At 34.2% G+C, this 72,089-nt stretch overlaps 2 protein-coding genes, 1 long non-coding RNA gene and 1 pseudogene across 3 annotated transcripts; 1 reads left to right on the top strand and 3 right to left on the bottom strand.

Moving 5' to 3' along the window:
* Nucleotides 1-23,527: 23,527 nt before the first annotated feature.
* LOC112738197 (glutaredoxin-C4) lies at nucleotides 23,528-27,896 on the bottom strand. Its single transcript, XM_025788537.3, has 4 exons — nucleotides 27,739-27,896; nucleotides 25,492-25,565; nucleotides 25,070-25,168; nucleotides 23,528-23,837 (listed from the first exon to the last, which is right to left on the bottom strand). Exons 1-4 carry the CDS (start codon nucleotides 27,894-27,896, stop codon nucleotides 23,761-23,763), a joined length of 408 nt encoding a protein of 135 aa, XP_025644322.1. The 3' UTR covers nucleotides 23,528-23,760.
* On the top strand, nucleotides 25,050-28,141 carry LOC140177946 (uncharacterized). Its single transcript, XR_011869661.1, has 2 exons — nucleotides 25,050-25,204; nucleotides 27,647-28,141. It is a non-coding gene; the product is annotated as an uncharacterized lncRNA (long non-coding RNA).
* Nucleotides 28,142-43,346: 15,205 nt separating this feature from the next.
* LOC114925062 (uncharacterized) lies at nucleotides 43,347-46,945 on the bottom strand (annotated as a pseudogene).
* Nucleotides 46,946-47,840: 895 nt separating this feature from the next.
* LOC112738196 (putative pentatricopeptide repeat-containing protein At3g15130) lies at nucleotides 47,841-52,629 on the bottom strand. The gene is made up of 3 exons (XM_029291583.2): nucleotides 52,370-52,629; nucleotides 48,429-51,491; nucleotides 47,841-47,961 (listed from the first exon to the last, which is right to left on the bottom strand). The coding sequence occupies exon 2, from the start codon at nucleotides 51,444-51,446 to the stop codon at nucleotides 48,555-48,557; it is 2,892 nt and encodes a 963-aa protein (XP_029147416.1). The 5' UTR covers nucleotides 51,447-51,491; nucleotides 52,370-52,629; the 3' UTR covers nucleotides 47,841-47,961; nucleotides 48,429-48,554.
* Nucleotides 52,630-72,089: the final 19,460 nt, after the last annotated feature.

Genomic DNA, 72,089 nt, shown 5'->3' with positions numbered 1-72,089 from the left:
AGTTTAGTGGATAAAATCCACTCAATTAAGCATAAAATGTACCACGAAATAGTGGTGCATCAAATCTCCCCACACTTAAATGTTAGCATGTCCTCATGCTAAGCTCAAGAGAAGCTATAAGAGTAAAGAGGAATGGTAGAAAGTATGAAATGCAACCTATCTATATGAATGCAACTAAATGCAAAATGCTTTTACCTATTTAGTTGAAAGTAAACAAATTCTCCAAGACAAACATAAACTGGATTCCACTAATTCAAATCACAAAATAAAGTACAAGTAAACTTGGAGAAGAAAATAGCTCATGAAAGCCGGGAACAAAGAATCGAGCATCAAACCCTCACCGGAAGTGTACACACTCTAATCCCTCATGTGTTTAAGGTTCGATTCTCTCAATTCTCTACGAACCTTGATTTCTAAGGCTTACTCTTCTTCTACCAATCAACAAATAATTTGATGCACAAATACACATATCAAAAGGTCTTTTAAGGGTTGTAATGGGGTTAGGGTCAATGTAGGATTGTATTTCGTCAAGTGGACTAAAATCTGAATCCTTAATTAACCCAAACTTCCCACCTAGCTTAGGACAATCCATGTAATCAAAATACAAAACCTAACTTACCATTAACCATGTTCTCCACATATTCATGCATCCTAATTTCAAGTACAGTACATATGCATTGCTATCACCATTTACTTTGGGGCATTTTGTCCCCTTTTATTATTTGCTCTTTTTTTCTTTTTCTCTCTTTTTTTTTTGTTTTTATTATTACTTTCTTTTTTTTGTTTTTCTCAATGCATAGAACAAAGATATTGAATGCAAGAATATATGTTCAGCTATTATTTCGCACATTTTCACAAGAATATACAACACCCAATTCTCAAACCAAATGTTTCCAAATCTAAATTTCCCACACTTAAATCATGAACACTCTCACTAGTCTAAGCTAACCAAGGATTCAAATTAAGGACATTATTGTTTTACGCTTAGAGTTAATGATGTGCTAAAGTAAAGAACAAATGGGATAAGTAGGCTCAACATTGGTTTACAAAGGATAATGAAAAGGTTAAGGCCATATGGGTATGTAAACTCAGTGAAACAAGGCCTCAATCATATAAGTGCATGCATACATCAAACAATGGAAATATAGAATTAAGCAAGATAAAGATCACAATTTTAGAGAGAAAAACACGCACTAAAAATAAAATATTGGTTGATAAAATGCAACCAATCAAATAGGCTCAAAATCTCACTGGTTTTGTGTGTTCGAGCTCTAAACCATGTTCCAATATAATATTTCTTCAAACGAGTTTAATAAAAATTTTAATTCAAATTAGTGAAATGCTATAAAATAATTTCTTGAAAAAGAATTCATCACTTTGACCAAGCAGTGGTAGAATATGCACAAAATCAAACAAACATGCACTCAAACATGCAAATGCAACAACTAATTTAACAAAGAAAATTTAAGCATTGGTGTTGAGAAGGAAATAACTAATCCACGGAATTCGATATCGACCTCCCCACACTTAAAGATTGCACCGTCCTCGGTGCATGCTAAGATGTGCAAGTGGACGGGTGGCTACAACTGATGCTTTTTCCAAAGAATAAGCAGATGGACTTGTGGGTTGCCCCATTGAGAAGCTTTCCTTTTCCCCTCTCGATGGACATCCTGAAAGAAGAGAAAAGGGAAGAAAAGTAACCTAGAAATAAAGATAAAAAACAAATAAAATATGGGTGGGTTACTGTCAAATAATGAGGGTCTCAACTACATGGTAGCTACAACATGCAAGTGAGAAAACAGTAGAAGCAAATGGCATATCAAATAAATTCATGTCAATGTAAAAAGAACACAGGTATCATAAAAGATTGGCATTGACAGATAAATAATATCACCCAACAGTGTAAAACAAGTCACTAAGCACCAAAATAATACCAGAAAAGATACAACAGTTGAATAAGAACATTTAACACCAACGGAGAAAATAATAAACGTAGAGAAGAAAATAAAAATATGCACAAAAGTAAAATGCAATGAGTGGGAGTATGCAAATAAATTAAGTAAAATAGAATGACAGAGAATAAGGATGAGAAGTTAAAGAAATGAAGAAAAAGAAAGTAAGAAAGGAGGAAGAAGGAAGTAGAAGGGAGAGAAGAAAGGAGAAGGGAATGTGAAACAGGACGCGACGCGTGCGCGTACGTCACGCATACGCGTGACAACTGTAATGGCCATGCGACGCGCACGCATACCCCACGCATACGCGTGGGCTGCGCCAAAGTTAAGGCGATGCGTCAGCATCTAGCACGCGTATGCGTGCTTGGTCTGAAAGCGAAAGGATGCGCACGTGTTAGGGACGCGTACGCATGAGTGATTTTTGTGCCTCTAGCACACTGCCAGCCCCGGACCGTCACAACTCTCTGTTCAGGACGCTATTTACGCCGATTGCCATAGCCACGCGTGCACGTGCATGATGCGTACGCGTGGATTGCCAAGTGTTGCAAGTGACGCGCACGCGTAATGCACGCGTACGCGTGGGCTTGCTTGTGCGCAGAGTACGCTTCCTGCTCCACTCCCGCACAACTCTCTGTTCAAACTTAATGTTTTTTGCATTCACATATGACACGTGCGCATCGTAGACGCTTGCGCGTCGAATGCGTTATTTTTTTATGCAGAATGCAGGTGGTGATGCAGAAATTATGAATGAACACTAATAAAAAATAAAATAAAATAAAACTAAGAATAAAAAGGGATGATCATACTATAGTGGGTTGTCTCCTACCTAGCACTTTTAGTTAAAGTCCTTAAGTTGGACATTTGGTGAGCTCCGTGTCATGGTGGCTTGTGCTTGAACTTATCTTGAAACTGCCACCAACGCTTGGACTTCCAATAAGCTCTATCAATTCCAAGTAAATTCCCCAAGCTTTGATGGAGTTGTTCACAAGCTTTGAGCTCCCAATGTTGATCCTCTTGTATGCCGGGATCCCAAATCTTGTTTGTACACCCGTCTTCAAGTTGATCATCATGATTCCGTTCGGGTGGTTTAGACTTGGAATTCTCATTTAAGCACCCAAACATCCTCCTAGACCCATTCACTTTGGTTCTATACCAACCATTGTTATCAAACCTTGAGCGTGCAACCATCATGAACCTAGAGTGATGTTTCCAGCCACTACACAATTCTCCCTTGCTCTTCAATCCGAAAAGAGCTCTAAGTTGACCATCCGTTTCAAGCAACCTATACTCAAGTGGAATTAGAAAGCCTGGAGATAAGAGATTTACCCACTTGAATGGTGTAAAGAATGATGGTGACTTAGGAAGGGGGACCTCCCCACACTTTGACAAAGCAAGGTCCACTCTCTTGTGCTCCTCTCTGATGATCTCCACCTCTTGACAAGCTTGTTCAACACTAACCTCGTCTTCAAGTTCAATGGGAGAGGATTCAATTGTGGATAAAAATTCATTGATTCTTGAATCCATCTCTTGATCAACCTCTTCAAGTTCTCCAACTATAATATGCTTTGGAGGTTGTACACCCTCCTTAACATCAATTTCAAGCTTCTTGGAGGGAGGTTCTATGATTGGAGGTTCCGCATCTCCTAAGTCTTCAACCACTTCCTCTTCTTCAATAATTTCGACTTTCTCCGCTTGCTCTAATACAAAATCCAGCTCCTCCTTGATGACTTCCATCTCCTGATAACTTTCTTCAAGGGTCTCTCCTACTTCCACCTTTTGGGCCCCTTCTTGCTTCTCTTGAAGTATGTATGCGTGAACCAGATCCATTACGTCCCTAAGACGATCCCTTCTCTCTTGTTCCATGTTAATAGCGTAATCGAGATCATGTTGCTCTAGGATTGATGCACCAGAGCTTGAGGGTTGAGTATTGGGGGTAAAGAATGGATCCATACGAGATATAAGAGCTTGGAGAGTAGAGGTGAGACCGTTGAAAGTAGAGATAAGTGTGGTTTGAAGCTCCTGTTGCCTTTGGCAAATAACCCTAAAGGTATCATCTATGGGAGCTTGGGGTGGATAGGAGAGTTCATTTGTTTGGGAAAAAGGGCTCATAATGGGAAGGTGGTTCTTCTCGATAAGGATATGGAGATGGTGAATATTGAGATGGTGGTTCTTGGGGGGTAATTGTGTTGGAATTAGGGTGGGTCTATGTATGGTTCATATGGTTCATATGGTGGTTGGTTAGGTGGATATGGACTGGGGTCATATGGAGGCGAATGGTGGAAAGGGGCTTGTGAGTATGATGGTTCAGAGTTATATTGAGGAGGTGGTTCATAAGCATATGGTGGGGCTTGTTGGTAACTACAAGGGGGTCCACCATATCCATCGTCTTGGTACGCACCCTGGAATGGCTCTTGACCATAGTAATTTGGTGGAGGTTGGTTGTCACGAAAAGGTCCACCATAACCATTGTCTTGGGATGCATCGTAGAATGGTCATTGCCTATGGCACATTGGAGGAGGTTGTTGCCGGAAGGGTTGATCAAATCATTGTGGCTCCTCCCGTCTTTGATTGTTCCAACCTTGATGCATGTTCTTATTGTAGCTTTCATTCCCTACAACATAATTGTGACCAAACTCATAGCCAAAAGGGTGAGAATTCATAGTAACAAAAGAAAGTAAAAACAAAAACAAATAAGAAAATAATGAGAATAAACTCCTAAAACTAGAAACAACTAACAAAGAAACGAAAAAACAAATTTATTCACAATATTACAATAACCAATAATAAGGCACACGTTTGCAATTCCCTGGCAACGGCGCCATTTTAATGAACGGATTTTTTTCGGTAAAGAATTTCACAAATGAATTCTCGTTGCAAGTATAGTTTCTAAACCAACAAATAATCCTTTCATGCAAAAATTTGGTTGTCACAAGTAACAAACCCCTAAAAATAATAACCGAAGTATTCAAACATCGGGTCGTCTCTCAAGGAATTGCAGGGAGGTGTAGTTATTATTGGTTATGGAAAAGTATCTTTTTGAGGTTTTGAATAAGGAACAAGAAAAGTAAAATGGCAAGAAAGTAAATTAATAGCTAAGAAAGCTCTTGGCAAGGTATGAGAATTAGAAGTCCTATCCTAGCTATCCTTATCAATTGTGACATCAATTGTCCGTTGCTCCCACTTAGTTAACCTCTAACTATGAAGGAAAGTCAAGTGGATGAATCAATTTGATTCCTCAAGTCCTAGTCAACTCCTAAGGAAAGACTAGCTTTAGAGGGATCCAAATCAACTAGCAACTTTCAATTATCAATCAATAAAAGAGTTTGATAACTCAAGCGTCACCAATTACTCAACCAAAACCAAGAGGAGAAAAATCTAAATTAAAATCCTACCAAGCATTTTATCAAACACTTGGAAGGCACAACATAAAAGCATAGAAAAGCAATAAGAGATAATAAAATCCAAACAACCAATTGAAAGCATCAATAACACAAATTGAAGAAAGCAATCATAAATATGAAATACCTCAAATTGCATTAAATGGAAAATCAAATCTAACATGAGAACTCATAAACTAAATTGGCAACATAAAGTAATCAACAAGGGAATTGAATAGGCTAGAATGCTAAGACAAATAAAAGTAGAAGAGAGACTAATTAAACTGAGATAGAAATCTAAAATTGGGAAGAATTAAACCTAAGAACCCTAAAACCTAGAGAGAGGAGAGAGCCTCTCTCTTTAGAGAACTACATCTAAAACCTAAAATTATGTGAATGAAATTTATGTATATGATTCCTCTACTTTGCAGCCTCTAATATGTGTTTTCGGGCTTAGAAGTGGGCCAAAAACAACCCAGAAATTTCCCCTAGTGATTTCTGATACATCCAGCACGTGGCTCTGTTACGCGTACGCGTCGATTGAACTTTCGCAAGGTCACGCGTACGTGTGATGCACGCGTGCGCGTCGCCTAGCTGCATGGCAACTATGGCAAATTGCATATCATTTTGAAGCGCTGGATGTTAGCTTTCCAACGCAACTGAAACCGCCTCATTTGGACCTCTGCAGCTCAAGTTATGATCGATTTAGTACGAAGAGGTCAGGCTTGACAGCTTAGCAATTCCTTCAATTTCTTGTATTCCTTCCACTTTTGTATGCTTCCTTTCCGTCCTCTAAGCCATTCCTGCCCTATAAACTCTGAGATCACTTAACACACATATCAAGGTATCGAATGGTAATAAGAGAGGATTAAAATTAGCAAATTTAAGGGTAAAGAAGCATGTTTTCAATCATAGCACAAAATTAGGAAGGAAAATGTAAAACATGCGAATTATATGAATAAGTGTGAGTTTAATGGATAAAATCCACTCAATTAAGCATAAAATGTACCACGAAATAGTGTGCATCATGCCTCTCATAAATTTTAGTTACAAAAGTGTCCTTGACTTTTGCAAACGATAGGCAAATGCGTTCCTCCATCCATTTGTCTCTCCAAAAGCAAACGAAGATGGCTGCTGTGGTGCTTATGTGGCTATAACAGTGCTATGTGTCCGTTACGATGCCCTAGTGGTATCTTCCAAAAAAGTTCGAGGACAACTATGTCCCTAGGTTTAGAAAACGATATCGTTTTCGGAGTTGCCCTAACTCTTCAAATTTAAGTTTATTTTGCTAGGATTGTAATCCCTTTTGACTTCTCATAATTTATGTTTGGATATTTAATATATCAAAATGCTTAATGAAGTTCACATAATTCGACTATCAATTTACTATAGTCTATTTAAATTCATGATATAGTAGTTACAAAATAGCATCATTCATTACATCATACTTGTCTGAAAAACACATCTTCTATAAACTCATACCATAATTCATTACAACAACAATTTACTTGATCTAATTGTCAATTTTTAACCCTTAATGACAGCAATTGCAATGCAAATTACAAATAAACCTACAACAACCCACACATTAGCTTTTCTCATCCTGTCTATATAAGCTAACTTCTTCTTAAAAGTAATTAGCCTCTACTCTATTTTTTCTTGCACAAATAGTTTTCTACATCGTCAACCTCATTGTCACAAATTGACTTCTCTGTGTCTCCAATTTTTATAACATGATCGTTAAGCCAAACAAAGAACTTTCAATGGGCTGGATTTTTCAACCGCAAATTTATAAAGAAAACCAAAATTTAATGAACTACATCTATCAGGTCCAAATCAACAACATAACCATCTTATCTTCAAGAAGGGGCATCTGAGGACAATTTATTGGGGTTGGTCGGCGTTGTGGACTTGTACAATATAGCATAGACCCTGCATTTGCATATTGGAGCAATATCATCTTTCTCGTCTCCACCTTGCGCACAACGAATGGTCGAGGACATTGAGACTCCTTGGGTGCTCGAGGAAGCTCCTTTGCTCGCATGGAACACAATCCTAAACACAAACAAGATATAACACCAACAACAACGATGGCACTACAATGGAGTTTGCGTTCAATTTGAAAAGTTAGGGCATCTCTAAAAATGACGCCGTGTTCTAAATCCAGAAATCTAGTTATCCTTGAACTTTCTGAAGAGATTTCACCAAGACACTGTAACAGACATGTAGCACCATTACAGCCACAAAAGCGTCACACATCAACCATCTCCATTTGTTTTTGGAGAGATAAATGGACGGAGAAACATATCTATTGCTGTTTGTGAAAGTCAAAAATACTTTTGTAATTAAAATTTGTGAAGGACATATTTTATTCACGGTTTTAAAATTTAGGAATTTACCTGTCATTTATCTTAATTTTAATTAAATTAATAATTAATGATAAAAATACCACTCATCATGTTGTTAACAAGGGCATTATGTTGGGTGGCCCATTAGCTCTTGAAAAAAAAATTACAAATAAGCAATGGTTTTTTTTCTTTTTATTTTAAACTATTTAAAACTAACATACAATGTAGAAAAAAAAGGCAACATATAATTTGTGCTGTACGAGAACTATTTTCATATATTTCCTAACTAAACAAAGTTGGGTTAATTCATTTATCATTTGCTTTCGGGTTCAAGCGTTCAGCCTTGCCTAACTTATCTTTTAGTATTTTCGAACGATTTAACTACTAAATTATCTCTGATTTTTTAAAATATTGACAAAAGTACTTCATTTTTTATAACTAAAATGTCCTCAAAATATTATAAAATACAATAAAAATATTTTTAAAATATTTCAAAACACAACAAAATAACTAAAGAACTATTATTTTTTTTATAAGTGATAAACAACTTTTATATTTGACAAAACACTTGTACAATTGATCCAAAATTTTACAACAATATTTAGATAAATATTTAAAAAGTACATAAAAAAAATTGGACCAAAATTCAATCTCTATAATTTTTCCATTTTTAAAAATATTCTTGGCTATTAAATTAAATTAGACAAAAAAATTTACTTCAACATAAAATCATCAAATTTTAAACATAAAAATTTCATATCTTTTATAATATTTTAAAAAATACATTAAAATTTAATTTTCAAAATATTTTTTTCTCATATATATATTATTGAGAATATTTTTATCATTAGCATAAATGGAAGATATTTTTGTTAGCGTTTTATAAAATTGAGAGTAATTTTGATAGTTTATCCGTTTTCAAACAGTTTGAACCAAATACACATCAATTTGGACTGGATGAAAAACAACTACTTTTGTCCAAAAATATAGAGAAACAGACCCCACTTACAATGAGATCGGTGATCATGTTAACATAATTATTCATAATTAATGTAATTACCCAAATAAGAAAGAAACAAAATCAGATTGTTGGACTTAGTTATGACTTAGAGGGCTTCCCTTGGAATCTAAAAACTATCCATCCATTTCGTGACAGGTCTGAACCAATTTGTTTAAGTTCTCTGCTAAGGTTTATCGCTCTCTTTTCTGGAAGAGGTTGATCGGTCATGCGAGGAGGCTTTGTGAGAGGTGAAGCCTCTCAGCCTCATGGTCCAAGAGAGGAACCACCAGATCGAACTGTGAAAAAAGATAAGTTGGGAGGAGATGGTTGTGGATTCTCGGGCGGGAGACCCCTAATTCCGAGAATAGAAGATTGGACGAAAATAGAACACTAAGAAGAGAGAAATCTAAATGAGAATGTGGAACAGAGAGCCCAAGTGAACAGAGCTGGGGAAAGCAGTGAAGTCCCAAAGAAAAAGAGGTCCTTTGCTGATGCTGTCAAAATCTGGATTATGTTATAATAGAGGGACCTTGAAAAATTTTGGACCATTACTTAACCATCTGGATATGAAAACCAGATTTCAGCCCAGATACTACTGCCATTGACATTATTGCGGCTTAGATAAGGTTGCCGGGACTTGCGATAGAGTACTACAACAAAACCATCTTGGAGAAGATTGGCAACATTATTGGTAGAACTCTAAAGGTTAACACAAATACCAGGGAATTGACAAGAGGAAAGTTTGCAAGACTTTGTATGGAAATAGACTTGGAGAAACCCCTTGTATCTCACTATATGGTCAATGGGATTAATCATGTGGTAGAATATGAAGGGTTGCATCAAATTTGATTCCATTGTGGTTGTTTAGAACATGAAAAGGACAAATGCCCTGAGTACAAAGTTATCAATGGTGGAGGAGGAGGTGTACTGACATGGTGGTCATGGTAGGTGAGAAGGGAAAACCTTAGGAGAAAGGGGACAAGGGCAATTCGAAAATAAACAATACTAATAGGGGCAAGAAGGTAATTGACTCTGCTGCGGAATCTTATGGGTCATGGATGATTGTCAATAGACCAACACGTGGCAAGAAGCAGCATAAATCCGAAGATGTTGGCCCAGGTGACTTCTCTTATTTGCCTAATTTATCATGATTATTTTTGCTTGGAATACTAGAGGAATGGCGAATAAAGCTACAATTTGCACTCTTAAGGAGTTTGGCAGAAATTATAAATCGGACATTACTTGCATTCTTGAAACTAGGTATAGTGGTGATAAAGCCAAAGAAGCCATTAAATGTTTAGGCTTTAATTACTTCTTAGTACAAGAAGCACTGGGTTTTAGTGGTGGAATCTGGATCTTATGGAATAATGATAATCTAAAGATTCAATAGATAGAAGCAGACCGCTAATGCATTCATATGATAATAGTAACACCCTTACTACCAAAATGTCACGCTTCTGGTTGTGTCACTCTGATAGTGAGGAGTATTACGATGAATTCCATATACTTAATAAAATAAGAGCCTTTGTAAAACTCGAGACCGTATAAACTATTCTTTTAAAAATTGGAAATGCTTTTTGTTTGAAAAATGCACATACATATGTACAAATTAATCACAACCACTTTTATATATATATATATATATATATATATATATATATATATATATAAAAACTAAGTTCTTTAAAAATAACTTACAAACATAACCATCAAAACTCTAAACCCCCTTTAAGAGATACAATATTAATGGCGATGGATAAATAAATAACAACTAAACTAATATAACAACAAATCGTATAAGCAAAACACGATTAAACTCTTCGTAAGCTTCTTCATCCGTTTTCTAAAAAGATAAAGCTGTAGGGAGTGAGAACCTAACCACACGGTCTCACCACGGAGTTTCAAAATTGTCATAAGAAGATATTTAATAAGAAAACTATTTTCAACCTCAGTAATTATCATTGTCTTATGAATCTTTTGAAAACTAACGGTTTAACCATCCAAAAATTCAAAACCTTTTTAAAAGAAATCGGTTAATTATCTAGAAATCCAAAACTCACTTTTCTTATAAAAGAATCTTAAAATTTTACTAACAGTATGAATGACCAACCTGTTCCGAACATAGGTTCATTAGGTCTATGCTGAACCAGCTTGATATTTCATACTTTACTAAATCTTAATCAGAAACCAATCACGCAATCAATCAACACTATCATCAATTTAAGATCAATACTCAATCTCAAAGTACCACACCAGAACAAACACAGGCAAAAGAGACAAGCAAAATATAGGTATAGATAGCAGTTACAGCAAGTAGCTCAGATAGCAGTTAATAACAGTTAAGTAATTAGGCAAACCAAAACAAAGTTAAACCCAAACAAAGCATGCAAATGCATATGATGCATGTCTGCCCTATGTCCGATGAGTCACATTTGTCGGTTATAAAGCCAAACCCGACATGTTCGGTAGCTAACCCTGGATAGAACACCAAACACGGAGCAAGTGGGACAATGCCACAACCCTTGCATCTTACCCGCGTACCCAGAGCAGGGGACAACCTCACCACTGCCTCTTACCCAGGCGGTGTTACAGCTTTCGACCTGGAGCAAGCGGCGATAGAACTCAAACCTTGCATCTTACCCGGAGTCTCAAACTCTTATCCGGAGAAAGTGACCAACGCCACTGCCTCTTAACCGGAATCTCAACTTATACCCAGAGCAAGTGGACAATGCCACTGCCTCTTACCCGGTCACATATATCTCAATCAAATTCAAATTCATTTTCAAATTCATTCTCAATATCATTCAATTCATTCAACAATCAGACTTTAATAGCACTCCTCATCATCCTTCATTCCTTATCATCACCCTTCCATTTTGTTCATCAACAATTCATACTCAAAACATAATTCATTCTTTTCTAAATAAAGTAAACTCAAAATGTAATCCTTTTCTTAATAACTCAAAATCAAATTATAAAATCCTTAAAAATCCAAATCCTTCTAATAAGCACTTCAAACGAAACTTTCAGTTTTTATAAAAATTTCAGTAGCATCTCCTCTAAAATTCGGACTCTGCCACCCTTTTCGGGTCCCATCCAAACATTCCAAATAGCAAATCATTTTCAATAATCAAATCGTTTTCAAATATCAAATCATTTCCAAATTTATTTTAAACCAAATTTTGATATTAAATCTCTTCCAAACCAAACCAATCCAACATTAAATCTTTTCTAAAATCAACTCATTTCCAAAAATAAAACATTTCCAAATCTCAAGAAAACCAATTCGACAACTGCCAATTTAATAAAATCAATAACTCAAAATATTCAACCTTCTCAAACAGTCAATAATTCTACCAAACAAACGATTACAATCATCCAGAGTAACTCAATTCAATCCATAAGACTCACGAAATTATAAAATAAAATATATTTTTCACATCTATATCTATTTATAACAATTCTGCGATATAAAATAAGTTTTAAAAAAATTTTCTACCTCGACTAGTCGAACCCATAACCAAACGCATCAAAGAAATCCTTTTCCCTAGGCCTACAATTAGCAGCATCAAATCCAACTATTTTCCACAGCAGCAACAACCACAAAAGCATCACTTGATAATAGTAACTTAACCCTGAGATGTTAACGATGCAAAAACCTTAGCAATATATAACAGAACAGTGACTACAGAGGTTCGGAACGAGGAACAACTTACTGTACTTACGAATAAGCGAGAGAACAAGGCAACGACGGCCTCCGGTGACGACGTAGCAACTTGATGTCACATGCAACAGCCATAACTCTTAGTATGCAAGAACCAGAACTCGATACTATGTTATCAACATCTCAGAATCACTAACAGATATAATAGAATATCGATTTCAAAGGTTCCAGAATGTAATGCTTTCTAAGAAGACAAGGGTTTCCAGCGGCGGTTTCTGATGGTGACTGCAGCGGACATGAACGGCGGTGCTGACGGGATGTGGTGGCAAGGAGCATAGAGGCGGCGTTGGGTTCCACGAATGCCAGTGGTGGCATCTGGCACGACGGCGATGACACTTCTCCTCTCTCTTTAACTCGTGTGCCTTTCTCTCCCACTCTTTGCGACCAGCGACTACGATGGATCTACCGTTGACGGAGACATGAATGGCGACGTGACTAATCTACTCTCCTCCACAGGCGACAGTGACTCAGTGGCAGATCGCAAGGATGACAACGATAGGGGCTCCTCATTGCGGTCGCACTCCTCCTCTCCTCGTGCTCCTCCTCATGGCTATTTTTCCCTTTTCCACTCTTGTAAAACTCCATAACGAGGACCTCAATTTCACCCCTTTTCTGTGTCGAAATTGTGGTCCTACCTGGTTCGAACGTATCCTCTTCGCTAATGACACCGAAGAGAGCGAACTTGCCAACAGGAGTTGGGCAAGCCTACTGGCTATGCAAGTGATCCCAACAGGGCTACCTCTGTACAAAAAGAAACGTTTTAAAGCCACTCTGTATGCCCCCTCACTATACAGCCAGACAACTAGGCTTCTTCCAGGCTATCCCAACTCCACTCCCCAAGAACAACAAACCCTTTTACCATGTCACTTTGGCTTCGAAGAAAGAACTCGATGTTTGTCTCTTGAAAAATAAATAACAAAGAGAGAGCTACAATCATCTTGTTTATGATAGTAGTTCATTCATTACAAAATCCTGTTCGATTGGTGGGCTACGTATTATTCTAAGTACAACCGTACCTTAGAAGAAATCAAGAGTTCTGTTACCCGAACGGTTCTTGATGCTGAAGGTTCTCCCAAGAGGCCTCTGAAGAGGAAGGCCGAAGCCACAGCTTCTTCAAGACAACAACCAAAGAAAAGTCGACAAACTCCTTTAAGGACCTCCAGAAGGGTATATATTTTATTTTATTTAACCCAAAATTCCTTGAAAATCACATTTGCTTAAACTTCTTTTGATTTCGGTCTTTCGGTAGTTACAGTTGCAACCATCAAGCGAGAGCTCTTCTGATGATAGTGAACCATCCATCCAAAATGTTCTTGCTGCATCCTCGAAGTCGGATGATGAAATTGATTCGGACCCGGGCTCTCAGCTGATTCGAAGAAAAAGACCTATTCTGGTAACATTATATTATCTTCAAATATATTAATTCAGTCAAAGTAAACCTCGACTAATGTATGCTGTATTTCAGCCTGTTACTGCTGCTCAATCAATCACTTCCTCTCTTACGCCTGACCAGCCATCTCAACAACATCAACAAGATTCAGGGTAGCAAGCATCTCATTCATCAATTCAAATTATTGCATCTGCTGAACCTCTCCAGGTAGCTCCTCCAATTTCAATTGAGACCCAAATAGTTGATTTAACAGAAGAACATGCCCATCATTCTCCAACATAAACTTTAAATATTGCACATTCTTCTCCACCAAACCAAGTTGAAACTTCTACTGGATTCCCAGTGGCTCCTGATTCTGACTCTCCTTCTCGAGTTCTTGAAACTATTGCCCCGATTCGGATTCTCCATCCTGAGTTTTGGAAACCCTTCCTTCACCACAAAAAACCTCTAGTCCACCTAAGAGTACTGAACTTCAAACTCCTTTTGATTTGGGATCTGGAGATCTGGGAATGGTCTCCGAATCTGAGGATGTTGATATGATTGAATTGGTCACCATCCTGAATCAAGGTGCTCAAGAGGACAAGGTGCTCATTTCTACTCCTGCACCTATAGGTCCTTCTGCATCTGATCTCCCATCTGAGCTAAATATTAATGCTCGAGAACAACTTTTGGTCCTTCTCAGACTTCTGGACCATTCCCCCACTGAATGGACCAACAATGCAACCCTGAACTCACTTTTGTCTGATGTCCTAAGCTCATCTCTTGAACCTCAAGTTCCATCCCAACACTCTACTATAGTCATCCAATTCATAAAAGTTGCTAACAGATGTGTGACTGCCCAAGACAAGCTACAATAGGTCAAAGACAAAGTGGCTAAAATTTGAACTGTATCAGAAAACTACACTGCAGCTCTCCAGCCGATTAAAGCTTCTCGTGAAAAATTTGACTTAAGAATTTCTCAGGCCTTTTCTGCTCAAGCTTATTATGATAAGGAAGAAAGGGAACTTGAAGCAGAATTGGCTCAAATTAATGAGAGACTTGTCAAAATTCAAAAGAGGAAGGTTGAAATAGCAACACCTCTAGCCACTGTGCAACACAAGCAACAACAACTTGTACAAGAGATCTGCTCTACTGAGGCCAAGCAAGAGGAATGTGAAAAGCAACTTGACAAGGTTCAGTATGAAGAATATGAGCAAATCGAAACACTTTCGGCTCTGGACTATGAAAGGGTTAAATTATGCTCAGACTTAGCAAAACTTATGGCGCCTTACCTTTCTCCTCCTTAGGATTCAATGCTTGTGATGATTTCCTTTTGTTTTTATCTTCGGACTTATGCATTTCAATTATGAGTTAACAAACAATGATATTGCTTTAAATGCTTTCCATTTACCGAATTAGCTACATTCCCAGATTCAATATCTTTGATTCGATACGCATTTTTGGAATATAATTTGATAATTTGAAAATGTCCCTCCCAAGTATGGGACCATTTTCCAAGAAACCTTGACTTCTTTTCCATTGGCAAAATAACCGTCAAAACCAACTCCCCAATACTGAAGCATTTCTCCCTTACTCGACGATTATAGCTTCGAGCAACACTTTCTTTTTGACGAATCATGTTTTCAAGCACCAAAATACGCTCCGAGTCTAACTCATTCAACTCATCAAACATTGCATTCCAATAATCATCGACTGAAAAATCATCTTTCTTTGACACCCTTAAAGTATTAAGATTGATTTCTAATGGTAGCAATGCATCATGGCCATATACTAATTTATAAGGCGAAGTACCTATCGACCCCCTTGGTGAATTTCGATAAGCCCACAGTACTTGGCTTAAAGTTTCATGCCAAGTTTGGGGTCTACTTCCGATTTATTTTTTGATCAAACTAATCAGAATTTTATTTGCTGCCTTAACTTGGCCATTGCTTGTGCATAATAAGGGGTTGAAGTAACCATTTTAATATTCCTCGAAACAGCAAAATTCTTGATTTACTGACCAGTAAACATAGTCCCTTGGTCAGTGCTCAATTTTTGAGGAATCCCAAATCGATGAATTATATGTTCTTCAATAAAATCTATTATTTCATTTTGCCCAGCTTCTATTAAAGGAACTGCTTCGAACCACTTTGTAAAATAATCTATTGCTACCAGAATAAATTTATGATGTTTCGATGAAGGGGGATGAATCAATCCAATTAAGTCCAGAGCCCAACCCCTAAACGGCCATGGCTTAATAATCGAATGCAACTCAGACGCTGGGATTTGTTGTATCGACTCATGCTATTGACATTCTTGACATGCCTTTGCATATTCGATACAATCTTTAATCGTGGAGGGCCAATAGACATGATTTCGACATAGCACCCATTTCATTTTTATCCCAGCCTGATGAGCACCACATATTCCTTCATGAACTTCTCCTAAAGCAATATTTCTATCTGCTTGGTTTAAACATCTCGAAAGGCTCCCATCGATTTCTTTCTTATACAATTCACCAGCTATCAAGACAAAATTCATTGCTCGCAATTTTATCTTTCTATCGACTTGAGTGCTAGGATTCTTTAAATACTCAACAATGGGTCTCCTCCAATCATCATCTTCCCAATCATCTACACATAAAGCCTATCTTTCATCCACAAGCACTAATATTTGGCGGAAATTTTGCCAACTTTCTTAATGTTTTTGGGCCTATCCTGTATCTCGAAGCAATTTGGACCAACTCGTTAGCAATTTCATTCTGTATCCTTGGGATATGGACCAGTGAAACTTTTCGAAAGGAAGTTAACAATTCCCAAGCCGTTGCCAAATATTTTTGCAACCTCTCATTGTTACACTTGAACTCTTTTGATAATTGTTTCAAGACCAATTGAGAATCCCCTAGGATCTAGACTTCCAAAGCACCTTTTCCAATTAAAATTTCCAGGCCTAAAATCAAAGCTTCATATTTTGCCATATTATTTGAGCAAGGATATTTTAGCTCGAACTGAAATTCTGATGGGATTCCTTCTGGTGACATAATGAGAATTTCTACCACTGCACCATCTTTGTGCTTCGATCCATCAAAATATAACTTCCAATAATCGACTTTAACGTTGAGTACATTTGCCCCCTAGTCATTTAGATTGTTCAAGTGATCAACTAGAAAATCTGCAATAACCTGGCCTTTCACAGCTTTTGCTGGGACATACTGCAAATCAAATTCTGTCAAAGCTTGCATCCATTTTTCCAAACAACCTCGCAACATTGGAAACTCAACATGTATTTGACAAGATCAGTTTGTGTAATAACTTTCACAGGTTTAGCTACCATGTAACACTTTAATTTCATGCATGCATAGTATAGGGATAAACACAATCTTTCTATTGGGGAATACCTTGCCTCAATATCAGTCAAAACTCGACTAAGGTAATAAATTGTCCATTCATGTCCGTTCTCATCATCTTGGGCTAACACACACCCAATTATGTTTGTAGATGCTGCAATGTACAGTTTCAATGGCTCATGTGGGCGAACATTCACCATTACTGGAGCCTTAGATAAATAAGCTTTTATCGACTCGAATGCCTGTTGATGCTCGTGTGTCCATTCGAACTGTGAATCATTCTTTAGTTTTACTAAAAGTGCAAATACTCGAGTTCAACCAGAAAGATTCGAAATAAACCTTCGAAGATAATTTACTTTCCCCAGGAACGATTGCACTTCTTTTTTCAATTTAGGAGAAGACAATGCTAAAATTGCATTAGCCTTACTCTTATCGATTGCAATCCCTTTTTTGTGAACAACAAAACCTAGGAAGTTTCATGCCGACACACCAAAGGCGCATTTTAAAGGATTCATTTTTAATCCTTTTTTCCGCATAGTTACAAATGCCTTTCTTAAGTGATCAATATGTTGATTCACTGAATTTGACTTAACCATAACATCATCAATATATACCTCCATAAATCTCCGAATATAATCATGGAATATGGCATTCATTGCACGTTGGTAATTTGCACCAGCGTTTTTTAAACCGAAAGGCATAACCACCTACTCATAAGTGCCTAATGCCCCGGGACAACGAAAAGCAGTTTTGGACACATCATCTTCTGCAATGAAAATTTGGTTATATCCTGAATAACCGTCCATAAAACTTAAAATTTTGTTCCCTGCTGCAGAATCAATTAACATATCTGCTATGGGCATGAAATATTCATCTTTCAGACTGGCATTATTCAAATCTCTAAAATCAATACACACTCTTAATTTTTTATTTTTCTTCATTACAGGAACAATATTCGAAACCCATTCAACATAACGTGCGGTTCGAATAAATTTTGCTTTAATCAACCGTTCTATTTCTTCCTTAATCTTTTGATTGATTTATGGAGCAAAACGCCGAGGAGTTTACTTCATAGGTTGAGCATTTGGTTTCAATGCTAATCGATGTTCTACGAGAGAACGATCGAGACCAGGTATCTCATGATAATCCCAAGCAAAACAATCTTTAAATTCATGTAAAAGATGGAAAAGTTTAGTTCGAAAAGGATCCGGAAGATCTTTACAGATATAAGTAATTCGAATATCATCAACAGATCCCAAATTAATTTTCTCTAAGGGATCTTGGGATTCAAACCCTTTTAAGTGATCCTCATCTTTTACTGAATATTTTTCAAAACCCAAAGGCTCTAAATCATAGATGCAATCAAAAGAGAAATCAATAAATTCATTAGGAATAGCATGAACCTGATCATTTGCTGGATTAACAACGGCTTCATTTTCGATACAATGAACTTCTGCTATTTTATCAGCAGTTTGACTAATAATATAATTTGAATTACATAACGAAGAAAAACTTAAACCATGACTAAATTCGATTGAAGACATCAAATTCTTACTACTAACAGAAGAAGAAATTACGTTCCTAAGTGATTCAACTTCATCAGAGGAACTAACTTTATTCTCTACTGAAGAAAAATTACTTATATAATTATTTAAAATTACCAGTTAATCCGAGACATCTTGAGCATGTTCCATCGAACAACGTCTCAAATCCATTCTAAGATGAACAATCCTAACCAGTTGGGGGCATAGCAAGGTGTGGATGACGCAGTTTTACCATTAGGCCTTCTGAAGACAAATAGCAGCCCTCACAGTTGTAAGAATTTAACACCCTGTCAACATTTAAAGGCTTCAATTTCGGACTATATACCCTAAAATTGACATGTAGCTATTCGACATACAGATTCGAATCAGCCTTAAAATTTTCAGGCTTTCCATCTTTTGTCCAAAGGAGGACACTCTGGTGCACAGTAGATAGTACAGCTCCAACTCTGTGAATACAGTCCCGGCCCAATAAGGCATTATAGCTTGCCCTCGAAGGCACTACCACAAAAACAGTGTTTCACTCAGAAGACCTTACCTTCACTCCCAAGGTAACCAGACCTTTAGCAGGAGTAGAAGCACCACTAAAATCTGTTACAGCAATGTTGGTGGGAACCAAATCATCAGGATGCTTACCAACTTTCGTCAACATCCTCTCCGGTAAGAGACTTATTGTTGCTCCACCATCAATTAAAACTTTATTTACTTACAACTATGAGTGGGCGAAGATGAGACTTTTGTTTTTCAGAAGACCTCAGAAAATACCCTGGTTCATCCTCATACTGGATGAAAGAAAAGGCTTCTTCAGCATCCATATCATAATCTTCTTCAGGGTCGCCTTCATGCTCACCTAAGTATTCAGTTGGAATAATTGAAATAGTCCCAACCATTTCATCATTTCCCTCTTCGAAATACTCTTCATCTAAATCAACATCCTTATCTTTGTCAGCTCCTAGAGTATTAACTACTGCTTTGTCTTTATCCAACTTCGCAGGGGAAGGAGTACCCTTTGGGCATGTTTCTCCATCAGATGGAAAGACTATTCGAGAGTGCACCGAGGGCGTTGCCATCTTTCCTTAACCAGACTAAGTATTCTTATTTTGCGGTTGATTCCGTCTTCCTCTACCCCTTGGGCACCCTCTGGCTCGGCCACGGTGGTAAGGATATTGGCCTCGAGGAGGTCCCCGATGTCCCCACTGTGGGTTCCATCGGTATTGGGCATCTCGACTCTGAAATTCTTGACAATTTCAAATCCATTGAACTCCTATAGCCTGAGAACGGCTCATCGGTGCGACAGCATTCTGCTAAAGAGCCTTGGAACTTTGTCCTTCCACTCGTCTAATTGGTTGCTTTTGACGAGCCTGCTCCTCTCTATGAGCCAACTCCTTTTTCATCCTCTCTTTCTCAAAGATTGTTGCAGCCTCAGCATTGAACACAGCATTGCATCGAGGACACAGAGATACGTCCCGATCTTTAAGTTTTTGCTGCATAAGGAACTCCAACAATCCATCTCCTACACCAGGGTATACAGATCGGACTTGTGACTCGAAATCACCTAGAGTCACATCAAAATCATAAGACATTCGAACCATATTTACTCCAAAATATGGTTCAGCGAAACTAGCCTCAGCATTGAAAGGATCAGCATCAACTTTCATCTCTTTCTTCCCATCATCAAACTTCAAACGTCCTTCCATAATGGCCTCCTGTATCAGGTCCCTGAAACGAACACAGCTGTTACTCGAATGACTAGTTGCTTGGTAAAATTTACAATAAGGTTTCTCTTTTAAATCTTTCAATAAAAGTAAAGTTCTACCCTCAGGTAGAATTAACTGTTTATCTTTAAGCAACAGATCGAAAATCTAATCAGATTTTGAGATATCAAAACTATATTTCTTTCCACTTTTTATTTTTGAATCATTTGATTTTTCATTACTAGTGAGCTTTTTAAGTAAAGAACAAACATATGGAGGACCCTTCTTAAGTTCAGCCAAATCAACCTCCGCTTCGAAATCGGACTCCTCTTCCGAGGATTCCATGGCCACATAAGCAACCTTCTCCTTTTGAGAAAAAGATTTACTCTTTAACCTTTGTTCATTCTTATATTTCTCTTTTTCCTTCTTCATAAGTTCAACCTGACGAACCCTTTCAGCCAAATGGGCTAAGTCAGGTATATGCACATTAAGCAATTTTCGACGCATATAGAATCCTAACCCCATAACTACTATTTTCACCACTTCACTCTTAGGTAATGATACATAACATCTACTTCTATCATTTTTGAAACGTATCATATAGTCATCAATGGTTTCACCATCTTCTCGTTTCAAAGCTACTAGATCAATAACTGCTACATTCAACTCCCCTAGATAAAATTGAGCATGAAAAGCAGTTTCCAACTGATTCCATGTCGTTATCGAATTTGGTCTGAGATTCGAAAACCAAGTAAATGCATTCTTCGTTAACGAAGAAGGAAAAAAATTCATTTTCAAATTCTCATCATTGGCTAGATTCCCAATCTTGACCAAATATCGAGCAACATGTTCAGTAGTCGATTCTCCAACTTTCCCCACAAATTTTGTAATTATTTTCGGATTCTTCACCCTTCTTGGCACTTCGGCCATTTGAACAACTTGAGGGAAAGCTGATACAAAATGGGGACGGTTCATAAACCCAACGTTCAAACCGACTCTATTGAGTACATCTTCCACAATCCTTGTAAATTGATAACGTTCACCACCATGATTAGCACGTAATCGGGCCAGAACATCATCTGCATTTTGACCACGGGGAATTATCTAAGGATTCTCTCTGTTTAAAACATTGTTTTCATTTTGAAATATATTTTCGAAACCCTCATTATTCCCCCTAACATCATGCCTTTCTCCTTCATCATAATCAACTATTCGAACAATCCGTTCAACTTGCCTTGCAAGACGTTCGAATTTCGATTCGTGATCAGCCATCATAGGATTTAGAATTGTAGTCATTTGTTGAGTCAATAAATTGACCAAATCATAATGACTTTTCTCTACATGTTGTCGAAATGCCGCCATAGAATTAGAGGCATTCGACGTAGAGCCCACATTATAATCACGAGAGAATTCAGAATGCTGTTGTGGGTTTTGAGAATTATTTACTCTATTTACACTCCCAAAACGAATAGGAGGAACAAAACCACTCACTGGTGGAGTATAACCAGGAAGAAGACCATAAGGAGGCCAACCTGTAGTTAATGGAGGCTGGACTGGTGGTAAGTTACCATGTGGACGAATATTGCGCCCGTTATTTCCAGCTTGTACACTAGTAACCATTGTACTTTCACTTACAACCAAGCCTTCTGAACGTGAAGTAACGTCCGAAGGTTGTACGATTACTGGTATGCTGTCATTGGTGGACGAACCACCATTCACATTTGACACTTCATCAGCCATGTGAATAATCATTCCACTTCTCAATTGCATACACCAAATGACACCAAAAATCTTTTGACACGCTTCAGTTCAAAACTGTCCCAATGGGCGTGCCAATTTGTTTTGTCTATTTTTAACAAATCGATGGTGGTTCGATTCTAATGATCTGAGAGCGAAACCTACTCCTCTTTTGCAAGTACCAGTTTTTCTATAAGTGCATTGAAGGTCCTCGAATTAGACGAGCATTAAAAGGGAAATGAGTTCAAAAAGTGCGAAGGACTGAAAACTGACTGAAATCGAAATGACTTGCATTGAATTTAAACAAAGCGATAGAATGCCTTTGACTGAATCAAAGAACTTTTGACATGCAAATTAAAAGTGCTGAAATGTAAATTTGACAAGAAAATTAAAGTTGCTTGAAGGATAAATTGAACAGGAAAAGATAAAGTTTGCAAAAATTGTAAAATTGAAAAGTAAAGACAATAGAAGGAACCCTACAGAAATCGAACTCGAATGCAGACTCAGAAATTCGCTGGGAATGTGAGTGTGCTTGAGTGTATTTCTGGAGAAAAGTTCCAACCCCGATTTCCTAAGACTTTCTAATGTTTATAACCCATTTCCATAACCGACTATTAATGACATGATACCGCCTTGTGTGCGAAATTTTGGGTAACCGTTCTCACTCTTTTGCCCAAGAGCGTTACCAACAAATCCTTAACTCAAAGAAGGCCTTCGATCTCCTCCATTCGTGTAACTGCTCGATTCTTCATTCGAATAACTGCTCGATTTACCAAAGTATCGAAATCGAATCCATGCCAGATAATTTCCACTTAATGCTTGCATGTGTATCTCTTTTAGTCTCTGATTCCGTTTCAACACTTTACCAACGTTTCGAATCGCCTTAATCTTTCAAAAATAATTATTTTGACCAACAATAACAAACTAACAACCTAGAGAGAGAAAGAGGTTAAAAAGCAAGAGTGAACTGCAGGAAGGTAAGTAAGAATGATATATTGTTTCTTTTGAGGAGTATTTTTCTTACTCAAAAAAGAAAAGTTCTTATACATTCTAGTTCTAAATTTACATACACAATATCTATTTCACTATTTGATTCATATTCATATTTTACCAGGATTATATATCTTTGTTCTTATTCTTCCTGTGAATTATGGTTTGGAGCTGAATTATTCTAGCAGAGTTATCAAGTTGTAGTTGTGTACATTGGTTTTGTAGTTGTAGACATTGGTGTTAATGGTGACAGTGATGGTGTTAGAGGTTGAGAATAAAGAGAATGTGTGATTTAGAGATTTTGGTTAATATTTATTAAAAATCAACAAAAATTTAAGAATTGGATACTTTTGTCACAAAAATCTCATCTTTCATGAATATAAGTTTAGTTTTGTATTTTTATGGATAATTTTTTCAGCGCTTAAAATATTCTTGGGTAGAAATGATCATTTTTCCAAGTATAAATATGAAAATATAACTTGCCTGAAGTTAAAACGTACACTCCATACATAAGAGGATTTGAAAACTATCCATCACAGATATAACTCAACTTTTTAACTCATTCCAAAATGTAATCTCATCATATGCTCATCTGTCTAAACTCTAAATATTCCAATCCATATTTGGTCACATGATGCAATCTGTGCTTCTCAACAGAGTTTCCCCTTACACATAATCAGATTCAGAGATCATCGTGACCCTTCGTCTCAATTCCAAGAAGCTTAGCCAGACGGCCACTCTCATAAGCTTCGACAGTATCTAGAAATCAGTCAATCATAAAATATTTGAGAAAACTTTAAGAACATTGCTTTTAAACTCAATCTTTTTTCCGACAAAAAAAAAAAAAAAAACGGAAGATAAGCTAATTCCTCATCGTTTGAAAGTGAAAAAATGAACAATACCCCAAATCAGTCTTTAAGAAACTTAGTCAAATACTTTAATCCTAAACAAATTTTAAGTGCCAAATAAGTTCCTAACTTTACTTTTTATTTTGTTCGACAAATCAGTCATCACCTATGAAGCACGGACACTTCGCTGAATTGCCGTGTCCACGTGTCGGACACATTTCGGACACGACACTCACCGACACTCGTCCGACACGCGTGTCTGCTGTGTCCAACCGTCTTAATAAAAAATAAAAAATTTCTCTCCAGACACGCCTGGACACACCTAAATACCATCATGTGTCAGCGTGTCCAGTCTTATTCTTAACATATATTTTTAAAATAAATTTAAATATAATATATATTATTATTTATTAAAACAAAAAAATATTTTAAAAATTTGATATAATTAAAATAAGACATTAAAAATTTTAATTTATATTTAAATATCAATAAAATATCAAAATATCATTACGATTTATCTAAAAAATACTTTATATTTTATATGTATGCGTGTCCCTGTGTCATGTAAGATTTTAAAATTCGCGTGTCGGCGTGTCCCGTGTCGTGTCGTGTCCCGTGTCCGTGTCCGTGTCCGTGCATCATAGGTCATCACTCACAGTTTGATAGAGTTAGACAAATCAGTTCTGAGAATTTTTTCAAGTCCCTTTATACAATCTAATGTCGGAATCGATTTTTCTAACAAAATAAAGGATTGGGAACCGATTTAGTGCTTAAATTTGTTGAAAACTGAAGTCATATTAAAAGTTTTACGAAATGATTAGGAGTATTACTCTGAAAAAATTATCCTTCATTGGCCAAATTCATTCCTCATTATTTAGAGTAATACCCAAAATCAATATCCAATAGTTTTTGTCAAACACTTTAGTTCCTAACAAATTTCTATTTTGATTTGGGGTATTACTTCATCAATTAATATAAAAGTGAACATATTAATCAGCTCAATTTGTGAGGCAGAGACTTATTTGTCATTTTCAAATTTTGAGGGATAACTTTCTCTGTCTTTTTGTTGGGGAGAAGGTTGGTGGTTTACTCTTATTTATATCGTAGGAATTTTTTTTTAACTAAGCAGAGACGTAGACATACCATCTGAGCCGCCAAGGTGCTTTCCGTTGATGAAAACTTGTGGGACGGTTCGCCTTCCAACGATATTATTCAAGATATCCTGAATCTTTGAGCCATCATCTGCAAGAGTTCTCACTGTCTTGAGTAACGGGAATGGTATATTTATACATCATACTTCATATTAATGCTATCAGGAAACTGTTTCGATTTAAAGTTTTAAACCCTTCTCTTTTTATCAACACTATACGAACCAAACTATCTTTTCAACTTACTATATTGCTGTGTTCAGTTATTCCCTACTTACTGTCTCAGAAACGAGATACTATTGGAACCTTGTTTTTCCACAAATTAAGTTACACAATGTAAATTAGCTGGAACTGTTTCTAGGAAATATATATAGATATATTAAAGAAATAAAATGCAAGCAGCAGTTTCTAGTATACCTCTCTCATCAAGCTCAACAACATGTGCGTCCTGGTTCAACTCTTTAAAAACAGACTTTGCTCTTCTGCAGTACCTATTTACCATAAAGAAATTGGGAAATGCTGAATAATGAATATTCCATAAGATAGTGCCCGTTTGGTGATAGGCTTTTTTGGAGGAAAAAGGTACTTTATCGTTTTTATTTTTTTTCAAAAAGTACTCTTACAAAATAAAATAGTAAGGGTGTCCAGATAGAACTTTTGGGAAGAAAAAATTAAAAGACATGAAAAAAAGTTCTTTTTTTCAAGCTAACATGTTGCTGTTTAAAATTAAAAAAAAAAATTTAAGAAGATTTTAATGAATTGTTTACTAGAAAAAGTAATTATATTTTCTATCGAAATAAAAATTGCTTTTTATAACAAAAAAAAAATATCTTAAAAAAGGGTTTAAAAAACTACTTTTTCAAAAACAAATTCGGATGCATCCAATTTTGGTTTTCTCCTATGATCAGGTAACTAGAACAATACGTCTTTCAACAATGCAAAGTTATGAGTCATTCTACTCCAATCCACCAAGCTTATGGGTAAGGGAAAAACAAACATAGAAAACATAAGAAATACACATCTTACCAGATTCTAAACTTAGTTACAAGCTTTAATAGTTAGTTAATCAATGTTGGTTTCTGTTATTCTGTTAGTGTTGTCACTAAATAGTTTACCGATCTTGATCCCTGTGTCTATAAACTTTTCGTATACTCTTCAGACAACATAGAGTAGTTTCATCTTTGCCATTTCGTGTACCCTTCTCCAGTTCTCTAATTCTGTTCTCTCTTACGGGCTTGTGATTGCTCTCCTCACTCTTGGGTTCTACTACTTTTACATGGTATAAGAGCTCCTTAGGAAGCACTCTCAAAGTTCTCAAAATCCAGATTTGGATCCTCCAAGCCCATATTTCTGGAATTCTAATGAGTGTCCTAGTGTGACTTTTAGTTTCTTCAACTCTCACAGGTCAAAACTGTTCTTGGGCAAGAGCTATGAACATGGAAGTCATAAAACAAGTTACAGTTTATTTATAGGCCATAACATCAGAATTGTTGACTGATCTCAAAGAAAGGTATTACCTACTAAGGAATGTCTCTTTAGAACTGCAAGTTTGCAAGAGCTCTATGCTCTCATGCAAGTTGACACAATAAGAAAGACAAATGAGCTATGATTGTAGGACTTTTTGTCAAAAGTGGTAAATTGAGGGAAGGAAGTTTTAAGATCAAAAGTTTACCCCTAGTGGTATGCTTGGATAGGGTGTTAAAAATGGGGTGGGGAATTACATTAGTTTCATATATAAGCTCTATGGTAATTTTATACATCAAACTCATTCATAAAATTTTCACCCTCACTTTACCCCTCGATGAAGCATACCCTAGAGGGCAAAATTCTAAAGGTTGGGGGTCAGTCTTCAAAGATGTGTTTTAATGATAGCAAGAATGGTGATTTCTTGATTCTTGCCAAAGAAAACCAAGGCGATCCGATCTTAGTCGAAGATATTGTGTTCTCCCCAAAATGTTGCTGCAGAATAAGACTCTGACAATGACGGGAGTGTTTTATGAGAAGCTATTATTAGTGAGGGACAAGGTTTATTCAGGCATGTAGTCACCAAAGCTTTAGCCGCTATACTATATTAGCTAGTTAATCATTGTTGGTGACAGTTAGTGTGCATTTGCAAGTTGAGATCTTCAAACAGAAGGGAATGACTTGATAAGTAAAGTGGAAACCATTTTCCTATTCAAGCGGTTGCACCAATCCCCTTCCCTCCTTTCCCTTGAAAGATCTCAACTTGCAAACACACCAGTAATGTCCATTGGTTGTTATTTATTTATCAGGGTCTGTAAAGTGTAATCCAAGAATATAGTCAAGCAATGCCCGAAATATAAAACACAAAATCAGATTCCAATTTGATCCAAAATATCAGAGCAGAGACAGAGCATACTCATATTAATACTCAATTACTCATACAATAAGTCAATAACATAGAGCAATCTTTCAGAAATAATTTGCCAGCTGTTCATTTTTCACAGAACACACACATGGTCTTTAAAACTCTCAGATACAAACCCTTTCCAATTACTACAAATCCATTTCAGGAAAAAAAAAAAAGAAAATTGATTTCCGTTTGATGCAGATCCAATGCAACCAGATAACAGGACTTAATAATTCAACAATGAAGGTGGATCTCATTGAGAAGGGAAAAAAAAGGAAGAGAGTGTGACGTACGGGCAATAGGACTTGGAGAAGATGACGACAGTGTGAGAATTGATGGTGGTGTGGACGAACTCACCCACAGAAGGAGCTGAAGCTTCGGTGCAATGGAAGAGAGAAGTTCCTAGAGCTAGCACTACCATTGCCGCCGTGAATCTCGCAGATGCCGCCATCACTCTTTTGTGCTCACCTACCTCCCCCCAAACCCACTCGGTTATGAAGTGAAATGCGAATGACAAACAATTGAACAAGACTTGTATATAGATTCTGGATGTTTCTGTTGCTTCTGGTTTTGAATGGTTAGCAGGTTAGGTATGAGGATGCAACCCCGTTCATCTTAGATCTTGTTCGCAACTCTCCGCCGTACGATTTTGGTCAATGCTTCATTTAATTAAGAAATATTTTAATTATTAATTAATTAATACCTAGAACAGTTTTCAAAACAAGATTACAAGAGAAACCAAAAAGGAAATAAGAAGGGGAGAAAAAACAATGAGTAACAGGGAAAGCACATTTTTTAGATTTTTGGAGGTATCACACTATCACCCATTCGTGTTTGGATGGACTAAATTCTTAAAGTAGAATGATGTTGTGCATTAAAATTGTCTTTGAAATTTTAATTATATCTACTACGTTTTAGAGATTAAAAAAATTGCACTATATTAATCTCTTATTTGTTTTTCGTTAAAGACGCGATAACGTGGCTTGATGATGTGGATCTTTGGTGACACCGTAACACGTGTTACCTTATGGTTTATCCACGTGTAATAGAATAATGACGTATTGGTCAGCAACACATGACATGTTGACGTGAATGATTATACTACGTGTTACAATATTATTTGTTCACATGTCATCTACTAGGTCATTATTACATATGCACTAAGTGTGTGTTTGGATTACAGTTTGCAAACGAGAGTTTGCATAAAATTGATTTTACAAACTTGATTTTGATCAAAAGTAAGTATTTTGTTAAAGTGATTTATGTTTGGTAATTTTTGTATCAAAATGAATTATAGTAAAATAAATGTTGTTTGTCTTATACCATTCAAAATCACTTTTAAATAAAAAATTACTAAAATGGACATCAACTTAAAATTTTTTTTATATTATCCTATTATTTTAATTTAGATATTTAAATAGATCTTATTAGTTAATTTTATAATAAAATTAATATTTATTTACTAAAATAAAATAACATATAAAAATAGACAAAATATATTTTTAAATAAAAATAAAAAATATAAATTATATATATAAAAAAGAATATTTAATCAAATATGTTACATTTTTTTAAGTATTAAATATTACTTTAGTATTTTTTTACTTCGTATTCTTATTTTAGTACTCTCAATAATCTTATTCTTAATATTAATTTAGAATCCAATGTTTATAATTTTATTATTATCTATGATTAATTTTTTATTTAATTTATCTTTTTTAATGGAATCATAATCTATATTATAAAAATTACACTAAAACATAGTATACGAGAATTACAATTATAAAAGAGAATACTGAAAATAATAAAAAAATTTAAATATTTACTTTATAATGATTGAAACAAATCTAAAAGTTCTTCATGATCTTTTTATATAATATATTTTTAGTATTTTTAGTACACTTTTTTTAGTATGTTATAATTTTTTACTATTATTATTATTTACAGTTAATTTTTTATTTAATTTACTTTATCTAATAGAATTAATAAATCATATTATAAAAAGATAATAACAAACATAATACACAAAACTCACAATTATAAAAGTGTATAATGTCAAATAAACAGATGCAAAAATAAAAATAAATAAATAATAGAAAAATAGAGCTCATATAAATAGAAATAATACGAATTTTATAAATAATACAATAACATATATAAAGGATAAAGTTGATAAAAGGTAAATAAATGGTTAGTATCTATGGCCAAAAGCCCGTTAAGAAAACGCAGAAGCTAAAAATAGTTGTTTCTTGTAAACGTGGTTTTGGCAGCAAAATCATTTCTGCGTTGAAGAGAAAAAAATTTGCCAAACCAAAAGTTGAAGCTTTCAAGAAATTTAAACGTTCTTCTTCCCTTCCAACGGGTTTCCCAAACACACCCTAAATTGATCATCTTACTTTGTATCAAAGGACTCATTTTAGTATGTCCCTTCCCTCTACTCTAAATGGTTTTTGGAATCCCCATCCATTGGTACTTTTAAGATTAATTGTGATGCTAGTTATTTTGGTTCGGGTGATAGTGTTGGTTTTGCTTGTGTTATTAGAGATTGTAATGAGAGCTGGCAAAGGGGGTGTTTGGGAATGATTGAGAGTAATAGTATTCTTCAAGGAGAATTGTTTGCTATTTGGAGAGGATATCTCTTAGCTTGGGATGTGGGTCAACGAGATGTTATTTGTGAGACGGATTGTGTGGAAGCATTTAATCTTGTTACTCAAGATGGTTTTGGGTTTATTGATCCACTGGTGCTCAAAATAAGAGATATCATGCATTGGAATTGGTGGGTTGACTTTCGTTTGATTATGAGAGATGCAAACACGGTGGCAGATACTATGGCAAAGATGGCGATGAAGTTACAACTTTCGCATGTAGAGCTTCTTTCACCTTGGGAGGAGTTTAAGAGTAGTCTTAAACGGGACTGTCCCTCTATTTAGGCAGTTCCTTGTTTTGTTTGTTTTGTTTTTCTTTGTTTAATTTATTTCAGTCACCAAAAAAAATGACTCATTTTAGTCCCTAAAATTGAATACCGCGCACCAAATTAGTCCCTTCATCAGTTCTCTTTTTTTTATAAATTCAAAATTTTTAATATCTTTGAATACACTAATTTTAATTTTTATCTTTTCACAAGTTATTTAAATACAAGTACTTTTATAAAATATTTTAAAAAAATTATTTTAATTATACAATTTTTTCTACAATATTTTATTAAAAGAATTATATGAGATATTGATATTGATTTAGTAAAGAGTGTAAGTTAAGAGTATAATAATATTTTTTAATACAAATTTTGTAATATTTAACACCTTAATAAATATTTTAAGAATACTTGATAAGGCACTTGTTTACTAATATAAATTCATTATTTCTATCCGTTTTAAGAATGTTCGGTTTCCCATATAATTGACTTCTCACTAAATTAATAAGATAGATTTATACTGTCGATTATAATAATTTATTTTATCTATAACTTAGTTAGGCGGCCTTTTTATATATTACACTATTAATTAATATAAACGACTAAATTGTCAAAGTGGTTTCTGAGATTGACGATGTGCACCAAAATCGTCCCTGAGATTCTAATTGCACCAATTATGTTTCTGAAATTAGAAAAATTGCACCATATTAGTCCCTAACTCATTTTCCGTTAACGACGCGCTGACGTGGCTTGATGATGTGGACCTTTGGTGACACGTGTCACCTCATGGTTTGTCCACGTATAACGGTATGTTGATGTATCGGTCACCGACACATGGCATGATGACGTGAATGGTTATGCCACATGTCACAATACTATTTTGTCACGTGTCGGATTATGCCACGCATCACAATGTTATTTGTCCACGTATCATCCTCTATGTCATCATTACATATGCACCAAATTGATCTCTTACTTTGCATCAAATGACTCATTTTAATCTATAAAATTAAATGTCGTGCACCAAATTAGTCCCTTTATCAGTTTATTCTTTTTTTTTTATAAATTCAAAATTTTTAATATCTTTAAATATACTAATTTTAATCAAAACTGCTATAATTTTTCCTTTAACCTATAGGATTGTCTCCTCCTCTTCTTTGCTGAACAAACTCCTCTTCAATCCTAGCCTTAGATAGTTAATCCACCTCAATCTGCAACCTTTTCCATTCTTTTGTATTCTTGTATGCACATATAATTGTTTTTTTTTATTACAAGAAAAGCTACAATTGATTCCAATCAGAAAAAGAAACTTAGTTATTTCTAAGATATATCAAATTTTATGAATGGTGTTAAATGCTAGAGAAGTCCATTGTGAGTTAACAAAAGTTATTTAGTCATAGTTTCTTTGATTGAAAGCTTGCCATGTTATTATTTGATGGAGTATTTCTTTGGTCTTTAAACTATTAAAATTGATATCACAGATTTTTAAACAAGTTTTTGACACTTATTTAATAGCTAAATCAAGTTGTCGGCACTATTATTGCTAATTTGCTATTCATCTTATTGGTATCATGTTGATTTAGTGAAAATTTATCATATATAAAATAAAATGTTAGTTTTGTTTAACCTTTTTAAAACTTTAGTTTGAGTTTCCTAACATTATGGTGTGAGTGAAGGGTGAATCAGTTGAGAAAAGCAACTCAATTTCGAAGTAATGTTGTTGTAGCTGATACTGAATACTGTGTGCGCTTTATTGGAGACACATCACATCAGCACATTGATTTAAAATCAGGTTGAGATTTTGGAATTTAAATTGGTGCCATTTTTTTTCCTAAGTAAAATCTTGGAGATTCGAGTTCCTAATTTTAGTTTATTTCTATTAAGTTAGCTTCTTTTGAGTCTTGAGTGCTTTATATCTAGTATTGGAAAATGATTTTGCTTTGTATTTTTCTAATGATATTCGTTAGGGATAAAATTAATTTTTTAATTAATAAACATAAAAATTTAACTTTGTAATAATATTGAATGTAGTAAAAGAATTTTAATAGAAGATCTTGTAATAAAAGGATTTTAATTTATATTTTAAAAATATATATATTTACTATATGAAAAAATAAAAAATGTCTCTAAAATATTCAAAAAAAAATTACTAAAAGACTAGATTAAAAGTATATTATTAAATTAACAGACTAAATAAATTATCATTAAACTATAACCTTTTTATTATGTGATTTGGCCTAATCTTCAATTACGATTATGGTCTAATCTCTTGAAATTTTACTTGGTAAGAAATAGATTGAAGTTTTTAGTTAAGGTCTTCTAAGCAGATCTTGTCAAAACGTTGATCGTGTCATGGCAAGGTACAATGTATACTTTTTATTCTTTTCACTTTATGATTATGCTATTAGTTCATGTGTAGCTCCATCTTAATTGCTGTGTTAGTTTTGAAGTTGCAATTTAACTTATTATATTTGTACTATAAATTATTTGTTTTCCTTTATTTGTTTTACTTCAATGAGTTTCTAGTAAAATGTTTATAGAATTACTTCTAAGACTAAGAACTATTTCCCAACCTAACTACAAGGCTATGAAAGTCCTTTTCATTGTCCATTCCCCTTAGATTTCATAACACCCTTCCTCCTCTGTTCTTGTTATCTTTACTTCGCGATCCCTGATAAATTTTTTTCCTAAAAAATTTAATAATTATCGATTAGGTTTTGTGATATGTCGAAGGATTTGATAGATCTACCGAGATATAACGAAGAGTATATCAATGGTATTAATAGTTTCTTAGACTTTGCATACTCTGAGGGAGAACTGGACGGACAACAAATCCAATGTCTTTGTAAGAGGTGTTGCAACATTGAGTAGTATAGAAGAGATGTTGTATTTGACCATTTAGTAGCCGATGGATTTGTTAAGGGGTATAGAACATGGATTAATCACCGGGAATGGACAATCCCGATGATGACACAGATGACGAAGAAGGTGCACGCGATGACATCGAAGGACTGCTTAATGATGCATTCGGAGATGTGCCTCACGCTGAGAGTCTTACTGTAGGTCAAAATGAAGAGGCTAAAAAGTTTTACAATTTAATAGAGGGGGCAAGTCAAGAGTTGTAATCGGGTTGTAAGAAATTTTTTACATTATCTTTTATCATCCATCTGTACTTGTTAAAGTGTATGCACGGGTGGAGCAATGCCTCCTTCACTTCCCTTCTTGAGCTATTGAAAGAGGCAATGCCTGACATTAACATACCTTCATCTTTCAATAAGACGAAGGCTATGATAAGAGATTTAGGTCTCGATTATAAAAAAAATCGATGCTTGTCCTAATGATTGCCTCCTGTATAAGAAAGAACTAAATGATGAAAAACAATGTCGTGTGTGTGGAACTTCTTGGTATACTGAAAATTCTAGTGATAATAGCGAGAGCCAATCTCACAAAAAAGGTCATCCTATTCCTGCAAAGAATCTGAGATACTTTCCTATAATTCCAAGACTTGAGAGATTATTTATGTGCTCAAAGACGGCAACTAGTCCGAGGTGGCATGATGAGGAGCGCATTAAAGATGGAATGTTAAAGCATCCTGCTAATGGCTTGGCATGGAAGAACTTTGATAAAATTGATGAAGACTTTGCAAAAGAATCACGCAATATTAAACTAGACTTGTCAAGTGATGGGTTCAACCCATTTCGTATCATGAACATTTCGTGGAGCACGTGTCCTGTGATGTTGATGGTATACAATGTGTCTCCGTAGATGTGCATGAAACCCGAATATTGTATGCTTTCTTTGCTTATTCCTAGGCCACAATCACCTAGTAAAGATATTGATGTGTATCTACAACCATTGATAGAAGACTTAAAGTTGTTGTGGGAAATAGGGGTTGAAACTTATGATGCATCAAAGAATGAGACCTTTCAAATGCGGACAGCTCTTCTGTGGACAATAAATGATTTTTCTGCATATGCTATATTGTTTGGGTGAAGTAGAAAAGGAAAATTGACTTGTCCTTGTTGCAACAAAAATATCTCTTATATACAATTAAAACATAGTCGGAAGACAGTTTATATAGACCATCGTGTCTTTTTACACATGGATCATCCATGGAGAACCAATATAAGGTCTTTTAATGGGAAGCAGGAATTAAGACCCCCTCCACCTGTTATAGAAGGAACGGAAATTTTTGAGATGCTACAAAATGTTGAGAATATTTTTGAGAAGAAACAAAGTACATCAAATAGTTTTCCATTGAATTGGAAAAAAATATCAATTTTCTTTTAATTGCCTTACTGGCACAAGAACCCACTGCATCACAACTTAGATGTCATGCACATAGAAAAGAACATACTTTACAGTGTAATTGGAACTCTCTTGGATATCCCAGGCAAGACAAAAGACCATTTGAATGCTTGATATGACTTAAAAGATTTGGGGATCTGGAAAAATCTTCAACCAAAGGAGGTGAATAATGGCAAGAGAACAAAGTTGACAAAGGCATGCTTTTCTATGCTTGCTGCAGAGAAGTCAATTTTTTGTGGTGTTTTGAAGAAAACAAAGCTACCTAATGGTAGTGCTTCAAATATATCACGTTGTGTACATCTAGGAGAAAGAAAAGTTTCTAGGTATAAGACCCACGATGCTCATTTTATGCTACACTATTTACTACCAATACCGATTAAAAGCATCTTTCCTGATCATGTGGCCATTCTGTTGATTCGACTATGTTCCTTTTTTTTGTCGCTTATGCAAAAAGTTCATCACACTGGAAAAGATAGATCGACTGGAGTTAGAGATTGTGGAAATATTATGCCACCTTGAGAGGATCTTTCTCCCTAGTTTTTTTGACAAAATGGTTCATCTTCCCATTCATTTAGCAAATGAGGTGAGATTGGATGGTCTGGTGCAGTTCGTTGGATGTATCCTCCAGAAAGGTACATGTGTACATTAAAGTCGTATGTACGCAACAAAAGTCGCCCCGAAGGTTCTATTGCAGAGGCATATCTGGCTGAAGAGTTCTTAACTTTCTGCTCAAGACACTTGCATGGAGGTGTGCGAACAAGACTTAATAAGTGACCTCGGAATGATGATGATCCTAACGAAGACGAAGTTATGCCATCAAAGTTGTTTTCTAACAAAATTTGTTCGTTAGGCGTGGAAAATGGAGAACCAATTAATCTCGATGACATATCAAGTGCTCAAGCCCATGTGTATGTATTACACAATTGTGAAGAAGTCGTAGATTATGTTAGGTAACTTAACACAACTTATGTTCATTCACTAAATCAAGTGCATTTATATTTTTTTCGATCAAACATAACTATTATTAACTATAGAGAGCATGAGGATGAGGTTAACAATCAGCGGGGAATGAAATGGAGAAAAGCAAATGTTTACAGTAAAACCTTCTCACAGTGGTTTGAAACTCGTGCAAAGGATCCAAATGTGCCTGTTTGGCTAAAAGAATTATCTCGAGGTCCAAGCTCTGTTGCAAGAAGATTTTCTGGATGTATAATTAATGGATACAGGTTTCACATTTTGAAGCATGAGGCAAGGAGAAAAACACAAAATAATGGTGTCACATTAACTGCTTTAACTTCAAGCTTTGCGAGTGCTAAAGATAAAAGTCCAATTCAAGACACTGTAGCTTATTATGGCAGGTTGTTTAAGATAGTAGAGTTAGACTATTTTGGGCGTTTTAAGGTTGTATTATTTCGGTGTGAGTGATATGATGCTGGGAGAGATAAGTATGGTCTTACATTTGTTCACTTCAATAAGAAATGCTACCAGAATAAACCTTTCATACTAGCATCTCAAGCACATCAATATTTTTATGTGCAAGATCCATATGAACATAACAAACATTATGTTATGGAAACTGTTCCAAGAGACTTATTTAAAACAAGTGACGAATCTGAGTCTGAGGCCCGTCAAACCTTCTGTAGTGAACAACACGAGCATATAACGAGCCCTACCATACCAGCTGATAATGGTGAACTTATTTGGAGAGGAATGATCTACGACCTACGATTATTGAAACAGTTCCCCAAGTGACTTCTGCCTAAGAATATGAGGCAGATTTCATTGGAGATTCTGATTCCGATGGGTCATCCTAAGCAATTTATTGCTTAATATGTACATATGTATACCTAAGTTTTCTTCTTCACCTTTTTATTTATAAGTCATATTTTTGTTTTAATTTCTTATTTCGTTAGTTTTTTTTTTATATGATATGTCGCTTTATTGCTTATATTAACTCGAGTTAACTAATTTATTTGTGTAGAAATAAATAATTTATTGATCTTAAAGCAACATCAAGTAAGAATTTACTTCGATAATTTGAAGCCAAGAGACAAAAGATTGTAAATGAACGCAAGCAATATGAGATGCAAGGTGCAGCACCTAATGACAAGGAGGAAACTATGCCAAAGTTGGATGTAGTCGAAAATAAAAAAGAGTTGAGTGCAACCAAAGGAGTGAAGAAATCTACGTCAAAGAAGCTGGATTTTACTCATTTACAAAGCACACTTGATACAATCAGCAAAAGGACGAATTTCACGCCTAAAACCTTGAAGTACAGCTGAGCATTCCTGCGCAACAACCAGAAAATAAAAAAAGAAAAAATCCCTTGACTGTGACTATGGCTGAGAAAAAGAAGCATGGAGTGCAAGGTGAACCATCTACACAAGGCTTGAATAATTCTAAGCTTACAAAAATGGGTGCAGATGAACTTAAATTCAATTGGTATTTTAATTGGAGTCATCCTACCATTCAGGTAAAATAATTGGTATTTTAATTGCAAATATATTACTGTTTGTTAAGACATAAGAAATATAATAAAAATTGAATTGATAATTTGGGAGAAGTGAAAGTATATATATGGGTAAGGACAGCACATGATTAGGGGGGATATATTCATTGAATATTATCCTGCATTGTATGCCTATGTGATGAGATTTTCTTTTTCGCATATTAAGAACGTTCTTAGTCATTGGATATATGCCTTGTTCGAAGCCACAATTCTTCTTAGTATGTTCAAATATGTCCTCTCTCATGCTGTACAAACACATATCCATGACAAATTAGATATTTAAGCACATTCTCAATAAAATTAGATAGTATTAATTTTGCTGAAAATACATTTATTTGTTGCTAGATTCCGACAATTTTACATATACATTAGTTAAAACTTTTTAAAAAATAATTAGTCATCCAAGCGTATTTTTTCTCTTTTATGGAGTGAGACTTTGACTTTATATGTGCACCTTTTATATTTAAAGAGAAATGGGTCAGAGGTAGGTTCCTGAACTGAATTGAATTTTCTTTGGATATATTGTTGAATTAAACTAATATGGCAGGGGTACGTGGAATTAAAGTGCCAGTTCCATTCTGAACTTCGGTTTTTACAATTTTATTTTTGGCTAATTTATTTGCTGTAATTTTGATTTGGTGCAATTCTATTTTTTGTAGTTTTGTTTTGTGTAATTTTATTTTTTGCAATTTTATTTTGTGCAATTATATCTACTGCTATTCTGTTTGATGTAATTTTTGTTTTTTGAAGCAAAATTTAATTATATTGTTCTTTGTTTTTATGTGCTATCTTTTTATTCAATTATAGTCAATAAGTAAAAAGAACAAGAAACATAAAGAACATCAAAAGTTTCCACATCGCATGGGGTCAATTAATTTTGAAAGAGTATGAGTGGCTCTGGTATACTTATTTAATATTCGTGCTGTGATTTGTTTAGTTAATTTTAGTTATGTTGTTATAGTCTTACTTATTTAAGACTTTATTTTGTAGCGCGCGACAAAGGGAACAAATGAGGAACCAAAAATGTTTGAAATGTTCATTGCTACTCGAACAAGTCGAAAAAGGAAGGAAGTTGATTAGGAAACACAAGATGCAATTGTATGAGAGTTCATTGAATTATTAATGATTATAAATCAAATTTAGGATATGGTAACTAATTCCATTTTAAATGTTTCTTCTAATCAGGAAGACTTCCAAAATCAGCAAGCTGCTGGTGAAACAGATGAGGAAGCTTTTGAGTCTTTATTTGGAAAAGAACAACCAGGTCGGGTTAGGTGCTATGGAAGATCTGTTACATGAAGTGACTTAAAAAAGCATGCAAAAATTTCTGAAATCAAGCAGCAGCACCAAGAGGAAGTCACATCTTTGAAGGTTGAACTTGGAGACATGAAGGCCAAACAACAGCACCAAGAGGATGAGTTTCATGGATTGCGAAACATGATTAAGTTACTAGTTCAGCGATCTAAACCTGGAATGAGGCCGAAAGAAATTGAAGCTTTGTCACAAAATGCCCAACACTCTCCAATTGATGCGAATAACGCTCATGGATCAACTCATATTCCAAACGTAGATATGATATGACCACCTTTTTCTTATTCCATAATTTTTTTACTTAGATGCTTAATTGAATCAATTGAAATTCAATTAATTATGTTTCTCCAAGGAAGAATGCATTTGTTTAAATTAGGTGGCAAAAGTTTACCCAACATATATAAAATTAATTGTAATTAGGATGAATTAGTGACGGGTTATTATTCTGTTAGTTACTGCGCTTGTATATTAAGCTACACTTGGTATAGTTCAATTCAATAGAAGATTACTATGTTAATTATTTTTTTCTTGTTGCACTTTTTTCAAATCATAATTATTTTTCTACATAATTATGAAGAATAATTTTGGAGATGTGAATGAAGATTGAGATGTTTATCATAATGGTTTATTGGCAAAGATGGAGTATTGAAAATTGAAAGATGTATGGTTGATATGATGTCTTTTATTAGAAGATACATTTGTATGATATAATATTTTGGTTTTTCCTAGTTTATTAGTAGTAAACTCTAAGTGGTCTCATGCATATTTTGATATAAGTATGCTTATTTTAGTGTGAGATGTATGAATACTCAAAATTATGATTATCCCAATATTTTTTGTTCATTATATATATTTTGTTTAAGGATAATTTTTATTATTTAAAGATTATTGTATGGTATTATTATGTATTTATTTTTATTTTATAATAACTAACTAATTTAATTAAAAATACAGGATTATATATATATAATTATATTCCAAATTTTAGGTTTTATATAAAAAGATTAATAGAAATTTTTGTTTATATATATATAAAGAAAAATGAGGGACAAAAGGCTATACTAATATAGAGTAGCTATAGGTATACTATTTGTTACGTTTATAAAGTGATGCAGTAACCTTGAAAAGTGTAACCTGTTCTTTAGAATTCTGGTCATCATTAGTGCTGAAAAGCGTAACCTTTGATACAGAAAAGCGTAGTCTTTGAGAATAGGCAACACTGATATAGGCATCTCCCACAAAAGTGTCTCTGAAGTCTAAAAAGCGTAGCCTTTGCCTAATGCATCATTTTTTTTTCATTTTTGGCTACACTTTTCAAGTGTACCTGAATAGGCGTTTTTCTTGTAGTATATTGTACTTATCACTTGTAGGTTGGACAGTGAAATGAAATGTCCAATAAGACAGAAATTGCAAAGCTGAAATTATTTTTGAAAGTGGAAATAGGATAGGTACTCTTTTTCTTTATATTTTCAAAACTTAGATGCAAGCAGAAGAGGAAGATAACTAGAAGAGGAAGATGTGGTGACGAGGAGCACAAAAAACAGTCAACATGGATGGAGAAGATCAAGCAAAAGAACATATGGAGATTACATAGGAAGGAGAAAAGTTAGAGTTTGTTAAAGAATCTAAAAACTCACTGGAGAATGCTGTTACCCTTGTCAATGGTGCATCTAAAGGTTCCAAGCTTTCCTACAAGGATAGGCTGATGAACTGCGGGTTTGGAAAGCTGAATTTATATGAGATTATCGAGATGGTCACAGAAGACTACATCTTCGATGAGGATCCGATGGAACATATGGAGGAACCACAGGCTCCTTTCAATCCAAATCCTGTTATAGAGGTGTCTTTAGAGGAATATGATGAATGATGCAGGCCGTGGAAGCAAGCACTCATCGTTAAGCCCTTAGGGAAGAGTCTGAATTTACAGACTATGGAATGGTGGATAAACAGGAAATGGACAAAGAAGGAAGCAGTTCGAGTGATGGATCTTGTCGGAGGGTACTTCCTAGTGAAATTCTCTAGCCAAGAGGATTATTCACATGCTCTATTTGAGGGTCCCTGGATGATCACTGATCATTACCTCTTGATTCAAAGGTGGCGGCCTTTGTTCATACCCCAAGAGAGTGAGGTTAAAAAGATTATTGTTTGAATCAGGATTCCCAATCTCCCAGCCAAATTATATAATAGATATTTCTTATAGAAGGTTGGAAAATCTACTGAAACCATGCTCAAAGTGGATGAACACACATCTATTCATTCAAGAGGTAAATTTGCACGTATTGCATGGAAATTGACTTAAGAAAAAAGCTAGTGCCATCTTTCTCAGCCTTGGGGAAAGAATTCAGGCTAGAATAGGAAGGTCTTCATCTAATATGTTTCAATTGTGGTAGATACATACATAAATATGATGGATGTTCGGAGAAGATGAAGGAAGCAAAGGACAGACAACAATCTCAAGTAGCTACTGAAGAACAGAACCACCGAAAGGGAGAAACGCCACCACAGTCCAAGGCCAGCCAGCATTGATGAATACAGGGAATCATGTTAGGAAAGATCTGATTGCAACAAAAAATCTGGGGGTGATGGAAGTAGCCATTGGTACAGTTAAGAAAAGTCACAAGCATCAATCTGGGAAAAAAGATCAGATTTAACTGTTGTAAATGAGAAAAGTTTATATGGTCGCTAGATGGTTGTCAAAAAGTCCCAAAGAAAAAATAGACAAGAATCAGGGAGTAATTATGGAAATATCAAAAGAGAAAGTTCTAATAATAGATTTGATGCTTTTTAGAATGAGAAAGAAGCTCAAGAGAGAGAAGATACAAAAAAGGAAAGTACCAGGAAAGTCAGTCCAAGCAGATGCAGAAAAGAAAGATAAATACCAAAGCAAGTTAACAAATTGATGAGCTGGTTACACAGAATCGAAATCATAAAAGAGGCCAAAATGTCAACTTCTCTAACCAAAACACAAGGAAAAAGCCCCAAAATAAACAAAAAAAAACTTAAAAATAAACAAAAAACTTAATGAAGAACAGCTGAAATCGACAAGTACATCTCAGAACAAGCAAAAGACAATTATTATTGCTGAACCGAGTCAACCTTCTCAGGAGAACAAACAAAGAGAATGATCAAATGCACCAGGAATATTGGAGACAATTTAGCAGACTTTCTTTATTCAAGCCACAAAGAAGGATATTATATCTCTACTAATGGTACTAATTACCCTATCTTAGATGCTCACATAGCAAGGGTTATGGGAGGAAAAATGTAGAACAAAACAATGACTATTATAAAGAGAACCCTATGGGAGCAAATAATTATGGTGGAGAAGCACATAAGATGGCCATTGACCTTGATATATAGAAGAAACTGCTCCAAGTGGAAATGTAGCAGATATCGAAGAGGAGCCTAAGGCTATGGAAGCCTAGAGGGACCTCTTATGGACCAAGGAGTTTCTTATCTCCGAGTAGACTTTTTCTTTTATATTAGTATCTATGAATATCTTATCTTGGAATTGTAAAGGAGACTCTTTTAAAGGCTTTAAATCTATTTTAAATGATCTTATGTTTAGATATAAAACTAATTTTTGTATCTTGTTGGAAACTCATGTCTCAGGTACTAAGGCAGGGGCTATTATCAGAAAATTGGGTTTGACTCGTGATGTATTAGTGATGTTGAAGGTTTTTTAGGTGGTATCTGGTGCCTCTAGAGGTCAAATTCATCGAACATAAAGCCGCTCATCATTCACAAATAATTTGTTCATATGGAAGTGCAGTGGCAAGATAATGCTCCTTAGTTTTTTACGGCTGTTTACGCCAGCCCTAGGGTCAGAATAGAAGAGAGCTTTGGATCAAGATAAAGGATTTAGCTAAGAATATTTTCTAATATTTTCTCAGATGTACTAAAGTCTGATCATCTCCCCATTTTGCTGGATTTTCAATTAGCTCAAAGGGAAGAAGGAATTAAGCCTTTTAAATTCCTTGCTCCTTGGGTTTTGCACGAGGATTATAATAATATGGTTAAAAGTAGCTAGCTAGAACAAAATAGTTTGTTACAAAATATTAACAACTTTGTCAACACAACTAAGACTTGGAACAAAAGTTTTTGGCCATATTTTCAAGAAAAAATGGTGCATTCTCCTAAGGCTTGAAGGGATCAACAAAAAACTCTTTCAACAATAATCCCTTCTTGGATAAACTCCAAAAAGATTTGTGGAAAGAATACGAGACAATAGCAATTCAAGAGAAGACTTATTGGCAACAAATGTCTAGATGTGATACCATTAAATTTGGTGATAAAAATTCAAACTCAAAGGCGAATAAAAGACGTAAGAGAAACAAAATCACAGCCTTAAAGAGTGAGGAAGGCGAATGGGTGGACAATGTGGACACTCTTAAAGTTTGGGGTGTTAATTTTTTTAAGAATTTCTATTGTTCAGAATCTGATTATAATGACTTTGTTGTTTCTAATCAGTTTCCTAAGTTACAAGATATGGAGTATCAGGATATGGCTAAGGAGGTATCAAGCGAGGAGATTAAAGATGCGGTTTTTTTTTTTATGGGAAGCTGGAAGGCTCCTGGAAGCGATGGTCTCCCAGCCAAATTCTATCAACAAGCTTGGGATGTGGTGGAAAATTCCCTTACGACTTAGGTGAAAGAAGTTTTTAATGAGACTCACAATATAACAGAAGTGAACAAGACTCTGATAGCTATTATATTGATGCACATCAAGGGCTTTCAATGCAAACCTTGCAATATTGGTGCACATCAAGGGTTGTGTATAGTATTAATAAGTAGAAATCCATCCCCCCCCCCCCCAAAAAAAAAAAAGAATTAAACCAATTGTGATATCTCTCCATACAGACCTAAAGCTATGAGCTCGAAGTTTCAATTATCTCAGCATTAAATTGACCACATTCCCAAATAATGCAGCTTTATTCCCCTTTGTATTCTAATAATTCTACTTTTGTTTTGTGGTAAACAGGAAAAAGGGGGGAGTTATCCTAAAACTGATCCTAAACCGCTAATTGCTATTTGCTGTCTGCAAAATAAACACATCAACAGTTGTCGCGCACACCATGGATGCACGATTCTCAAGACTGTTAATAAAACTAACATTAGACAGACAATCCCGCTCGACAACCAGATAGACAATTCTCACTCAATACAGGTGCTGTGTCCATCCAAATCTTTCTTGAACATGCATAATTGTCAAACTCAAAGTAAAGCATGATAATTGTGCTTCGAGGACATGTAAAATGACTAGCCAAACTAGTGCCAGCAACAGATATTCTTACAGGAAGGAAAAAAATGAGTACGTTCACTTGATCAAAACTATCAAAGACCAAATATATGACATAAGTCTCACCTATCGCTTCCTGGTTCCTCTGAACCATCTCTCTATTCATGGTCTCATAACATCGGAGGCATTCCAAGAGACGAGCAATCTCGAAGTTCTTTAACTCTAGTTGAGCTTCCATCTCTACTTCAACTTCAGCCCTGGCCATTCCTCTCCCAATGGAGTGAGTTCGATATGAATCTTGCAACATGAACTTGTTGACATAGATCTTCCATGGGATAAGAATTCAGGTCAACCGCTGCAACAGCAGTAAGATTTGCAGGCAAAAACAATTCCTGCACTGTATAACCCTTGCCTAATTCTCTCATATTGGCTTTTCATGCTGTTAAGGGACACTTCAGTTTGCTTCCGCTTCTCTATCTCCATCAATAGGCTCAACCTCAATTCACACAATTCAGCTTCAAAATCAATTGTAGAAGTTTGAGCTCCACCTTCAGAAGATAGTTCTGCAGAAAGAGAAAAGACAAGTAAGCTCATCTCCAACAAGAATAAAGAATTTATAAGACCTTCACTACAAGCACTACTAAACCACTATTTGTAAGGCGTATGAAATATACCATACTATGGATAATTCCATGATATAATTAGGATATTCCGCCCACTGCAGCAAGTAGCATAAGTTGAAAATTGGGGGAAAAGTGAGAAAAACAAACAAGGCTCTTATTGCTTGTGTATGTTCCATTGCAACAAAAACAATGGGCAGAAAACTAAACCCAAATTACCTTCCCAAGCATCAAAAAACTCCCCAAGACTGCTGTACTTCATAGACAGTTCTGCGCAGCATTATCTTCAACATCTGTAATACTTGCAAAACTCATTGATTCATTTGGATCAAAGAAATCTTCAATCTCTAAACCTCTTTGTGAATTCATTGTCGGTACCTGTAAATCATTTGTAATGCTACTACTCCCACTTTCCCTGTGTCCAGTCCCAAAGTCACCATTCTTGCTGCTATCAAATTCAAAGTGATAAACACTGTCACCTTGCTCCTTTAGCAGCTTCAGGATTTTTATAAGGAACTTGGAAGTCACCAGCTGAACTTACAATCACCATATCTGAGCTCTTACCAAAAGGCTTTTCACAATCATGGAGAACATTCCGCTCAGCCAGTATGCTGGCCTCTGAAGTGCTCTTGAGGAGGCGCGGGGTACGTCGCTTATGGTTAATGATTGGTGACGGAGGAAATGGAGAGGGTGCATCTGGAAGTGGCGTCACCTCAGGAGTGGCATAAAGAGATGGTTTTAATGGAGGACGAGGAGCCTTTTTCTTCTTCGGGGCGCACTAGCATTCCTCCCATTCTGTGAGTTTGGCAGAGGCATCGAACTCGGAGCAGATCTGTCAACAGGCCTGGAACCTCCAGGCTCTAACAACCTATCCAATGCTATGGCACTAAAGGTCGGCATGGCTGATATCAATCTGCATAATTATCACAAATTCACAAAAAAAAATTAGCACCAATTAATTAGAATTTATAATCAAATAATCGAAACTAACCAACAAATTAGTAGTGACCACAGACCACTGAATTTGCAAAAAGAATCACAGTACTAACTAATTTACAAAAAGACAAAAAAAATAAATCAAACTGCAGTGGTTGTCCTCATTACAAATTTATAGGGTTTAGGATTTGTGCTGTGTTTGTAAATTATTAATCTTTCATATATTGTATTTAAAGTTGGATGATATTTTAAAGTTTATATTAGACTATAATTATACTTTAGTATGTTTATTTATATTTTATTATTTTATTATAAACCAATTATGTCAGTTGAACCACGGTTGAACCGGCTAAACCAGTGAATCAATAACTAGAGTGGTTCGATGACCGGTCCGGTTTTCAGAACCTTGACTAAAACATCATTATAATCTAATAGGAAGATGAGAAATATCATTGAATCTGAGAGGATTAGAAACCAAATTATTCTCTATAGATGCATTATTATCCCCAAGTGCTTCTTGACTAATACTATCTTCTAAAACTTGAAAAAAAAAAAAAAAAACTATAAAAATTAATAATCAGACAAAAATTAAAACAGCCATCATTTACCAACAACAAAAATTAGTAAACAATTTAGCAAAAACACAATCACCCAATAATCAAAAGGACAAGAACATGAAGAAAAATTGTATCACATTGTATAAAATTATATATTCTTCATATATAAAATAGCATCGTTGAGACGTTCATCCAAGTCAAATGCAGCCTTATCTAGAACCAAAACGAAAGCCTTCAAATCAGGAGAATTTGTACCACAAGGACAAACACAATAAACAATTAAAACAAAGATCAACACAGTATGAAAATTACACCAAATTAACAAATTATAGCAAATTATAAGACAACACCACCAATTAAAATTTAAAACAAAGCAACAACACCAACAGGAACAATTGAAAGTTACATAGCAACAACACCAACAATTAAATCACAACACCACAATAAAAGGTTACACATCAGCAATAAACTTTTTCAAAGATTAACAAGGATTATCAAGGTTTCAAGCTTTTAGCTCAATTTTTTCCAGCACATCATGAAAAAAAAGCAACAGAACAGAGTACAGCACAGCACAGCAATAAGCAGAGCTAATCATTCAACAATTCAATCTGAGTAGTATCAGCAGTAGCAGACTCCTAAACCGAAGAACAAAAAACCAAGAACGAAAAAATTCAAAAAAAAAATGAAGAAACCAATCTGAGAAGCACTAGCAGAATCCTAAGCCTTGGTTCTGACTTCTTGAGCAGTCTGAACAGAGGGGCAGAAGCGCGATGGAGACAGAGGCCAAGCAACAAGCACGACTCGAAGACGGTGGTCGGTTGGAAGAAGCTGCTGCGGCTGAGCAAATGAAGGGCAGACTCCAACACGCCGAGCTCAAGGAAGAAGCTGCAATTGGTGGGTTGGAAAATTCGAGCACCACGACCAGACGAAGATGGTGGAGCCCAAGCGCGACGGACGGCGGCAGGAGCCCGACACAGCAGACAAAGATCAGGAATTGACGCTGAGCTCGAGGAAGAAGGTGCGATTGTTGAATGAGAATGAAGTGCGGACAACCAGACGACGACGCTGGTGCCTGAGCACGACGGACGGCAGCAATCCTTGCAGCGGCAGTTGAGAAGCTAGGGTTCCAGGGTTTAGGCTTTGAGCTCTACTACTGAAGGGAAGGAAACGGATTCTGAATTTCTGATGCTCTTGTGTTTCTAAAAGTTCAAAACGGTGTCGTTTCTTGTAAACCAGCTGGGTCCCGATTCAGTCCGACCAGCCTGTTCAGCGGTTTACAAGCGGTTTTCAGAATTGCAGTTTTCTATTTAGGACCAAACTGCATAGGTGTCCGGTTCCCGGTCGGACAGGTTCGACCGGCTGGTCCCGTCCAATTTCAGAACTATGATACAAACATAATTACGTACTTCAGTCCTAGGCTCCTAGCCATTAGTCAAAGTCTTTATTCTTCTTTTCTTTGCATCGTGAAAGTTTTTATTCTTCATCCTCTCATCAAATGCCTGGAGGAACATTATTTTGCTTGTTTGTACCGTTAAAAGAGAGATTTTTTAGAAGTAGAAATAAATATAGAAAATTATTTTTTCTTTAAATATATTTATTTTTATTAAGATAATTATAGTCATAAGTAGAAAAAAAACTATTATACACAACATATTTTTAAGAAAAAGAAAGTATATCTATATTATTATATATTTATTTATTATAAAATAAGATAATTACATAAATTTTTAATAAAAAATACTAGCTATGTGCCTATGTTATTCTTTAATGATAATTTAGTTAACGTATTTTTTCTAACACTAATTGTTAGGGTTTTAACTAACTTGGTTGGTCGAATCATAAGTTCGTTTGTCCGCTCAAACAAAGTCTCTGGGTTCGAATCCCGCAGCAAATTTGAATTAAAAAAATTACTTTATTCATATAAAATGGGATTCTTTCTGGACAACGATTTCCGGGCATGATCTCATTCCTCTATACACAATTAAATTTAGTTTAGATGCCAAACCTGAATAATAGGATGCACACAACAGCAAGATGCATTCGATAAGGAGGGGCATTCCATCCGTTTTCCACAGAAGTTCCATCCCTAGAAAACTTTTTCCCGATAGATCATCAATATTAGCACGCTGGATACATAGAAACCAACTAAGATATTATAATTGATATAGAAAGCACCATTCTTTGCTGATTGCAAATAACAGGCCCTTTTGATGATGTACTGGGTAGTACAAGAATTACAGATGGATACTATATATTACTATATCAGTAAAAGAAATGTGATAAATAAATTAAATGCATTATTCAGACAATGAAATTGCAATTTAATATTGACTCTGATCTATGCCGGTAGTCTCACTAATTACTCTCCAGATTCAATGTGTCATTCAAAGAAGTTTACACCAAAAAGAAACCTTCTATCAAATTTTATGAGCCAAATAAAAATTGAGACAGCTTGGTGCCTATTATTATAAATATTTAATGTTCAATCTTTTTTTAAGTGAGTTTGGCATGAATGAGATTAAAATGCTTTCATAGCTATGAATGTCGCTGAAATTAACGAGGAATGAAAGAAGTACACAAATTCATTCATTACCTTGCCAGAGTTATTTTGATATCTTCTCACATCTCAGCACTAGGGATATGGATGAGCACAAGTAGTTCTTTTCAAAGCAGTGAATTACATGAAAACAAGTTCAACAGGTTAGTGTCTTCAGCCAAATCACCAATAATCTTGACAGGAACACGATCCATCCTTGAAGCTGTGGAACCGGTTAGTGTCGCGAATAACTATTTCTTGAGTTGTGATCCTTGAGACATGCTTCATAAAATTATGGCAATTGCGACAGATACGCAGGTTTTTGAAGATTCGTATTGTTTGCTTATGGCTATTGCTCATAAGGGCAAAGGCAAGAGCCAACTTCTCACTATGGTGATTAAGATGTTCTTCTTTCTCTGTGTCTGGAACATCATGAAGCACATGTTCCATTTGTGGTACATAACCAATCAATCTGAGCTTTTCACCAAGCTCCTCCAATTTCAAATGGATTTCCCTGATGTGAGGATGTCCCCCATCCGACACAAAGACATGTATTTTATTGTTTATTTCTACCCAGCTACAACCAGGTTCCTTTTTCACACCATGGCTGGACATCAAGGCCCTTATTCTTTTGGCCTCTGTCCACCTACCTTTGCTAGCAAAAATATTTGAAAGTAATATGTAAGTTGAGTCTGTCTCACATTTGAGCTCAAATAGCCTTTTTGCTGCTCTTTCACCAAATTTGACATTCCCATGCTTTGCACATGCGCCCAGAACATTCTCCCAGACCAATGCATTAGACGTGAGCTTCATCTCTTCGACAAAACTTTCAACCTCTACAAATCTTCCTGCACGGCTAAGAATGTCAACCATACCAGCATAATGCTCGTCTCTAGGAGTTACACCATAAACATTGCTCATGGAGTTGAAGTGTTGTTTCCCTTCTTCAACAAGACCCATGTGGCTGCATGCAGAAAGGACACCTAAAAAGGTAACATCATCCGGTAAGTTGCCCTCATCTTTCATTTTCTGAAAGGTCTGTAGGGCCTTATCACCCTGACCATGCAGAGAGAATCCACATACCATAGTGTTCCATAGGACTTTATCACGCCAAACCAGTCCCTTAAAAACAGCCTCAGCATCTTCTATGCAGCCACATTTTGCATACATATCGACAAGTGCACCGGAAACAAACATATCAGGCAGAAGTCCACTTTTAAGTGCCATAGAGTGAAGTTGCCTTCCACTTTCAGTAGCAGTTATCCGGGAACAACCACCTAAACAGCCAGCAATAGTGAACTCATTGGGCCTTACTCCTTCTTGCTGCATTGAATTTAAGAATTTGATAGCCTTCTCTTCTTGCTCAGTTTGAGCAAAACCAGTGATCATTACTGTCCATGTGAAGACATCCCTATTGATCAACTTAGAAAAAACTATATATGATTCTTCCATATATCTAAATTTGAGATACATGTCCAAAAGGGCTTTCCCAACATATTCATTTCCATCAAGACTGTTTTTCAGAATTTGAGCATGAACTTGCTTTCCGAACTTTATGTCTAAGAGATCAGAGCAAGACCTTAAAATACTAATAAATGTATACATATTTGGCCTAAATCCTTCGACAAGCATCTGGCAGAAAACATTTGATCCTGATTCAGCGTAACCATAGTCATGAAATCCTGACAATAGAGTATTCCAAGAAACAAGATCTGGCCCTGTCATCGCCTCAAACACCCGATAACCATCATCCACACAACCATTTTTAATGTACATCCCGATAAGGGCATTACTTACAGAGACATCTGATTCAAACCCAAATTTGAAAATACAAGCATGGATGCTTTCTCCATAAAGCAAGTCACCCAATTCAGCAGCAGCACTAACAACACTTGAAAAGGTAAATTGGTTTGGTTCAATTCCAGTATGTCTCATCAAGTAAAATAGCTTAATTGCTTCACTGCTATGACCTTGCTTTTCAAGGCAAGCGATCATTGCACTCCACGAAACTACATCATGGTCTGTGATCATATAAAAAAGTCTTAGTGCATCATCTACCATATCACACTTTGAATATATGTCTACAAGACTGGAACACATGAATTTGTCTATTTCAAAACCACTTTTGATTGCCAAACAATGCACAAGTTGGCCGTCTCTTAATTGTCCTGAATTTGTGCAACCCTTAAGTACACTGGACAAGGTAAATTCACTGAATTCTACTTCTGAATTTATCATTTCACAAAATAATCTAAATGCTCCTTTCCCATCACCCACTTGAGCATGACCATTAATCAACACATTCCACAATACTTCATTCTGCTCAGGCATGCAAAAGAACACTTTATCAGCAAGGTCGATTTCACCACATTTCGCATATAGATTAACTAATGCAGATGCAATAAACACATCAGATAATAAACCCTCCTTAATCACTTCAGCATGAACCTGTTTCCCAAAACTAACATCCCGGCACATAGAACAAGCTTTCAAACAAGTGGCAACCGTGAATTCATTCGGACTGATCCCTTTCTTTCTCATCTCACAAAACAAATCAACACCCTGCCTGCCATTTCCCTGAGCTACAAATCCCTGAATTAATGCAGTCCAGGACACGACATCTTGTTCAGGCATTTCATCAAGCGCCTGGCATGCATAACTGGAGTAGTCACATTTTGCATACAAGTTGATGAGTGAAACCCAAAAGTGAGAATCAGGGTCCACCCCAGTTTTTATCTGGTGACCATGAATGGCCTTTCCCTCATTCAAAGCTCCTCTCAAAGCACAATTACCCAACAAGGAAGAATATCGTTTAAGCCTCTGCTTGCTACCCACGTTTGACGGTTTCATCTCAATGTTCTTCTCTGTTTGAGGCACTGAGCGATGATTTATACCACTAGGGTCTCTTTTAGGTGTTGTCCCTGACCTCTGTTGAGCTGAACTAACTGTGGAAAAAATGTTGAAGGGGTTTCGTGGTGGTTTATGTGAAAAGATTTGAACTTGGAGAATGGGTAGGGAGAGAAACTGAAAACTGTGTAGGTTGCACAATCCATAGGACACAGTTGCGTATTCCATGAAAACTTTCACTTTTATTTTGTTTGATGATTATTTTTGGACAAGCTGAAGAATAAACCAACAAACAAAGAGAGAGTTAGGCAATGCTGGAAATAAAGTAGAGGCATATCAACTACAACCATCATAGATGAATGTGTTGAGGTACTTCAATTTTGCATAATCTGTTATCTTTAAGTGTCTTGATGCACTTAATAGGGGTGTGTGTACATGGGTAGGGTGAAAGCACAGACCTGGCCCTCAATATTCTCCAGGTCAATTTTTGAGAACCTAACCCAGCCTTAAACCGGATGAAACCTCATTATTCTAAGGTCCAAATTTATTACACAAGAAAAGCAAGCAATTTCAAGGGAAATAGCCTGTAAAAATGCAACAAATCCTTTTACACAGAACACATATTACGTTGTTAGGCATTTGAAACGTGGTATGTCCAAGATTCAAAAAGGATCAAAGATAAATCAAGAACTGCAAGCAATCATATGCATGGCACTTATATATTGTGTTTGCGAAGATGGGTTAGTGAACCTAAATGGCAAGCTAAACAGAAGCAAACTAAGGCCTTCCTCCTTCCATTTAGCTTTTAATTACACTCAAATGATAACCAAAACAGAATTAAATTAAGGCCCCAGAATGTTAATTAGTTCATCATTAGCAACAAGGTTTAATCACAAACAAGCAAATTAAGGTTCTTTTTGGGCAGAACAGAGAAGAAAGATTAAAGAACTAACATTGAATTTAATCAGTTTAATCACACATTGTATTTTCAATCATAAAGAGGCAAAACCGGTACTAATCTAATAAAATAACTTGATGAACAAAGAATTTAAAAAAAAAATCGAATTAATCCATATTGTTAATATATCAAGTAATCAATTAATCAGAATCAAGATATTGAGAGAGGCACAGAAGACTAGAAGAGAGCTGACCGGTGGCGAGAGAGTGTACAACTGCAGTGTCGGAGACTGGGTGAGTAGAGAGCACAGCAGCAGCGGGAAGGAGCTTAAAGTTTGCAGCCTCGCTGCAGAGACATTAAATAGCGACAGCGAAGATGGAGAGAGAACACATAGCAGCAGCCGGCGGTTAAGACATGCGAGTAACGCTGGAGAAAGAAGTAGCAGCCGTTCGGGTCTGAGAGAGATACTCGAACAGGGATTTGTACAATTTTTCTTCATGTTCTTGTCCTTTTGATTATTGGATGATTGTGTTTTTGCTAAATTGTTAACTAATTTTTTTTGTTGGTAAATGATGGCTGTTTTAATTTCTATCTGATTATTAATTTTTATAGTTTTTTACAGTTTTAGATGATAGTTAGATAGTATCAGTCAAGAAGCACTTAGGGATAATAAATTAATAATACATGCCTAGAGAATAAGTTGGTTTCTAATCCTCTTAGTTTCAATGATATTTCTCATTTTTCTATTAGATTATAATTATATTTTAGTCAAAGTTCTGAAAATCGAATTGGTTATTAAATCACTCTAACTATTAGTCACCAAAAAAAAAATTACTCTAACTATTAGTTTATTAATTTAACTGATTTAATTGTGGATTATAGTTCAACTAAAATAACTATTTTATAATAAAATAATAAATAAAATATAAATAAATATAATTATAGTCTAATATAAATTTTAAAATATCATTCAACTTTAAATACAATTTAAGAAAGTATAATAATTTACAAATACAGCACAAATCCTAAACCTTATAAATTTGTAATGAAGACTACTACAGCACAATAAATGAAATATGAAAGATTAATAATTTACAAATTACAATTTTGTAATGAGGATTAACTAAGGACCCATTTGGAAAACTTCAAAAGCTATTTTTTTTTGAGCTTTTAACTTATGAAAAGTAGTAGTATTAATGTCAGGTGCAATTTTTAAAACTAAATTGTAGCTTTCTAAGAAGCTATTTAAATGCTTATGGAGAAGTTAAAAAAAATGACTTCTCTTGTAATAAAAAGCTTTTTATCACATTTCTTTTAAAATAAGCACTTTTAAAACTAAAAATTAAACATAAAATAACTTATTTATAAACTACTTTTAATATAAACTTTTATTATTTAAACTATTTTTTCAAAAGGAGCTTAATTAAGCTGTTTACCCAAACTGGAAAGCACAAACACAACATAAACACAGCACAATTAAGCACAAACAATTAAACAAAGATCAATGAGGATGAAATAAAGCACAAACACAACACAATTAAGCGGAATAAAAACACAAAAGTCAAAACAGCACAATTCCAGCAGCACAACACTTCGCAAAAAAGCACAAAACACGGCACAATTAAAGAACAAATACTGCACAAACCCTAAACCCTTAAAATTTGTGATGAGGATTGAGGACAAATACAGCAGAATATATGAAAGATTAATAATTTATAAATCTGTAATGGGGTTAAGCACAATTAAGCCCAATAAAAACACAAAACAGCACAATCCGAGGTTTCCAGTAGCACAGCACTAGGCAAAAAAATACACAAAACAAAGAACAGCAGCACAGCAGAGCAGCCAGAGCTAATCAATTAATCATTCGACAAAAACCCAAAACATTCAATATTTATTCAATAATTAATATGATTTCTGAATAAAAAAAACGAAGAGCAAGCACTAGCAGTGAGCACTGACCTTCGATCTGAGCAGTCTGGGCAGAGTAGGACGGACAGAGGTTGAGCGCAAAGGACAACGGCGACTAGACAACGACGACTAGACCACGGCGACCAGACGAAGACTAGTAGACGACCACACCATTGGTGAATGAGGAGACGAGTTGGAGACTCCGGCAACACGACCAGACGAGGACGGAAGCCCCTGAGCGCAACGGACGGCGGCGGAAGCGTGGCTGAGCAGACGAAGGCGACGGACACCAAGCTCGAGGAAGTAGCTGCGATCGGTGACAGCAAACAGGGGTTGGAGACTTGGAGCACGAGGGAAGCTAGATGGACGGCGAACTTTGGGTGCGACGGACTGTGGTAGTGTGCCACTCCTTGCGGTGGTGGTGTAGGATTAGAAGGCTAAGGTTTTTTATTGGGTTAATACTCAAATTCGTCCCCGAAAGATTACGCGATCTTCATTTTCGTCCCCGAATGATTTTTTTAATCAAATTAGTCCCTAAAAGATAAAAAATAAGTCAAATCAATCCTTCTGTCAGTTGGACGATGACGTGGCACATTAAGTGCCACGTGGCAGGTCAGTGACACGTGGCATACCCAGGTCAACGCCACGTGTCACTTGACATGTAAAAAAGATTTTTATAGTCAAAATAGTCCTTAAAAGTCCAGACGTAAGTCATTTTCATCCCTCAAATTTTAAAAATTAGTCAAACTAGTCCTTATATAATTTTTTTATTTTTTCTTCATAATATTAAATTTGAAATATTTTTTGATACTACTAATTTTAATAGAAATGTAATTGACAAATAAAACATTAGTAATTGTATCTTTTCTTCTTAAAATTTTTTTTTCAATAAAATTATCTCTCTCCTTTAATTCTTTTCAAAATCTCTCTTATTCTTTTCTATTCCAAAACATTTTTCTTACATACATTTTGCTGGAATATATATATATATATATATATATACTCAAAATTGAAATGTATGTATTTATTAACCTAAACAAAATTATATGCTCGAAATCAAAATTTATGTATGTTAAGCTAAACAAAGTTATACCACTATTTTTTTCTACTACATCTTTTTTTTGTCCATTACGGTATTACTTACGTATAGAATGTAATGATGGTAATACTTAGAGTCAAAATTTGTGGATCTTCTTGAATTTTGACTCTAAGTATCACTACCATTACATCCTATATGTAAGTAATACCGTAATGGAAAAAAATATGTAGTAGAAAAAAAAATAGTGGTATAACTTTGTTTAGGTTAACATACATAAATTTTGATTTTGAGCATATAACTTTGTTTAGGTTAATAAATACATACATTTCAATTTTGAGTATATATATATATATATATATATATATATTCCAGCAAAATGTATGTAAGAAAAATGTTTTAGAATAGAAAAGAATAAGAAAGATTTTGAGAAGAATTAAAGGAGAGAGATAATTTTATTGAAAAAAATTTTTAAGAAAAAAAGATACAATTACTAATGTTTTGTTTGTCAATTACATTTCCATTAAAATTAGTAGTATAAAAAAATATTTTAAATTTAATATTATGAAGAAAAAATTAAAAAAAATTATATAAGGATTAGTTTGACTAATTTTTAAAATTTGAGGGATGAAAATGACTTACGTCTGGACTTTCAAAGACTATTTTGACTATAAAAATCTTTTTTACATGTCAAGTGACACGTGGCGTTGACTTGCCACGTGGCACTTAATGTGCCACGTCATCGTCCAACTGACAGAAGGACTGATTTGACTTATTTTTTATCTTTCAGAGACTAATTTTATTAAAAAAATTATTCGGGGACAAAAAAGAAGATCGCGTAATCTTTCGGGGACGAATTTGAGTATTAACCCGTTTTTTAATTTTATTTCTTTCTGAATGAAAGAAAGAAGGGGAGAAAGGGGCTTTTGGGGTGGGGGAAGAAAGGAAGGAGCTTCGTATTGTGTAAACCGGCTGGATCCTGGTTCAGTCCGACTGACTAGTTTTCAGTCAATTCAACAGTTTTCTGATGATTTATAAAAGAGCGGTTTTTTCGGTATGGACTAAACCGCAAAGTCTCCCAGTTTTCAGTTAGATCAATTCGGTCCGCTGATCCATTTTGATTTTCAGCATAGTTGTCAATACTGAACCGGTGATTGAATCGGTCAAGTTACTGGTTTACTGGTTTATTGGTTCAACCGATGAGTTACTGGTTCAACCGGTAAAACCGTTCTCACGTAAATAAAAATATATAATAGTAAAAAACCTAAAATTAAAATTTGAAATACATATTTTTACTAACATTTTAAGAACAATTAAGTCAAATTCTATAAATAACTAATACAAAGATAGACATATAATTAGTTCATACTACTATATAGTATCTTAATTAGACACAATAAGAATAACAATCTATGAATTATATCCAAATAATAATTTTAAAGTCTAAATATTTTTATATAATTAAATAATTATATAAATTTATTTTTTTCTCGGAAGTAATTTTTATATTCATTATATTTTTATTTTAAAATTAATTAATTTGTACTTTAATTAAAAAATGAGTTTTTAGGGTTTAGGGTTTAAGTCTCTCTCTCTCTCTCTCTCTCTCTCTCTCTCTCTCTCTCTCTCTCTCTCTCTCTCTCTCTCTCTCTCTCTATATATATATATATATATATATATATATTATGAAAAGCATTGACAACATAAAGAAATGGGTTAGTGCAGTGGTTGTCAACTTGGTCTTCATTCTAGAAGAGCCAAGTTCGATTCCCACTCCTTGCAATACTGGTTCATTTTCTTAAGCGGTCAGTATACTAAACCGAACCGGTACAAAATCTGGTTCACTAATCCGGTCTAATTTTTACAACTATAATTTTAGTATCTTTATTAAAATTTTATTTATTATTTTATTATAAAATAATTATTCCAACTCAACTACAGTTAAATCAAGTTACGAAAAAAAACTACTGTTAAATTAATAAATTAGTAACTAAAATAAATCAATCATCGATTTGATTTTCAAAATTTTGTAACTTAATAATATTTATTTATGTATTTATAATATATTAAAAAAATCCAAAAATAGTTCCACAATCATCCTTAGATAGTTGATTTCAATTTATGTTACTGGGTAAGAACTTTTTTCATATGACATAATTTTCTATCTTTACGATATGCCATCAAATTTCGATTGTTTCATCTCCTCATAATAACTTATTTTTGTATAATATTATAAGATTTTCTTAATATTATTTTTATTTAATAATTATAATTTAGTTATAAAATTTATTTTATTATTTTATATATTTATTATTTCTCGTTCTTCATTATTCTTTACTATAAAGTTGGTGTTTAACTTTAACTTTATAATATATTAAAAGACAGTTTAAAGTAGTTTCACAATTATCCTTACGCATTTGATTTTACTCTATATTCTTACATAAAAAAAATTTTTTTTTAGATGGCAATAATCTTCTATTTTTGTAATATATTACAAGATTTCTATGATCTCATCTTCTCGTAATAATCTATTATTGTATAATATCATGAAATTCTTTTTTAATATTATTTTTCTTTGATAGCTATAATTGAGTTATAAAATTTGTTTCATTATTTCATACCAAGTCTATTGCTTCTCAACTTTCATTATTCTTCAATTATAAAATTAGTGTTTAACCTTAACTTTTTATATTCTCTTCTTCTTTATTTAGACTACCCATTTTTTTTAGTAAAACTCCTTCTCGGTCTCTAACCATTTACGAAATTGACTTGGTGCCCCCTCACTATTGGAAATTAACAACGCGGTCCTTATCCATTCTCTCTGTGTGACTGAAAGGACCCTCTTAACCGGATTCCGGTTAAGAGGGTCCTTTCAATCACACAGAGAGAATGGATAAGGACCGTGTTGTTATTTTCTAATAGTGGGGGACCGGAGAGGAATTTTACTTAAAATTGGAAAATAAATTAAAAAAAACATTGTTTTAAGTTTTGCATCTAATGCATTCTGCCATATTTTACATGTGAACGGAGAGCAAACAACGTCAAACTTAATAGATAGCACAAAATTATTAACAACGAGACTTAACACAAAAGTGATAATTATTTGGGTTGATTAAGCATTATTATGTCTTGGATTTAGGGTTTTAAGAACGACATGTATGTTCTATATTATTGAACCTAAAAAAAAAAGTTAGTTCAAGATTATTATTCCATACACCTTTTTCTAGAAAAATTAAACTGTTTTTTTTATTAGTGAAATTAAATTCATCAACCATAATTTTAATAGTAGGATTACATGTAGAGACTAAATATTCTTTTTAGATTTTTAGAAGTGATATTTGTTTCATCCAAATGTTCGTGATATGACTAATTAATTTTAATTTAATTTTACGTATTTTAATTTTGTTTATTTAGTTACTAATTTAAATTTTATGTCAGAGGATTTAGAGTTTTCTTTATTTAACCTAAAATTGAGTGAGTTTCTTCGATTTAATTTCCAAACCAGTGAACAAATTATATTGAGGTATTTCTTTCTTATTGCATCAAGTAATTGAATACAAAGAGATCTCTTTGTATTCAATTACTTGATGCAATAAGAAAGAAATACCTCAATCTAATTTGTTCGTTTGGAAATTAAATCGAAGAAACTCACTCAACTTTAGGTTAAATAAAGAAAATTCTAAATTCTCTGACATAATTAGTAACTAAATAAACAAAATTAAAATACGTAAAATTAAATTAAAATTAATACAAACATTTGAATGAAATAAATATTACTTCTAAAAATCTAAAGAGTAAATTATCATTTTTGTCCCTAACGTTTGGGGTAAGTCCCAAAGTTATCCCCTAACGTTTCAATCGTCCTATTTAAGTCCCTAACGTTTCAAAACTGACTCAATGTTGTCCTGCCGTTAGGGATCCGTTAACAGAATTGACGGCGGGACAAAATTGAGACGATTTTGAAACGTTAGGGACTTAAATAGGATGAAAACGTTGGGGACAAAAATGATACATAGAAATAAATTTTAATTTTATCATTCAATAATATCAATTTTTTACTATACATAGTATTCAATTATTTTTTAATCACATCTAAGTAAATTACACTTAACCATATTACTTTCATTTTAAATAAATTAATTTTTTTATAATTTTACTCTTAAAGATTTTTAGTTATCATGAAATATTTGTAGAATGACTAGTATATAAACTTGCAGAAAAGAAAAAAAATAATATATATATATATATATATATATATAAAATAAAATATAAATTATACCTTTTGTCTCTAATGTATCAAAATTCTTTAAATTATAAAAAAATAAATTTATTTAAAATGGAAGTAATGTGATTAAGTGTAATTTATTTAGATGTAATTAAAAAATAATTGAATACTATGTACAGTAAAAAATTAATATTATTGAAAGATAAAATTAAATTAAAATTTATTTTTATGTATCGTTTTTGTCCCTAACGTTTTTGTCCTATTTAAGTCCTTAACGTTTTAAAATCGTATCAATTTTGTCCCGTCGTCAATTCTGTTAACGGATCCCTAACGGCAGGACAACATTGAGTCAATTTTGAAACGTTAGGGACTTAAATAGGACGATTGAAACGTTAGGGACAACTTTGGGACTTACCCCAAACATTGGGGACAAAAACAATACTTTACTCAAATCTAAAAAGAATATTTAGTCTCTACGTGTAACCCTACTATTAAAATATTTAGTCCCTAACCATCTAGAAAAGGACCTGGCGCCCCTTGACCATTAGAAAATAACAACACGATCCTTATCTATTCTCTCGTGTGACTAAAAGTACACTCTTGTCGGTTTTCTAGTAAAAAATAACCGGAAGTACCGGTAAGAGGGTCCTTTTGGTCACATGGAGAGAATGGTTAAGGACCGCGTTGTTAATTTCCAATGGTGAGGGGGCGCCAGGTCAATTTCGTAAATGGTTAGGGAACGGGGAGGGGTTTTACTTTTTTTTTTATCTTTTCTTACATAATTTCTTATCTCTTTTTCTTTTTTTTTTTCTCCACTCTTGCTAATTTATTGCAGTACTAAAATTTGGTTAATGATCAAAGTTTTTTTTTTAATGTACAAAACGTATTTATTAGGTGATTGTGTGATATATTCATTAATTTTTCTATTTTTTGTGTAAGTGTATTATTAGTTACTAGCAGCTTAATAGGCGGCTCATGCTTGTTCAACCACTTTTCTATTATTTTTGAAGAATTATTTTTTATATTTTTTAAATTATAAATTTAAAATAAAAATTAAAAAATTAAAATAATAAATTATTAATAAATAAAACTAAAAATTTCATAAATTATTAAATTTTTTAATTTATATAATAAATAAATTCAATTAAATTAGGTATAATACCAAAATTATTAGGTTGTTATTATGGGTAATAAAATTAAGATAAAAATATACAAATATTATTTATGAATTAGTTATTTATAAATATTTGTAAATTTATTTTTTAATATTATTTAATATCAAACAGATATAAAAATTTATATTTAAAACATTCTTATTTTTCACGCATAATTTTAATGAGTAAAAAAATATATTTTTAACTTTATATTCAACATCTTAAATTATCTTGGATTTTATTATTTTTTAAAATTATTAATTTTTATTTTCATTATCCTTTTCTCTTATCATTCACTATACACGTATCTACACATATCTGTTATTATCTTACCACCACTATTTTACTGGTTTGTTCTCTCTTCATTCCTCATTTTCTTCTTTTTTCCACCTTCTCTTTTCAAATCACAATTAATTATCATTGTATACCATTTTTGTAACTCTCAATCTTATCTATTACTTGAATCCACAACCACTCATTAGGTTATCTTTTGAGTCGCTAAAGATTTGTTAAATTTTTTTTTTTTGTATCTTTTTGAACTTAAAATTTATAACTATTAACAATTTTGTTTTCCTATCAATAGATATATGATAAAAATAATAATAAATTAGAACTTACATGATCCACGAGGTAGAAAAAGACAGAAAAATAAATAATGTAATTGTTGACACAGTGAAAACATATTAGGTATCAGACAAATAATACAGTAAATATAGATATAAAAAATTAAAAATTTGTATAAAATAATTTTTTTTAACTTACAACTTCTATCTATCACAAGAAAATTTCAATAACATTCTCTCTTGATAAAAGGAGAATACTACTCCTCTCTCTAAATATAGGGAAAAAATCTCTCAAAAAAATCTCTCTATTTAACTCAATGTTACTATTATTCTTATTAAATGAAATTGATTAAAATAAATTAAGAAGGCTCAATTCATAGATGCATTTCTTTAATATAAACCATCTATCAATTTGAAATAAATAATTCTTCTCTTTTTTTCTACCATTAAAATTCTATGGTTATAAGTTAGGAATGTTTATATCCTTTCATTTTATTTAGCTTTCTACCAAAATAACTTTACTAAATTTACAATCTCCAACTTAAAGTTAATTTTGGTATTAAAAGTCTCACTATTTTCATATTGCTCATGTAGTCAATAGGCCATAGGAGAATCTGCACCATTCAAATTTATCAGTGTTAATTGGCTTTGTCATGGCATCTGTTAGGTCATCTTTAATATGAATCTTTTACATATTCACACTCCCTTCTTCGACTACTTCTCGAACAAAGTGATATTGTATTGCATTGTTGTCCTTGAATAAAAGACAGAATTTCTTGTAATGTGCAAGGCACTGTGACTGTCACAATACACAAGAATTTTCTGTTGTTTGTGTCTGAGTTTCTCCGTCAATCTTTGGATCCAAATAGCTTCGTTGCATGCTTGTGTAGCTGCCATATATTCAGCTTCTATAGTAGATAGAGCTATAACAGTATGTAATTTAGATAGTCAGCTCACAACTCTTTCTATAAGTATGAACACATATCTAGTAGATTTTTGTTTATCAAGATCATCTGCAAAGTCTAAATCAACATATCCATTGATAATGAATTTTGATCCTCCAAAACATAATGCAACATTCGAGGTCCCTTTGATATTCTTAGGATCCTCTTAACAGCATTCCAATGCTCTTTACCTGGATGTGCCATAAATCGACTTACCACCGCAACTGCTTGAGCAATATCTAGCTTCGTACAGATCATGACATACATAAGGCTTTCCACCTGTGATGCATATGGTACTTGAGACATTTCCATCCTCTCTGCTTCACTACTAGGGCACATACTTGAGGATAATTTAAAATTCATAAGAAGTGGGATTGAAATTGGCTTACATTCTTGCATGTTGAAGTGTTGCAAGATCTTCTTCAAATAATTATTTTGCGATAGCCAAATCTTCCTATCCCTTTTGTTTCGGTGGATTTGCATTCCTAAAATCTTGTTTGCTGGACTCAAGTCTTTCATATCAAACTCCCTAGCCAACTATGCCTTTAATTCTTAAATTTAATCTTTGTTGGGCCTACCACAAATATGTCATCCACATACAATAGTAGAATGACGAAATCATTATCACCAGACCTCTCATATTAGATATAATGATCTGAACTAAGTTTGTTGTATCCAAGGCTAATAATGAAAGAATCAAATCTCTTGTACCAACACTTTAGTGCCTGCTTTAGACCGTACAGAGATTTAGTTAACCTGTAAACCAAATTTTCTTTTTATTGTTCTTCAAAACCTTCTAGTTAGAGCATATATATATCTTCTTCAAGTTCTCCATGAAGAAAAGTAGTCTTTACTCTTTACATCTAATTGCTCTAGATGTAAATCAAATACAGCAAACATAGTCAAAACTACTCTGATAGTAGTTAGTCTCATCACTAGAAAAAATATTTCATTAAAGTCAACACCTTCTTTTCGAGCATATCCTTTGACAACCAATCTTTCACGATATCGTTCCACCTGATCACTACTATCTCGTTTGATCTTGTAAACCTGTTTGTTACCAATGACTTTTCGACCTACTGAAAATGCAACAAGATTTTAGGTATGGTTCTTACATAATGCCTCGTTTTTTTCTTGCATTGCTGTCATCCACATAGAACATCTAGATTGGACATAGTCTCTGTAAAAATTGTTAGCTCTCCATCTTCTGTCAGAAGAAGATATGTATCATAGCTTGTTAAAATATAATTTAATTACCATGATAGTATTTTTTTTGTCAAGTGGATTAACAAACTTCTATGTCATTGGCCTCTTTTTTTGTTCTTCGTGCTCTGATTCTGCTTCCAAAAAATTACTTTTTATGCATTTCTCATCTCTTTTAATAGTGGCTATCTCTTTAACAGTGCTATCATTTTCTTGTTCTCTTTATAATTTATCTTCCGCAAATATTACATCTCTACTGATAACTACCTTGCGAGCAGTGGGATCCCATAGGCGATACCCCTTAACTCTATCAGCATAACCCAAGAATATACATTTTCTAGACTTTAGATCCAGTGTTATTCTTTCCTGAAAATTGTACATCACGTACACAGAACAACCAAATGTATATAAAGAAGAATAATTAGATAGTTTACCTTGCCACATCTCCATTGGTGTCTTCAATCCAATTACAGTCGATGGTGACCAATTTATTACATAACAGGCAGTTTTAACAGCTTCTACCCAAAAAGACTTGGCTAAACCTGCAATTTACAACATAGCTCGTGCTCTTTCTAGGAGAGTCCTATTTATTCACTCTGCTATACCATTTTACTGAGGCGTATATACAACTGTGAATTGCTGTTGAATACCTGCTTGCTTGCAAAATGTTAGAATGTCACCATCGATATATTCTCCTCCATTATCTATCCTTAAATACTTGATCTTTTTTCCATATTCAAGTTCCAACTTTGCTTTAAACTCTTTAAATATCGCAAACACGTCTGACTTCTTCTATTAGGTAGACCCATAACCTCCTAGAGTAACCATTAATAAATTATACAAGATATTTTTCTCCTCCTAGGGACATCTCCTGCGATTCTCATACATCAGAATGAATCAGCTCTAATATGTGCTTGTTTCAAGCAATTGATTTACCAAACATCAATTTATGTTATTTGCTTGTAACACAATGCTTACAAAATAATAATTTTACCGATTTGATTTTGGGAATGAGATTACGTTCCACAAAAATTTTTAAGCCTCATTCTAACATGTGGCCCAGTTTATGATGCCATGTCATTGTCATTTTTTCTTGGCTTACTGAGGTAACTGATGTCTCTGCCTCTTGCAAAGTATCTCGCATAAGGATGTATAGATTTGCTACATTTTTTCCGTTTTTATTACCACAAGAACACGTTTAACAAGTTTCAAGATCTCACCTTCAATATGGGTCTTACAACTAAGTTCATACAGTTGTCCAATCGACAACAAATTCTTCTTTAAGCCTTTCACATATCTTACCCATTGAAGTGAACAAACAGAATCATCAAATACTTTTATTTTGATAATACTCATTCCAATAATTTCTAAGGCATGATCATTTTTCATGAACACAAATCCTTCCACGACTTGTTCATATATACAAAACCAATCATGATGAGGAGCCATATGTCAGGTTGCTCCTAAATCAACAATCTAGGTATCAGTGAGTTGTTTACTGTCTTTAGAACCCATTATTGCTTCGCCATACAAGAGTTCTCCATCCTTAGAGGTACTTGCAACATATCCTTGAGAACTTGATTATTTTGGAACCTTTTCTATACTCTTTTTATTCCAATAATCTTTATTGAAGTGCTCTCTCTTACCACCATTGTAACATTTGAATTGCTTCTTTCTTTGTGACTTTGGTCTACTTTAGCTCCCACTGGAACCACGCTCCATTGATCTCCCTCGCTCTCATCCTTCTACTTGCTTTGAGCTCTCTAATTTATCTTCCTTATTCTTGCATCTCGATTCTTCTTCAAGAATCACAACATATATATCATCAAAGGAAAGATAGTCTGTCAAAATATTATTGGTTAAGTTAATGATGAGCTAATCATCGGATCTAATAGACTTTGAAATAGGAATTTTGTACGCTCATTTTCTGCTATGTTGTATTCCAACGATGAAAGTTGAAAAAATAACATATTTAAATTATTGATGTGATCCGTTATCGATGTAGACTCACTTATTCTAAGAGTATAAAATCTTCTCTTGACATGGATAATAGAAGTTCCCAAATACTCTGGTGTGGATCGAGCCCCTATTAATGAGAAAAATTAGTTACCAAGTACTGTCACTACATCAATGCCAATATGGATGTCATTGTAAATATATGAATATGCTTTGATATTTTTGAAACTCAATCTCAATATTCAACAACATCATAAACCAAAAGCATTGATTGTGAAAAATAAAGAAGACAAAGACTATTCACAAGATTCTACCTTTACTCAATCTCAATATTTAACAAAAGTATCATCAACAAATTCTTTTGTAGCCTTTGAAACCAACAAAAAAAACAAATTAAAATAGAGACCATATAAAAATAGGATAAATAAAAAAGAAAAAAAGGTATAGAGAAAACATCAAAGATGACAACAATATTAGAGAGAGTGAGAGAGAGATGGAGAGAGACGAATAGAGAGCAACAGTGAGACAGAGAGGGAGGGAAATCGAGAGAGAGAAAGAGATAACCGTATTGGAAGCACTAGAGAAAATGGTGGGCTTCCTCGTTGGAGGTGAAGTGGATGCCGACGAGGGGAGTGGGGCAGGCAGGATGGGGTGATCCGTTAGGGAACCGTTGGAATTGAGAAATGGGAAAGGGGAAGGGGAAGGGGAAGGGGAAGGGAAATTGGGTGGGTTCTTTGTTTTTTATTTTTTCATTTAAATTATTAAGGATAATTTAGTAATTTTATGTATTTAAGTCTCTATTTTTATTTTGAACCAAACAAAATATTGAGACATAATTCAGTCTTATACATCTTATATTAAACACAATACTTAAGACTTTGTTTCTCAGTCTCTGTCTCCAAATTTTTGTCTCTCAGTCTCATTCTCCCTTTCAAATGCTACCTTAGGGTTAGGTCTTTGGGTGGGGTTTGTAAACCCATTCGATTAGGATTTTCTCTCCCAGAATCGAAAACTAAACCGCAGAAATAACTAAAAAAATGTCATTTTTGGTTTTCGATTGTCGATTTTTTTGTTCAATTGATCGGTCTTATTTGGATTGAATTGATTTTTTACATCCTAAATATTACGTACTCCTATTATTATATTAGATTTGAAGCAACCGACTTAATTTAATTCAATGCAAATAAACGTATTCGCATTATTGTACTTGTAATATATGATGCTAATGTATTTACATACATTAAAATGCTAGTACCAGCAATAATTAGATCATTTATTTTGGGTAAATATAAGATTCTTTTAATTATCAAATAGTTATCCAATGTTTGTACTCATTTAAAAAATTTTAAAAATTAATTAGGCAGTAATCATAATTAACCATATGAGTACAATAATACGAATACATTTGTTTTTATTGGATTAAATTAAATCATTAATTTAAATTATATTCATCTAAATTTTAAATTAAAAATTTTATAATTTTAAAATTTTAAATTATTTTAATAAAATAAGATGAAATAGAAAAATAAAAATTAAATCAACACAATACTATCTAAAATATTATATCAATGTATCAAGAGATTTTGCACAATAATGCTCCGCATCCATGTTATATTAGCAACCAAGTCATTTACATACACATGCGCACGTTTTTTTCGCGCTTCTTCTTCTTCTACTACAAAATTCGTGCACGAAGGTTCTTCTCTTCTTCTTCTTTGATGATGCTGCGTCTTCTTCTTCTTTTTCTTTTTCGTTATCTTTCTCTCTCGTTATCGTCATCTTCAACAATTTTGAATTAAATGGATTGGAATGGAATCTAATGCAATTGAATAAAGTGATAATGAATAATTTCATCATTCTTTGCTAAAATCAGTGTTGTTTATGAATTTGAATTTGAATAGAATGCATGAGTTTCTGAATTTATAGAATACACAATTCTCGGTTCATTTGTTATTATACAATGGTGTTGTTATAATAATATTTCGATTCATTTGCAGTCCAGGTGTGTTGTCGATGAACAATTTATTCCAATAGTTGGGATGACTGTCAAGACAAATTAAATAGAATGGAATAAAATCTAATACAATTGAATAAAGTGATAATGAATAATTTTATTATTCTTTGCCAAAAAAAGACTCAATCATCAACAAAAATACATCAAATTTATTTTTGGACCCAAATGAACCTCAATTAAACTAAGAAATGAACCGAAATTACTTAAAGAATAAAAAATTTGATCAATACTTATCAGTAGCATCAAGTGAACCTCAATTAACATACAAATGAATCGAAATTAGTTCAGATTTGAACAAGCAGTCAAAAAACTTAATCATCAATAAAAACACATCAAATTCATTTCTGGATCCAAATGAACCTCAATTAAACTAAGAAATGAACCAAAATTACTTAAGGAATAAAAAATTTAGTCAATACTTATTAGCAACATCAAGTGAATTTCAATTAACACACAAATGAACCGAAATTAGTTTAGATTTGAACAAATAGTCAAAAAGACTCAATCATCAACAAAAACACATCGGACTCATTTCTGGATCCAAGTAAACCTCAGTTAAACTAAGGAATGAACCAAAATTACTTAAGGAATAAAAAATTTGGTCAATACTTATCAGCAGCATCAAGTTAAAAAAAATGAAAAAATCAAACAAAGAAGAAGAAACGCATAATGCTGCAAAATCACTTGGTGGATTTGGATGCGTTTTTGTTCATGATTCAATTTTGTTTGTATGCTTGTTTTTGAACGCAATCATTAAGTAATTTTGGTTAATTCTGTATTTAAATAAGGTGCACTTGGTCTGTACTTGTTTTGAAACAAGTTTGTTTGTGTATCGTCATCATTAAGTAATTTCGATTCATTTGGAATTAATTTTCAATTCATTCGGAATTAATTTTTGGTTCATTCTAGATATAATTTCAGTTCATTTCTGAGTAAATTTCTAATCATTCAATTTTTTTGTGTGCTTGTTTTCGAACACAATCATTAAGTAATTTCGATTCATTCTGGATTTAAATAAGGTGTACTTGGTCTATGCTTGATTTGAAACGAGTTTGTTTGTGTATCGTCATCATTAAGTAATTTTGATTCATTCAGAATTTAATTTTTAGTTTATTTTAGATGTAATTTCGGTTCATTTCTGAGTGAATTAAGGTGTATTTGGTTTCGTTGTTCTGCACAATTCAAAACACATAATGCTGCAAAATCACCAAAGAGAGGAGGAAGAAAAGAAAAAAATACAACAATAACAGCAGCAACAAAAGAATGATGATGAGGAGAGAACACGCAAAGAAGAAGGAACGCGAAGAAGAAGAAGGAGGAGGAGGAGGAGGAAGAGGAGGAGATGGAGGAACGCGAAGAAGGAGGAGGAGGAGGAGGAGGAATGCGAAGAAGAAGAAGAAGACGACAATGACGGCAACGATAACGTACCCGCGCGTATAATCACACTCTTTTAATGAGAGTGGTTTTTGTTGGTGTTATGTCTACTTGGTTGAACTTGAATGATAATAATGTTTGGATGTGTAGCAAATTTTTTTACATATATCTTGGATAATTTTAACATTTTAAATTATTAATTTTTTAAATTAAAAAATTTAAATCATTAATTTTTTAAATTAAGTATTTAATTAATTATACGAGTACAATAATACTGAGTACATAATATTGTACTCTTATTATGCTTATATGCGGAATATTTAGTACCTAATTTAGTTTTTAATAATTTTATTGCTTATGTATCTAAGATGTGTAACGTGTATTTCATAGAAGACATCATAAACCCTTTCTATTCCTCATCCAAAAAAAAAAAAACCTTCCGATTGCTTTCTGCAAACTTAATAGTAAGTTCGTAACCTTGTCAACCATGCACAACCTCTTTAATACACTTATTACGCTAAGGCAAATATCAATTCAACTAAGGGCCGTAATCACCAATTCACCATCATCCAGTTAAGCCACATACAATAACCATTTTAATCATCTATAATAATCACAATTCCTTTAGTTTGTAGGCAAAATATTTGATGGAACTCTTATAGAAAACTCCATTCAATAGAACTGCGAAAAATATTTATACATTCATCTCAATTCATTATTTTATATTTACTCATTTTTAATAATTTTTTTTTTAATTTTTAAAACAAACTCAAACCTTAAAACATTAAAAATAAAACATCAGACAATCATCATTCAGTATCCAAATAAGAGTCATCATCCATCACCCCTGTTTCCACCCCACTTCCATCACTTGTTGTTTTGTTTTTGAATTGAATCACGTTAGTAGCTAGATGAATACATTATTTTTCATGGCACTTTTTTAATCTAAAGTGTTGTGTGGTGTTCATATTTAAAAAAAAAACTTTGCATAGTGTTTGAATGATATGTGGCTCCTTTTCAACTAAGTGTAGTGTTTATTTGAAATTTTTAATTTTTCAGGAAAGACAACATTTCTAAAGAGACATCTTACCTGTGAATTTGAGAAAATTTATGATCGTGAGCTAGTTAATTATTTATTTCTTTTTTTTTTGGTATTTATACAAGGCTAGATGCTCAAAGAAAACAAAAATAATTACACAACTACTATGCGGGGTGTAACACCCTACCACACTTAATCTTATGCTTAAGTCATAAGACTGAGGTGGTAAGGTATTACGACCTCTAAAAGTGAATATATATATAGTGAAAAAGATATTTAACTAGGAGCCTTGAAAAACAGTAAAACAAATTCACGAAATAAAAACGCAACGCTCAGGATACGAGATAACTTGCATGCCAAGAAAGCTAAATTTCATAAGTGTAACTAAATAGAAAGTGAGAGTAGAGAGTCAAGGATACAAAATAACTAGCTCCTAACTCAGCCTGCGAAGCCAAGGTTGGCTGGAGAATATTTACATACATATAAACATAGCCTGAAGCCCAAAATACATACATAAAACCCTAGTTCTCCATAAACCTCTAGGAGGTACAAAATAAACAAGTTATTCGGAGAGAAAGTTAAGTACGTATAAACATAAACTATATAACACAAAAAAACCCAGGAACCACTCCGCGTCAGAAGTCCAAACGCCTAGTGAAGTGTCTCTAAACTTGCATCTGAAAATAACAACACAGTATGGAATGAGAAGCAGGGGGTTCTTAGCATGGTAAAGGTGCCACGCACATAATATATAAGGTCCTGGGAATGCAAGAGGCAATCCTAGAATGCCGACACTTAGATATAAAGCTTAAAGAAATAAAGCAGAAACCATAAGTCAGGGTGGCTCTCTAAGGCTTTCTAAACTTAACCAATTTCCTTAAGATCTAACTGAAACTCAGCTAAAACCCTAAATTTCTCCGCCTTCGCTCCGTTCCTCCGTCTCCAATGAAATTAGAAGGACAAACAAACAACAGCACACACAAGTAGGATGCAAGTAATACAAATAGCAAGTATAACATTTAGCATATTATAATCATTTAGGCAAACCCAATTAATGCACAATCAGACAAAATCACACAAATACATATGATGAATGTCTATCCTACTGGCCATGAGCTCACATGTCGGTTACTTTGCCAGAATCCGACACATTTGGTAGCTAACCCAGACATTTGTCTCTGGGTTGCGCATTTCTAGGAGGATCATAAACGAAGGAGAGTGGCTTTCCACATCGAAGAAGCGTGTCTTTCCACCTTCTTCTGAAGGGTATACGAAGGAGAGTGCCTTTCCACATCGAAGGAGTGTGCCTTTCCACCTTGAAACCAGAGAAGAATGTGGAGAAAACAATACGAAAGAGAGTGCCTTTTCACCTTCTCCGCATTCACATCACAACAAGAGAGAAAATTTCTGTCCTCAACTTGCCATCTGAACACATTTTCAAGTTAACACGCAAACGGGATAGTACCCAGACCTTGCCATCTCGATCATTTCGGCCACACACACATCTCGACCATTTCAGCCACATACAGTCATCCCAAATCTCATCATTTTCAAACCTTTACTTCATCTCCAAGTTACCTCTATTTCCTAGCTTCAAATTACTACTAGACTTACTACTATGATCTGGGGCTAAAAGAGTGAAAATAGAGGTTTAGAAGTTTGAAATTTGATTTAAAAACACGAAATCCATTTTTTGCTGAAATAGGGCCATGTGTACGTGTGGACATACGTTCTTCCAAAAATTTTGCCACGTTTGAAAAAGCTGTAGAATTTCAAATTTCAATTCCAAACTTCCGATGTACATAACGTTTTCGTTTTAAATGATTTTTCATCCATTTTTCGCACGGCGTAAACTTCACAAACCCAATTTTTATATGAAAGAAGTTTCAAATAATTTAAGGGTCCTGAAGCCAAGTTATGGCTCGCCGAAGTTCGGCCCAAAAACCAGCTTTACACAAAACCTCAAAACCTCCATTTTCAAAATAAACCAATTTCTAAACCTTTTTAAACCAAGCCAAAATCTACCAATTCAGTACCAAGCATTCTCAACTTTCTTATTCCATCCACAACTCATCAATCCACCACTTTTAACTAATTCTCAATTGAATAACTCAATCTCATCAATCACCAACAATTATAATTCAATAACATCACATGCAACATTCATGATTCATCAACAAAGACATCAATTTCACCCTCAAAATCAATGGCAACATAATTCATACCATTCACTACAACCAATCAACAACAACACAATTCAATTCCTATCCTATGGTCGTTTAGCCCAGGTTTTCACAAAACATTATATATTAAATACGAGAAACCAAAACCATATCTTGGCCGATTTTCCGATAAACTCGGAACACCTCAAGCATTCCCTGCAACATAAGCTATCAACAATCGCCCCTTACCAAAGAAACCTAGCTTCCAAAAGTTGATCCAAAGCTTCAATTTCACAAGTTTGACCTCCAATTTGATTTTTCACCAACAACAATCACTTTAAACCACATATATCACTATAAATAATTTCTAAACTCAAAATCTCAAGAATCCA

The sequence above is a fragment of the Arachis hypogaea genome, chromosome 13, assembly GCF_003086295.3.
Source record: "Arachis hypogaea cultivar Tifrunner chromosome 13, arahy.Tifrunner.gnm2.J5K5, whole genome shotgun sequence".
NCBI classification, from domain to species: domain Eukaryota; kingdom Viridiplantae; phylum Streptophyta; class Magnoliopsida; order Fabales; family Fabaceae; genus Arachis; species Arachis hypogaea.
This window is presented reverse-complemented; position numbering and strand designations above follow the sequence as displayed.

Excerpts from the sequence above, each read along its gene's own strand:
- LOC112738197 (XM_025788537.3), bottom strand. The coding sequence starts at position 27,896 with ATGGCGGCATCTGCGAGATTCACGGCGGCAATGGTAGTGCTAGCTCTA. Across the intron at positions 25,566-27,738 it reads TTCTCCAAGTCCTATTGCCC|GTACTGCAGAAGAGCAAAGT; the intron begins GTACGTCACACT and ends TATGGTAAATAG. Across the intron at positions 25,169-25,491 it reads TGTTGAGCTTGATGAGAGAG|ATGATGGCTCAAAGATTCAG; the intron begins GTATACTAGAAA and ends GAACTCTTGCAG.
- LOC112738196 (XM_029291583.2), bottom strand. The coding sequence starts at position 51,446 with ATGGAATACGCAACTGTGTCCTATGGATTGTGCAACCTACACAGTTTT.